The sequence below is a fragment of the Vulpes lagopus genome, chromosome 19, assembly GCF_018345385.1.
Source record: "Vulpes lagopus strain Blue_001 chromosome 19, ASM1834538v1, whole genome shotgun sequence".
NCBI lineage: Eukaryota > Metazoa > Chordata > Mammalia > Carnivora > Canidae > Vulpes > Vulpes lagopus.
In genome coordinates, this window is record NC_054842.1 from 47,086,102 (window position 1) to 47,158,190 (window position 72,089).

Sequence of the window (72,089 nt, forward strand, 5' to 3'; positions counted from 1 at the left end):
ATCTCTCAGAGGCACCACTTCATACCATCACATGGGAGGGTAGGTTTTAGTGTAAGCGATTTAGGAGGATACAAACATTTAGTCTATACCCTAGACCATGAACTATAGCATATACTATGACCAATTATGAAACTTAGGAGGATAATAAAAACAAATAAAAATAAATAAATAAGAGAAACTTAGGAGAACACAAACATTTAGTCTATACCCTATACCTTTCTGTTCAACTATGAAATTTAGAAGGACACAAATATTTAGTCTACACTCTAGACCATGAAGAATAAATTGTAGTGACTAAGTATCAATCTTGACGATCTTGTGGAAGCATTGAAGAATTCAGCCTAGGAGTAATATGGTGGTTTCTCGAAGCCACCAGAAATCAAGTCTTTACCTTTCTGCTCAACTATTATCAGGCAGAAAGAGATTTTGGTTGTGGGATAGGAGAACCACAAACTTTCATTTCTGTTTCTATCAAGAAAAATAATAGAGTAGTCCTGGAAGCCTGGCCAATAGATTTCTCATTTTATGTCTCATTTTATAGAACTACATTTCTTGTAGACACTGTCAGGGTTGCTTGAGGAGTCATTTTTTAACCTGGCCACATCCTCCTGAACAAAATTAGTATTCTTTCAAGTAAAACCATAAGTGAGAAGTGGATAGGCAATTGGCAAGTCACAAATTCTATCGGAACAAATGGTTTAAGTAAAGTGGAAAAACAGAAATGTTTAGGGTCATATATTACATGAGATATGTGTACAAATCAATCATACCTATGATTTCCAGTGGAGCATCATAGGGCCATTTGTATACTCAGCTGGAGAGGACTTTTTTCTTTTCTTTTCTTTTCTTTTTTTTCTTTTCTTTTCTTTTCTTTTCTTTTCTTTTCTTTTCTTTTCTTTTCTTTTCTTTTCTTTTCTTTCTTTTCTTTTCTTTCTTTTCTTTTCTTTTCTTTTCTTTTCTTTCTTTTCTTTTCTTTTTTTTTCTTTTCTTTTTTCTTTTCTTTCTTTTTTTTTCTTTTTGCATCTCTATGCCTCATTCTTTTACCTTTTTCAAACCACCTGCCGATCAATAAAAATAATCTATGTTAATAACTAGGTGGGGACATAGTCTTAATTTGGAATTGTAAGATTCATTTAAACATGGACATGAGTTATGACACAATATACATTATTAAAGCTACCTACTTTGTTTTTTATGCCGTAACATAAGGTAAATAATTATAGGTGTTCCTACCTTACCATGTGGTTTCTTGGATCCGAAGTTTCCAGGACTGGCTATTTTAATTGTTCTTTACCCCTCTCTACATTGACCATCACTTCCAATCGCCCTCATTCCACACCTTAATTTCTGTAAGACATTTCTTGTCTCTGATTCTGTCCTTTCCCCAGTCTCTTCCCAATTTCTATCATCTTTTTCCACTCTGTTTTCTGGAACTCATGGATCATCATGAGCAGCATCCTGAAGCTTTTATCTTGCACTAACTTCCATCTGAGATGCAGTACTTAGGATCATGCTTCCTCTATTCTTCCCACATTCATCATACCATAGTAGCTGAACATGTGCTAAATGTTTTCCTTGATTATTGCTGCTGCCAGACAGTTCTGTCTCCTTCTGGCTTCCTGAATCATAGTAACAGACTGTATCACCAATTACCCTTCCATTTTGTAGTCAACTGTTGACCCCTGAGTCACTGGCTTTCATGCTTCAAAAATTTCACCTTTCAGTTCATTGTCAATACTTCAATATTACTATTGGGGATTTCAGAATCTATGTAGGTAACACAACCAGCAACATGGACTTACTTGACTTGTGCTTCCCCTAATGATCTTGTCCTCCATTCTGCATAAACTATTTACCCTTATTATCACGTCTTGGACTTTCTTACAAACAAAAATTCCACTCCAATAATCTCAATGTTAAGTAGGCTACTGACTGTAATATGCTGTCTTTTTATGTCATTCCCATCGATACTTATGATTTCTATAATACTTGGATTATACCAGCATTTAAAAATTCCTCATGACTAAGAAGTGTTTATGTCAGGAATGAAAGGATAATTCAACACTTTTGTTAGCAGTAATGAGAAAAATCATATGTTTATTTCTAAATATCATAAAGAGATAAAATTAATATTCACTTTTTAAATTTAAATAATCTTTATGTAATAGAATAATAGAGTAATAGAGTAATAATATTCTATTAATAGAGTAATAATAGAGTAATAGAAGGATATCTATATGGATAAATATTTGCCATATAAAATTTTGCCTCATGCTAATCTCTATTAAAATTATATAGAAATTATGAATATCCATTATCACCTTTAATATATTTCATTGTTTTAGATAGATACTATCTATCTCAATTAGGCAAGAAAATAAAATTTAAAAGGTAAAAAATTAGAAAGGACTTAAATGATCACTATTTCAAATGACTTGGATAATTTAAGATAATCAAGCCATTATAATAGATATTCAGAAAGGTGACAGTTTAGCAAATTAGTAAGTAAAAATTGTTATATTTTGCACAAAAAACAACTAGTTAGAAGAAAAGTTAGAATCTATTTACAAATTTTCTCTTTTCTGTTTCACTTTGTTCCCTTGTCTCTGTAGGGCTTCTCTCTTTTCCCTTTACCATACCCTCCCAATGAGCAGTGTCCACATTTTATTAAGTCTCTTCATTTTAGTAAATTCTATGATCCACTATGACTCATGTACAGAATGTTCACCTCTTGGGTGTATTTTCTCATTTGGAGGTGGGAGGTGGGATTTTTTTCCTCAGTCTAAGGCACTTCATTTTTTCATCTCTTCTTTGTTATTCACATCTAAATGCAAAAACCTAAAGCTTTAAAGCTTTTAGAAGAAAACACAAGATAAATTTTTTTTGTTAACTTTAGGCAAAGATTTCTTAGATGAGACTTGGGACAGAAAAAAGGCGCCAGACATTTATAAAAGCAGGGGGTGGGGCACCTGGGTGGCTCAGTCGGTTAAGCATCTGCCTTTTATCCAGGTCATGATCCCAGGGTCCTGGGATTGAGCTCCGTGTCACGCTCTCTGTTTCTCCCTCTGCCTCTGCCTGCAGCTCCCCCTGCTTGTGTGCTCACTCTCTCTGTCACATAAATAAATAAAATCTTTTAAAAAATAAATAACTAAAAAGTAAAAATAAGAAAAAGATACTTTGGACTTCATCAAAGTTCAAACCCTTTACTTCTTGAAAGGCATGATATAGAGAATAAAAAGACAAACCACAGACTGAGAGAACATATCTGAGAAATATATATGTAATAATAAACTTGAGTCCAGAGTACAAAAAGGACTTCTATAATTCTGTAACAAGAAGCAAAATATACAAGGAAAAAAATGGGTGGAATATTCAAGCAGCTGCTTCACTGAAGAAAATACACGATTGGTCAATGAGCACATGAACAAAAATTTAGCAATGTTAATCATTAGTACAGTTTATCCATCTCTTATAAAGTTAAACAGAACCTATTATATGACCCAGAAATTCCATTTCCAAAAAAATATGAAATTATATATCCTCATCAATACTTGTTTTTGTGTTCAAAAGAGTTTTAGTCATTATGGTCAAAACCCAAACAACTATTCATCACCTGGTGAATAAATTTTGATATATGTATATGATGGAACACCAACGTATGATGTAAAGGGATGACAGGACATGTACTTTGTAAGAGATGATAGAGATTCCTGTAAATGTATGGGTGCATGGATCACAGTTCAGCCTGTTTTGACGCTCTCTTCAGTGAGGCATAGATGCTAACTCATATCCTAAATCCTATGGTACTTCTAATGTTTCCTAAACCACAAAACTAAAAATGTCATACTGAGGAAATCACAAAAAAAGGTAATGACATCAGCCATTTCATTAGCCTTGTTCAAGCATTCAAAATCTCAGCACTCGGAGGTTGCAGCGTGATAGAACTGTGGGGTCCAAGTTCCCCAACATTATTTTGTGCTCCCGACCTACAGTTAAGTGGGTCAGGCCATAAAGGAAGTAGCCAGTGTGTCCACTTCCAAGTCTGATTCTCTCCTGCTTCCCATCATGCAACTAGTGACCCTGCCAGTTTGAGGTACTGCATTGCAATATTAACAATTGCTTTATTTTGAATGGCTTATGTGCATGATTCAAGATTTATGTCAGTGTTGGCTTTGTGTCTTTCTACAGCAATAAATTGCCTTCATTAAATTAAATCCCTTTAGTCCATCAACAACTAATGAGAGCAATTGAATAAACAGATTGCGCGGAATCAGCTGTTTTTCCTAGATGGGGTTGAAAACTGAGGGGAGTAAATGCAACCATTTGCATTATGTTTTCCTCTCTCTAAGATCTTTTACAATATCCACAATAACATTTCAAGTGCCTGAGCAGATTCTTGAATCCTTGGAAAGAAAGATAGGTATTAATTAAAAAGCTGAATAAATATGTAATATGAGATGAATTGATGAGAATCATAAGCTCTCAAATCGCAACCATTTACTAACCATGTGAGAGAAGCCTTAATTTTGCTATTCGAAACAGAGCTAAATATTAACACTTATTTGGGTCACAGAAAATAAGATCTTAGATCTTAGTTATTATTTAAATTTTAGAAGCATTTCCATTACTGTTTTGGAAACTTATTCATAGCTGCAACATTGGAAGTCATACATGTCTCCTGCTTGGGTGAAATTTGTTTGAATATGAGTGAAATTATCAGAAAAAAATCACCCAGTACATAAGAGGCAAGCTCTTATGTCGTATTTTTACAATGCTGTTGTGTATGATGTTTTGATGTGCTATTATTTTTATTTCCTGTTTTAGTTCTCTAGATCCATGTAAGGGAAAAATGTCCTTTTCTAACCTATTTGCCCTACACAGCATGCTTCTCTGTATTTGATATTTGCTCACAGATGAAGAGGTGACTTTTCCTATCAGCTTGCTTTTGGAAGCCTGACTGCCTTGATTCTTACATAGTGTGCGTTATCTAAAAGACAGAGTGTGGTCTAGGTGGACAGTGGGAAAATAATCAACAAAAACATTTTCATACCTTTGTAAAGCTATACTTCTCTAATTTACAGAATTCCACTCAGAATGCATTATCTCTTTTCTACATTTTAAAAATGATCATTAGTAAACAATTTGATTCTCAATGGTCATCACACTTTTATTCTACTATATCTTCTATATATCTTCTATCTATATCTTCTGCACTGCACAATCTTGGCTTTTTCTATGTTGCCACCCAGTTTACTGGAGCAGTTCTTAGGGCTCGTTCAATAATTTGCTACACTTCACATTTCAATCCACCAGTTCAGGCAGCATCAGGGGGTAAATTTTTTTTAAATGGAGGATACTTAAGTCAGATCCATATGGGCATGAATTTTGATTGTGTTTCTTTCTTACTGTAATGTTAATAATAATATGTACAATTATAACATTACCATTTATTGATGACCTCCTAGATGCCTAGAGTTATTATTATTTATATTCATTAGGAGTTTAATTCAAACAACAACCCTAATAGGTATGTATTAACATACCTTTATTATAAATGAAATTATTGCCTCCAGAATAGTCTAAGAACTTTCCCTTTGATCATACAGCTAGTAATTTTATGTTTCAATTACTTTACCTTTAAAATTGGGGCACCTGGGTGGTTCAGTCTGTTAAGCGTCTGCCTTCAGTTCAGGGTCAGGATTCCAGGGTCCTGGAACATGGAGACCTGCATCGGGCTCCTGGCTGAGCAGGAAGTCTGCTTCTCCTCTCTCCCTGCACCCCCCCAAGTCATGTTTGGGTGCTCTCTCTCTGAAATAAATAAAATCTTTAAAAAGATTAAATTGTAAGCATAATACAAACATTTTTTAAACAATAAATACTTTTATTACATAAATTATGATTGAACAGAAGAGAGTTTATTTAGCTTTCTTCACCTTGATCCTACTCAGAGCTCTAGCTTCTTGATCTCTGGCACATGGCAAACTTTTGATTACCCTGGAATTGAATTGGACTCAAAGTGATGAATACAAGAATACACCCTGCTGGAATTCCAGCTGAAGTTTATTGACCTTAGCATTCTTTCTTCATTTCTTTTGAATTCTTCTCGGTATAGTGTAAATGAAACATAGGACCAGTTAGATAGAATTCACTAGGGCTTCTAGGTCATGCTGTGAAAGTTATCTCAAAGACAACCTGCTTAAAATGGTAATGTTTGAAGACACACACACACACACACACACACACAACACACACACAGACACACACACACACATATTTAGGGAGATTCCTGCAAATGCTTCCCAGATGGTGTAATCTTGGGAGAAGAGCAGCTGTTGCAGACGAATGACATAAGTTGACCAAGACCCTTACCCTTTCTCTCTCCTTTATAAGTAAAATCTTAATGAGCAGGAGACAAGGACACGAAAGGGTTGTCTTTCAGAGCATTGGTGAAAACCTATTACAGCTGTCAAAAGGGAACAAAAATGGCAACAACAATAACAAAGACCTTCTAGGATCTGGGCAGGAGCAGTATTTAAAGTGAGACTACTAGTTAAGGAAATAGTTTTTTTTTTCACTTCATTGAGGCATAATTCACAAAACTGTCGTATATTTAAAGTATACAATGTGATGATTTGATATATATATATATATATATATATATATATATATATATATATATAAATTGTGAAAGGATTTCTCCCAACAGGTTAATTAACACATCCATTACCTCACATATTTCCCTTTGGTGTTGTTGCCATGAGAGTATTTATGTTCTGTTCTTTTGGCAAATTTCAATTGTACAAGACAGCATTATCAACTATAGTCACCATGTTATACTTTGGATCCTCAGACTCTCAGACCTTATTCATCTTATACCTCAAAGTTGGTACTCTTTTATCATCCTCTCCCTATTTTCTCCAACTCCTGGCAACTACTTTTCTACTCTGTTTCCAGGAGTTTGATTTTTAAAGACCTGTTGACTTGAGAGAGAGCACGAGCAGGGAGAGGAGCAGAGGGAGAGAATCTTTAATCAGACTTCCTGCTGAACATGAAGCCATAATTGGGGCTTGATCATGACCCATGAGATCATGACTTGAGTCAAAATCCAGTAGGACACCTAACCAACTGAGCCACCCAAGCATGCCCCCATGAGTTTTATTTTTTTTAAATATTCCTCATATAAGTGATACCATGCAGTTTCTGTCTTTTTTGTCTTATTTCACTCAGCATAAGGCCTTCCAGTTTATTCATCTAATGTTGTTGCAAATGGCAAGATTTCCTTCTTTTTTTAAGGCTGAGCAATATTCAATGATAACATAGAGTGATAGATGATAGATAGATGATAGATAGATAGATAGATAGATAGATAGATAGATGATAGATAGATAGATAGGTAGATGATAGACAGCCAGCGAATTGTAAATATTGTGCTACTGTAAATAATACTACAATAAAAATGGAATACAGATTATCTTGGCTTTGGTCTTGGCCATGATTTTTTGTATTTGACACCACAAGCAATCCAAAAACAATAATAAGTGGGACTACATCAAACTAAAAAAGTTCTGCACAGCAAAGGAAACCATCAACAAAATGAAAATGTAACCAATAAAATGGGAGAAAATATTTGTAAACTACATACCCAAAGAGTTACTATACAAAATATACAAGGGACTTATACATCTCAATAGCAAAAAAATAAATTGCTGTCTTAAAAATTGGGCCAAGGATCTGAATAGACATTTTTTTTTCCCAAAGAAGATGTGCAAATGGCCAAGAAGTACATGAAGAAGTAAGTGCTCAGCATCACTAATTATCAGGGAAGTGAAAATGAAAACCACAATGAGATAGCACCTTGTTACTTGTTAGGATGGCTATTTACAAAAGATGAGAGAATAACGAATGCTGACAAGAACGTGGAGAAAAGGGATGTGATGCTGGTGGGAATGTTAACTGGTACAACCACTGGAAAACAGTATGGCGGTTCCTCAAGAAACGTAAAAAGAAAAGAATCTCTGAGAAGGGTTTGCTTTTTGATAGGAAAGTTATCACTCACAATTTCTATTGCTTGTATTTATTTTACCAACTTATTACTAATCTTTAATTTCTTTAAAGTATATTTTAAAAAGGAAATAGTATTGAACAAGGCAAGAGACAAAGGAATAAAGGGATGGAGAATAGAAATGTGGTAGGTGATCTTCAATGATCTTTCCCTCTGGGCCTTAAGCTGCCATTTATGCCTGCCCACTACCTTCATCCTACTGTCAAGAAATACAACAAAGGTTATGCTTTTTTGCTTGTTTATTTGGTTGTTAATATTGAGTAAATTGCCACGCAGAGTACATATACCGGACAAGAAATTCATGGAGTCATTTCCTAAGGAGGAAAAGCAGACTTTTTTTGGTAAGTACTAACAAGTGAAAGGGCATGGTCCACATTGGTTGTGATAAGTAAGAACTGAGAACTATCTATGTAGTGGAGATGAGTCATGTCTGTGCTCAATGGGTTCAAAACAAGTTCCACTGGTGACGAGCCAGGAAAGAATCTTCAGTTAGATTCAGGTAAGGGTTTCTTAAAGTTCATGGTTCTTTAAGAGCATTAAGGTCAGAGCAGTTGTAGTGACACACAACGTTAGGTTTGATTCTCAGCCGGGCAAGTACTCCTGGAAATTTACTTCTTTCTTTTTACCACCCACCTTCCATGCAGAATTCCCTTGACAACAGAAAAAGGGTAGTGATACAAACTATTTTTCTTGCTTTTCTAGAAAGTAGAACAATGACAAAGAAAAGATTAATAATCTTACATTAAAGTCAACAGAGTAGCTTAACAATACCCTTAAGGTGCCTTTGTTTCTAATATGATTCGGTGGGGTTATTAACAACATATCAACTGAAATTATGTATTAGCTAAGATAATTTGCAGGAGCAATAAATGACATATTAAGCTGAGAAATGCACATTAAAAATTGGGCTTAGAAACTCTACATCAAAAAAAAAAGAAAGAAAGAAGAAAGAAAGAAAGAAAGAAAGAAAGAAAGAAAGAAAGAAAGAAGAAAGAAAGAAAGAAAGAAAGAAAGAAAGAAAGAAAGAAAGAAAGAAAGAAAGAAAGAAACTCTACATCAGTGCCTTTTGTTTTAAAAGGTCCTTTATCTTTCTCCAGCATACCAAACAATGGACCTTTCTAAGACTTGACTGTCATTTTGCAACAAAGTTTTCATTATTCCTCCAAACTATTCCAATACTACATAGCACTTAATATATTCAATTCACATGTAATAATTTGGAATTCATGAAGGATATAATAAAAATTAGATGTACCAGTAAAATATAACAAAACTTTTAATTTATTGTTATTATTGTTTATGTTATTTTTATGACTCCCTTTGCTTTCCTTCTCTTCTGGGGGGAATCTGCTTCTACTATATTTTCCAGAATCTTTGAGAATTAACATACTCTTCTCCCAGGGGATGTTCCACAATTATTTGCACTGTGACTATCTGAAGGTAACACAATGCTGGTAGATTGGACAGGACTTGCCAGAATGTTGAATATTTGCTTTTACACCATGTACATTGGAACTTGAGCTCTTATTAGCAACACCTGATATCACATGATAAAAACTTTTGTGCTAATTCAGGGAACTCTGTAGCTAAGAAGTTAGGTAATAGCTCTGGGTAGGGCTTGCCTCATGTTTACTTTGTTTTAGGCATTGAAATAAAGTATAATACTGTCTTGCTGAAGAAACAGAACCTGAGTTACAGGACGGTGGAAATATCTTTTTACTTTCTCATCTTGGGAGTCTTCATAGCTAGCATATTATACTCATACATGCCTCTCAGATAATGTCAAGGAACCGTGGAAAATGATGTTTAATGCAGTTGCAAAAATGGCATCATATTTGTTAAATCAAATTATTTAGTAATCGAGAGAGACAAGTTTTCTAGGATTCTAAGGGTTTTTTGTTTGTTTGTTTTAAATTCTACATGTCTCTGGCTTCCTATTGTCAGTCTCCTGATTCCTTTATTATATCTCTGAATGACCTCAGAATTGATCTTGATAACCATATGAGCAAGGAAGCATTCAATTTATATTTCTAAAATGATCCATTTTAAAGTATCAGTGAATTTTTTTTAAGTGACAATTTTTTCTTTCAATTTTTTTTACTTACATGTGATTTTAAAATCTTACACAAAACTCAGAAGTCAGATGTTTAAATTACTCTGTAGTTATCCATGACATGTAAGCATTAATACTGGATTTGGATTATATACTATGGACATGTAAGTTGGTTCTTATGGAAATATACTATAGATTGTCTGACTGAAAAGAATGCCTTTAAAAAACCATGAGAGGTCTGGTTAGTGGCAGTGGAAGAATGTCTATTATTATCTCTATTAGGACTACTTCTCTGGGAGCCTGACCTAGTTTATTTTCTCTAATCCTCCCACTACCAAATTAACTTTAATCAGGAAAGATTTTTTCGGTGGTAGAGATTGGAAACTGCTAAAGCTCTGATAGGGAGAAATCCTTGATCTTCATGTGCACATTTCCAGGAATGGAGAACTCATTACTTTTTTTTTAAGGTAGCCCACCCCATTTTTTCAAAATAATTTAAAATTTTATTTTTTGAATAGTAATGCATTCATATAGTTCAAAAATAATGTAATCAACATGAAAAAGGTAGACACTGAGGCACCCTGCTTCCATTCCTGTCTTTACCCATCCTTTAGACACTGAGAAATTATCATTTTTAATTTTGTTTCCAAGATATGTGATAAATTATATTTTAGTACAATTTTGTTCTGTGTTCTTCTTAATAAGAGTAAGCTTTAGAATCAGAAAAGCTCCTTTGTGCCCAGTTTTCAATTGCATTTTCTTTTTCTTTTTCTTTTTTATTGTACTAGGGAGATTAGGCCTTGGTTGAAGGAAGTGTAAATTTTGTTTCCCATTTCTCTTTGTCTTTAATACAATAAATTGGCCATAATGAAGTGGTTTTTAAAAAACACTTTCCTTCATTTAAAATTTTAGGGCAGCCCTGGTGGCTTAGCTGTTTAGCGCCACCTTCAGCCCAGGGTGTGATCCTGGAGACCAGGGATCGAGTTCCACATCGGGCTTCCTGCATGGATCCTGCTTCTCCCTCTGCCTGTGTCTCTGTCTCTCTCTCTGTGTGTGTCTCTCATGAATGAATAAATAAAATCTTCAAAAAAATTATAATCTATCCGTGTTTAAATTATATCTCCTGGACTTTGATAGTTAGAAAGGCTTTTTCCATGACTACAGGAGAATTCACTCAGTTTCTTCCAGTACTTTCATGGCGTTTTTTACACTTACACCTTAGTTCCAATTAGAATTTATGTTAATAAATGATAAGTGATATAGATTGAACTTTACTTTTTTCAGCTTGTTATCCCAGTAGAATTTCTTTTAAAGTCTCTTAGTGATTTGAGATAATATAAAAGATTCATACAGACTTCTAAGAAATAGCCAAAAGGAAATGCCTCCGACATTATATATCAAAATATATTAGAATAGAATGTGTATTGCTATGGTTGGGTGGAATGTTTTCAATCTGTCAGTGGATTCTGTTGGGTTCATAGTGTGTTTCAAACTTTCTTTGTGCCTACTGTTTTTCTGTTTTCTTGCTCTATCAGTTAATGAGATGGGTGTCGATCTTCTCTAAATTATTAGTGAAACTAATACTTTTGAATATTTCTATTTCTCTTTTCAGTCTTCCCAGTTCTTGCTTTCAATTATGAAGCTCTTTTACTGTTTGCATGCACAGTTAGGATTGCTGTGTCTTCTTGGAGAACTGACCTTTTATTTCATTATGAAATGTCTGTAATTATTCCTGGGTATATGCCTTTTTCCAGAAGCTTGTATGAATATATTTATCTTTTTTAATGTCATCATAATAAGGTTTCTCTTTTGCCATTATTTTAATAAAATTTGGAGAAATGAGGAAAAGTTAAAATAATGCTTATTTCACCATCTTGTTCTATAAGGCACTACTTTTGAATTACACATTTGAAATATGAACATTTTTTTTGTTTCTTAGAGCCCCAATCATTCTAGGCCTTTCATGAAACAACTGAAATCTTGAAATCACAAAGCCTTCTGCTCACTTTGTCTATTGACTAGTTGGACTATTTATTTCTATAAGGTATGTATTCTAGGTACTAATATTTTCTTATTTAAATGTATTGGAAGTATCATTATCCATATTGTGGCTTTTTTTCAATAGCTTTATAAAATATTTTGAATAATATAAATTCTTGACCTTAGCCAAACTGAATTTATCAATATTTATGTCATAATTTCTGTTTTTTTTGGGGGGGCTATGTATGTATATTTTATTAAATTCTTCTGAAGCATTCTTTGTTCTCCTTTATCCTCATGGACTCTGGAAGTATAGGGAAAGCAAATGACCTGAAGTTCTCTATCATCACATATTTGGTTTTCTTCGGGTAACTTTAACCTGCCTGAACGGCCTTCTGCTCAGTTAATCATACAAATTTATCTTCCCCCCAAGTCTCAGTTCAGTTACAGCTTAAAAACCCTTTTTATTTCCCAATATCTTTACAGCAATCCTGAAGAACTTTGCCCTTACTTATAGTAAGATATTATCTTATAACTTATGTCTTTCATTTGGCTCTGATTTTTTTGACGATGAGGAACATTTAGCACAGAATTATATATTCCATAATAGTATTCCTATGGGTGAATGCATAAATAAGGATTAATTTCACATATGGTAATTCATCATATGGTAATATAGCATCTGGATTTCTATATCTTCTGGTGCTGTTCATGGCCAGTTTTTCTGAGAAAATGTAATTAAGATTCTTTGAGTCACATCAAATATTAATGTGCACTTCTTTGTTCAAAACATTTTGACACTGTGTGCATGTTTTATTTTAGGCCCAGCTTGTTGAAATGTTGGGACTAAACTACGTCAGGGAAACCATGATGTTCTCTTCAAGCTTTTAGTATGTTCCACCAACATCAGAGGAAAATGTGACTGTGAGAGGAACAACATTTAACAATACTTCTGTCCATATATATGAACCAAAACAGAAACCAGAATCATTAAGAGGTTTATTTTATATCCTTAGTGGTGGTTGGCATTTGGGTAGTAATGATAAGTGTGATATGTTAGAAAACTCACTTTATTGCTATAATTAGCTATTTTTCAGTTCATGATCTATAAATTAAATATTATGTTCCTGATTCTGGAATTAGTTTCATTAAGTGACATGAAGTAATGGGGTTTTTGAAATCTCTATTTAAATAAAAATTTAAAATATTTTTGTTACCAAAATTATAAGAGTTTCTGACCTTACCACTGTGACAGAACTTAGAAATTTTACAGGATGATGATTAAGCTCCCTAGCAAATATATAAGGCTTTTTGTGTTGTGAACTTGCCAACATATAGCTGGGAATGTTTTATTTTTCCTTCAAGACTCAAATAATTCTTTTCCAAGTATGCTTTCTTAATGTCCCCAGATGAAGGTGGAAAGACTATAAAGTTTCTCTTTACTGAAATGTTAGGGTCTGCTTTCTTCAAATTGTCTCTTGCTAACAGTATAGAACTAAATAGGAGTTCTTTTCTTTTTCAGTTTTTTTCCTCCAATATACTTATCCCTTTCTCAGATCAAAATGAACTGCCCCCCCAAAAAATACTTCAGATCAAAATAAACTCCAAAAAATAAGAGATTTCTCTCCTTTGGGGTATTACAATAAAAAGGAAAATAGACTAAAGGTAGAAAGACTGCATTCAAGGCTCCAAATCCAGAGTAGGGAGTAGGGAGTGTGGTCTATAAGGAAAGACATGCCATGGTTCTGGTGGCTCTGTGCTCTCTGACAGCACAGAGGAAGTCTAAATAGTCCTTATAAGTGTGGGGCCTGGACAGGGGCCCAGATGCTTAGGTCCAAGGGGGTTCTGATGGTCAGCGTTCTAGGTTGGGTGACTCAGAGAGTGCTGGCATGAAACTATTTTAAAATGGTGAAGAAATGGGTGAGTCCATCATTTCAAGTGATTGAGAATGGTCAGAGATATGAGGGATACTATGAGAGAAGAGGATATCTAGAAAGAGGATGGAGTTGGCAGTACCAAATGATGCAGGAATCCTGAACTATTGAAAGAATGCTTCATGGACTTGGACATTTATCCAATTTGGGTGAGGGCAGAAGTTACAGAATGATAGGACATTAACTCATGATGAGTGAAGAGTAAAGGAGAGTTGAGGAAATTTAAGCAGTGATTATATACAGTATTTCAAGGAGCTTCATCAAGGAGGGAAAATGAGAAAGAAAGAGACAAGAAAGGAAATACAGACATGAGAGTTTTTACATTTCAGTAGAGGAGAAATGTAAAAAATTACATAAGATTTAGTTTAAAAATAGTTAAATAGCAATATGTTGAAGGAATGGGGATGATGACTGGGGCAGCATAGTCCCAGATGCAATGGTAGGGAACCAGGGTGAGATCTGAGGGCAAAGAATTGCCAACACACAGGAGGAACAAGTCTTCCTATGAGGGGGAAGGAAAAGAAGGCTTCAGTTGAACGATTGTGTGCTGGCAGCAGGAATGTGAAAGGTAGTTGAGAGAGTGCAGCTCAGTGACATCTGTGAATGAGTTTGTCTTTTAACTGGGTCCAAATTCTCAAAGTTCTTGCTCTTCAGACTATTTTGCTAAAGCTGTCCCTCTCTGAGTGCCAACCCTCCACACACACACACACACACACACACACACACACACAAACACACACAGACACACTTTTCTCAGAAACACCCCTCCAACCCTGTTGTCTCTAGTCTACCCAAATTCTTTTTAAATTATTTTCAACACCTCCTGACTGATTAATGAAGGATCTGTCCTATATGTCAACACTGTTCTCTTATCACCTCCATTAAGGAAGCTATTTTTTGTGTTTCTATTTTTGGCCTCTCCCTTATAGATGTGACATCCTTAAAAGTTAGAGAACATGTCTCTTCAAATGCGTATGCCCAGCCTCTAACTACATGCCAATCACATAATAGGCAACCAAAGCAAGCTAGTTTGGAATAGACTATTTGGAAATATGGCAAATGGAAAGGAAGGCTTATCAATGGCAAGTGAAAGGGTCACTGAGAAGAATAATTCACATTCTATTGAGATGTGAGTATGAGCATTGATTAATATGAACCTAGTATTTAATTTTTTTCTTTATGTCATAGTTCAAGTTAAATGGAAGAAATAGAAAATCATCACAGTGATTTCAATATTCTTTTTTCTTTTATTTCATCTCTTAATACCTATGACTTGTCAAGATGGATAGGAGACAGACTTGAAGCAATTTGACATATCAGTCAAGTAAGAATTATGTTGATTTCATTGTAGACTAGATGCCTTACATGCTAATATTCACTCAAGTATTTTGTTTTATTATGTAAAAAATTAATCTATGTCACTGATGATACAAGTATGGCCGGAGAAACCTAATGTCAGAGGCTGTATCAATGTCAAGTCCAGCATCAGAGAAAAAAAGCACATAAGCCTAATGTCAACCCCAGCATCAGAGAGAAAAGACACATACATACAGGTCAAGAAAGCATGAAATCCAGAAAGTCAAGAAGTTGTTCAAGTGAAATTTAACTGTAGTATTACTTCTAACGTCCCGCCCCTCCATTAATTAGCAGAGTATTGAAGATGAAGACTTTGGGACAGGGTCCAAGAGCACCCCCTAGGCATAGGAAGATCCTGCGCTCAACTTCTCCCAAGGCCACATGAAATCTATAGCTACACGTGGGTCATTTCCCTCTGAAAAATAACTGAAAACTAGATGTACCACTCTCCATGATGTAAAAGGACCACACAGAGATGAATAGGAGAGGCAGAGACTCAGTCTCACAAAACCTCACCTCTGGTGTGGTGATACACAATGTGGGAGGGGGCTCACCAGACAGGTACTTCACCCAAAAGAATGAGGCATTGGTGCCCCACCTCAAACACCCTGGCCCTTGGATCTGCACTGGAGAGGACAAGACCCCACAATGTCTGACTCAGAAAACAAACAAGGCTGATCTCTGGGCATCCCAGAGTGCTAAGGAAAATGGAAATTCTTCTCTTGAGGGACTCACATGTGGTCTTGCCTGCCCTAAACCCAGCAAAAAAATAAAAATAAAAAAAATATAAAAAATAGCAGTTTGAAAAGGACCTGGATTGTATGTGAGGAGAGTCAGTTGCTTGGAGGACAGTGAGAAGCTGTCTGGAGACAGAGAGGCTGGCAGACGTTACTGTGGCAATGTCCACATAGCCTGTTAGCACAGGCAGCAAGCTCGCAGCACCCTCCCACTGCCGTGCTGGGCCACCGAGGGTGGGGGCAAGCATTGGACTCTTGGCTTTGGTTCAGGTCTCAGCTCAGGTCGTGATCCCAGGGTCATGAGATAGATGATTGCAGAGTAGTTCCATTTTTAACTTTTTGAGGAACCTCCATGCTGTTATCCAGAGTGGCTGCACCAGTTTACATTCCCACTAATAGTGTAAGAGTGTTCTTCTTTCTCCACGTCCTCACCAACACCTGTCATTTCTTGTGTTGTTGATTTTAGTCATTCTGACAGGTGTGAGGGGATATCTGCTTATAGTTTTGATTTGCATTTCCCTGATGATGAGTGATGTTGAGCATCTTTTCACGTGTCTGTTGGCCATCTGGATGTCTTCTTTGGAAACAACGTCTATTCATGTCTCCTGCCCATTTTTTAATTGGATTTTTCATTTTGGGGGTGTTGAGTTTGAGAAGTTCTTTTTATATTTTAGCAATTAACCCTTTATCAGAGATCTTAGTGGCAAATATCTTCTCCCATTCTGTAGGTTGCCTTTTAGTTTTGTTGTTTGTTTCATTCGCTGTGCAGAAGCTTTTAATTTTGATGTAGTCCCGATATTTTATTTTTGCTTTTGTTTCCCTTGCCCCAGGAGACATATCTAGAAGGAAGTTGTTATGGCCAATGTCTGAGAAATTACTGTCTGAGTTCTCTTTTAGAGTTTTTATAGTTTCAAGTCTCACTTTAGGTCCTGAATCTATTTTGTTTATTTTTGTATATGGTGTAGGAAAGCAGTCCAGTTTCATTTATTTCTATGTAGCTGTCCAGTTTGCCCAACATTCACTGAAGAGGCATTCGTTTTGCCATTGGATAGTCTATCTTGCTTTGTTGAAGATTAATTCACCATATAATTGTGGGTTCATTTATGGGTTTTCTATTCTGTTCTATTGATCTATGTGTCTATTTTTTGTGCCAATACCAAACCATTTCACTTACTCTAGTTTTGTGATATAACTTGAAGTCCAGTACTGTGAGGCCTCTAGCGTTGCCTTTCTCTTTCAACGTTGCTTTATCTCTTTGGGATCTTTTGCGGTTCTATGTAAATTTTAGGATTCTTTTTTCTAGCTCTGTGAAAAATGCTGTTGGTATTTTGATAGGGGTTGTACAAATGTGTAGATGGATTTGAGTAGTGTAGACATTTTAACAATATTTGTTCTTCCAATCCGTAAGTGCAGAATGTCTTTCCATTTCTTTGTGTATATTCCATTTCTTTTATTGGTTATTTATTTATTTATTTATTTATTGTTTATTTATTTATAAATATTTTATTTATTTGACACAGAGAGAGAAAGCACAAGCAGGGGAATGGCAGAGAGAGAGGGAGAAGCAGGCTCCCTACTGAACAGGAAGCCCAACATGGGGTTCGACATGGGGTAAATACTATAAATTTTACTTCTTCCTTAGCAATTTGGATGCCTTTTATTTCTTTATGTTGTCTGATGGTTGAGACTAGGACTTCCAGTACTATGATGATTGGAAGTGGTGAGTGTGGATATCCCTGTCTAGTTTCTGACTTTAGAGGAAAAGCTCTGTTTTTCCCTATTGAGAATGATATTACATGTGAGTTTTCTATATATGGCTTTTATTATATTAAGGTATATTCCCTCTAAACCTACTTTGTTGAGGGATTTTATTATGAATGGATGTTATACTTTGTCAAATGCTTTTTCTATGTCTAGTGAAATGAGCATACAGTTCTTATTCTTTCTTTTACTGATGTGATGTATCACGTTGATTTGTGAATATGGAACCTCTCTTATAACCCAGGAATAAATCCCACTTGATCATGGGGAATGGTTTTTTTTAATGTATTACTGCATTCAGTTTGCTAATATTTTATATTTTTTAATTTTTATTATTTTTTTTGCTAATATTTTATTGAGAGTTTTTGCATCTATGTTCATCAGAGAGATTGGCCTGTAGTTCTCTTTTTTAGTGGTATTTTTATGTGTTTTTAGTAACAGGGTAATGCTGGCCTCATAGGATGAATTTGAAAGTTTCACTTTTTTTTAAGTTTCTTGGAATGGTTTGAGAAGAATAGGCATTAACTCTTCTTTAAATGTTTGGTAGAATTTGCCTGTAAAGTCATCTGGTCCTGGACTTCTCTGTTTGTTGGGAGTGTTTGGATTACTGATTCAATTTCTTTGCTGATTATCTGTTTGTTTGTTTTAAAGAGTTTATTTATTTATTCATGAGAGACACACAAAGAGAGAGGCAGAGACACAGACAGAGAGAAGCAGGCTCCATGCAGAGAGCCTAATGTGAGACTTGATCCCAGAACTCCAGGATCATGCCCTGGGCTTAACCGCTGAGCCACCTGGGCGTCCCTTACTCTAAGCCTTATTATTTCCTTCTTTCTACTGGTTTTGGGTTTTGTTTGTTCTTTGTCTAGCTTCATTAAGTGTAAAGTTAGATTGTTTATTTGAGATTTCTCTTGCTTATTGAGTTAGGCCTGTATTGCTGTATACTTCCCTCTTAGGACTTCTTTCCTTCCTTCTCTTTCTTTCTTTCTTTCTTTCTTTCTTTCTTTCTTTCTTTCTTTCTTCCTTCCTTCCTTCCTTCCTTCCTTCCTTCCTTCCTTCCTTCCTTCCTTCCTTCCTTCCTTCCTTCCTTCCTTCCTTCTTTTTTCTTTTCTTTTCTTTTCTTTTCTTTTCTTTTCTTTTCTTTCTTTTCTTCTTTCTTTTCTTTTCTTTTCTTTTTTTCTTTCTTTCTTTCTTTCTTTCTTTCTTTCTTTCTTTCTTTCTTTCTTTCTTTCTTCTTTCTTTCTTTCGGACTGGTTTTGCTGCACTCCAAAGGTTTTAAGACTTTGTGTTTTCATTTTTATTTGTCTCCCTGTATTTTTTTTTAACTTCTTCTTTGATTTCCTGGTTGGCCCATTCATTGTTTATTAATATGCTGTTTAACCTCCATGTATGTATGGTCCTTCCAGAATTTGTCTTGTGGTTGACTCCCAGTTTCATAGTGTTGCGGCCAGAAAAGATGCGTGATATGACTTCAATCTGTTTTGAAGTCTAGTTTGTCAGACATAAATATTGCTACTCTAGCTTTCTTTAGACATGGATTTGCATGATAAATGTTTCTTCATCCCCTCATTTTCAATCTGCAAGTATCTTTAGATCTAAAATGAGTCTCTTGTGGAAGGCATATAGATGTGTCTTGTTTTTTATTCATTCTGACATGTCTTTTGATGAAGCATTAAGTCCATTTATATTCAAAGTAATTACTGATAGATATGTATTTTTTTTGCCATTTTATTACTTGTTTTGTGGTTATTTCTAGAGATTTTCTCTGATCCTTTCTTTTCTTTCTCTCCCTCATGTCTTGCTGATTTTCTTTAGTGATATATATATATATATATATATATATATATATATATATATCACTAAATATATATATATATATATATATATATTTCTTTCTCTATTCTTTGCCTGTTTGGTAGTGGTTTTTGATATGTGGTTACCACTAGGTTTGTATATAATCTCTTCTGAAAATAACAACCTATGTTAAGTTGATGGTCATTCACATTTGAATTCATTCTTCTCTCCTCCTCATGTTTTAGGTATATGTTATATTTCATATCCTTGTTTTGTGTGTGAGTTCCTTGACTGATTTTTACAGAAATATTTATTTTTACTGCGTTTGTATTTCCTGCCTTAATATTATCACTTTTAGTCTCTCCATTCCACTCAAAGAATCCCCTTTAATATTTCTTTCAGAACTGGTTTAGTCACAAACTCCATTAGTTTTTGTTTGTCTGGGAAATTCTTTATCTCTCTTTCTATTCTGAATGATTTGGGAGATAGAGTATTCTTGATCACAGACTTTTACCATTCAGCACTTTGAATAGATCACACCAGATTTGCTTAGACTTTAAATGCTAGCATTTGAAGGTTGTAAAATGTGTCCAGTGATAACTCTCCACTGGCTTACTTTGACAACTAAAATGTCAATATTGATTTTGTATGATAAGTCATTAAATTTTTAGCATTTAAACAGGAATTTTCTAAACTATAATATTATTAATCAATACTATACTTGACTTAGCTTTATATTACTTAATCCATATCTTTTGTTTTATGTTTTATATTACTTGCAGTTTTTTCATGCATTAGAGGGTTTGTTTTTGTTTTCTTTTCTTTTTTTTTTTTGGTGGGGTAATTTGTTTTTAGTTATCCATATTTGAAATGTACAGTATTCTCAAATGAAATGTATAAAGAATAAACACAAATATTATAATCAATCACAATGTCATTTTCCTGAGTAGTGTTTTGATATGACCATAATCTCTAAGTATAGTACAGTATATTGTTTCTGATTGGAAATGAAAGAAAGCCAGGTGAGCACAAACATATACTCACATATGTACACATGCACATACAGACACACACAAAATTTTCTCAAGACTGTCACCTCTTTGGATTTACATTTATTACTTACAAAATGCTAGTGTGGGAGGTGGTTAGTATTTTTCAAATGGAGGTCTACAGATCTTAGTGTCCACCAACCTTCCAGAAAAAATTTACAAGTATTTTGTTTTCATGATTATGATCATCTAATTATACATATAACTTGTATATCATTTAGATGAACACCTTGAAATTGGGGATGTTCATGAAGCCAAAACCTAAAGGAAAGCCTTTGAATTTGTAAGAGTTTTTCAATACATAGTCCAAGAACCTTTGTCATCTTCAAAGAATTTCTTGGTAGTCCACAAGTGCTTAAATGTGAGAAGGATTTATTAAATTCTTTTCAGCATTTGATATTTATTTTAAAATATGATACTCACTTCCTTTAAGTGAGCTACCAGCAGAAGGCAGCACACCACAGAAGAAAGACAAATTGATTTTTCTCTGCTATTTTTGAGTGTTCAGGTTCTACAAGCATTTCAAAAGAAGCAAACTGATTTAGAAGACTGTTAGGCATGTGATAGCTAAAGCAAAACTGCAATAGTGTTGTGAAAGAAAACTGACAACCTCCTGGAAGTGTTTGCTGAAATATCTAGCATAATGGTGGTAATCTGGAGTGCTTCTTGGCAGAGTGTGCAGAAGGGATATCACGGGATCTGAGGGAAAATGAAAGGAAAAAAAAACCCATATTTGTAAAATCAATCATGCTGAAGCAAAGAACGTTAAGAGTTTTAAGGAAATATATCCACAAGCACACAAGTCTGTCCAGTAAGTCTTCAAAATAATTGAGCTTATACAGAGGTGAGGTTATGAACAAACTGATCGAAGAATAATAAGAGCAATTGATCAAAAGGCAGATTGGTTGCTGATCAGGTTCAGACTAAACATACTCCAAAGGGGAAGATGGTTCAGAATATTTATACTAGGCAGCTGGAATAACTCCAGACAGAAGGAAATAGGTGATATATAGACTAATATTTATTTATTGGACTTCTTACACTTGTTTGTTTATAACTAAGATCATAGGACCAACAAAAATGATAGAGTCAAACTCCATTACCTTTAACAAATAGTTTAAGATCCACAAATTTGTTAGGACCAATAAATAGGGCAATATTCAAAAATTGTCAAATATAGTATTTCTTGCTTTTAAGAGACAATATAATTAGCTAACTAGTTAATATATTGATGATACTTTCTTGATTTGATTATTTGAATTTTATTTGATTTAGTCTGATAATTTGATTATAACACAATTATGAGTCTGTTACGAAAATATTGAGTGGTTAAAATTTTTCATTAAAGCATTATAACTAAAAATTCATAACTAAATAAAAAGTTTATTATACAACATATCATATCTCTCACTTACACATATGTTTTATTTTGGTACATAGAATAGGAGAATTTATTATGGTATTGTGACTACTTTTTAAAAGCTAAGATTACCTCTTTTATAAAGAGGATTTTTTTTTTATCATAAAGAAGACTCCTTATGGCCCCATATAGTCATTCTTGATTAAACACAGCCAAAATAAATACAAAAACTCAGATAAAAACAAAACTAGACATCTATGTTGGCTCTGCCCCTTCCTTTTGTACCAATACTGAAAAAATAACCAGCTTGAACAACTTTGTAGGAGAGATGCAACCGACCTAGAGGTCAAAGACAAACAGCAGAACAGGCCATATTTTATTATGATGTTAACACAAATAAAAGAGAGAGCAAACATCTCTCCCTGCTTTCATAATACAGGATTAAAAGCAACAGCTGGCTTAGCCTTCCTAAAGCCATCTATCATGAACGCAATTGCCTAACACTCACAGAGAACACAGTTTCAAATGAATTGAAGGTATATGGAGAGAAGGAGCCTATCATTTCTCTCCTGGGACTTCTAGATGACTGAGTCTGTTAAATCTACAGCAAACCCTCTCATGTTCTCCCTCAGCTCAGAACAATGTCTCAACACTTCACTAATTTGTGTAAGAGCCTCCTGATTTTGCTATATCCATGTGCCTCCTAGACTATCAGTTCTCTATTTTTTTGAGTAATGAACTATTGTAAATTAAATATATTTATTCTTAAAAAGCTAACTTCATATTATATCATCAGCAGGAAACCAGTGTCACCTCTCATGAATGTAATGAATTTAGAATACTAATAAATACATACTATCCGAGTCTTCTTGCCTATCAATGCTCTGAGCCTGAGGAGACTGCATACCCCCTTTTTAAAAAGTATAATAGCAAGGGCTAAAGAATATTAAAAACGTGAGATAATCTAAATCAGACTCTCTTCTTGAAAGGCAATTGAGAAGGAGGTAAATATTTTTCTTATGATGTGAGTGAATGTCATGGTATCTCCTAGAGTCATCTGATGTCTTGCCATCAATAAGAGGATGACTTTCTGAAAGTACAAGTGGGATCCAGGTATAGCAAGTCCAAGATTGATGATAGTCCAGATCCTTAACTTTCTAGGCACATTATACGAAAAATATGAATTTCTTATCAAGTTCTGATATGACTTGGCTTAGCCTATCAGGTCTCCTCAAGTAGAGGTGGAGTCTGTTCAGAACTTACTGCAAGAGGCATAACAAGTTTTATCATCCAAAGACTCTGCTTTGCATTTGTCCTTGCCATTTCTCTCTCTTGATAGGCTGTTCTTTCACCATGTTAGCTCCAAAGCAATTGGTCATTGACATACACTAGCTATTGTATGAGACTCAGAGCAACTAAGGGGTGTAAATTAAACACAGTTTAAAAAGATTTGGCAGACATGTGAAGTCTGGAGTATGTTGTTGTTTCCAAGTTCACTTACCTCCAAGTGCCAGGTCGAGGTCAGAGTTATGTTTTTGTTTTCTCACATTTATCAATCATTGAATGTTTAAAATCCATTTTTTGTTTGCCTCCAAAATCTGCCACTGATCAACCTATAATGCCATTTCTAGGAACAAAGGATAAAACTTGACAAAATAAATTATGCCAAAACACATTAGGACTTTGGTCAATTAACATCACGTAGGTGAACACTTAAATCTCCAAGATTCAAATCAAAAGCATATCCTCTTCCTTTAGTTCCCTGATAAAAACTTTACTTCTTTAATTTTAGTGTTCATTAATTTCATCCTCTTTTTTGTTACTAGTAGTTCATTTGCTTTTCATTTCTGTGTTCCCCTCTGGTGCCTATCATAGTGTTTGTATTTAAAAACCAAATAAGTCTTTCCTGAATCAGTTTAGTGAAGGAATAACTAGGAAGTGATGATATTCATGAAATCCCTATTCCAGTCTTCACAAATAATATGTTGATTTTTTAAAGAAGATATCTGTTACTTCTTGCATAACAATATATTGAATCTCTAATAAAAATGAGCTTTGAAATATAATATTTAGGACGTTAACTTTGTATTTTAAAATCCAACGTGTAGAATTTTGCCATGCATAACAATGTTCAGCATATCCCCAAGAATGGATAAAGTCATACTTTTACCCTTATTTCATTTAATAGAAATGTATATCAGCCCTCAGAGAATTTATTTCACCAAAGGTTTATTTTTTATAAATCAAAACTACTACAACTATGACACAGAATAACAACTTATATTCAGATGTAGAGGCTAAAGCTTTTAGAGTTGTTTCACAAAAACAGAACCAGCAGACTCTTTTAAAAATGTTTATTTTTTTTTTACCTAACTATAATTTATTACTGAATAAGATGAGTCAAAGTTAAGCATTCTCCATATTTTTATTGTTTTAAGAATGTGTCTGAAATGGTGAATTATTTTCTCATTGGAATTTTAATCAATTACACATGTTATATTTTATAAATTATTTAGCTAATAATTAATCTGCTTTTACGTGTTAGGCACTTCAAGTATATCATGATTAATCAGTTTTTGTCCGTTCTGTTTATTTGGGGCTCTTTGGGTTCAAGTTAAAGAAACACATTACAGCTGGCTACAGAATAGAGCAGTTAGTAGGGAAAGAATGTGAGAGTGAAATTATTAAGCTATGAAGAATGGCTCACAGAAAGCCAAGGGCAGGACCACATGGAGCAAAAGTTCAAGGGAATAGAGGATAACAAGCCCTGGGAACCTCAGATTCTTAATCCCAGGATGGGGGTTCCTCTTCCTTGCCTCAGAATTCTGATTTAAAATGGAATATATGACACAACCACACTCTTCACTTCATATGAAACCTTGATATATATATATATATATATATATATATATATATATATATATATATATATATATATTGTGACTTCTGCTCTTGATGCTGCCTTATTTCCTCAGTGACCCAAGCTTTTTATATATTTTTATTTTTTTAAAGATTTTATTTATTTGAGAAATGGAGAGAAAGAGAGAGCATGAGCGAGTGAGAGGGGCATAGGGAGAGGAAGAAGGAGGCTCTCTGCTAAGCGGGGAGCCCAACCTGGAGCTCATGGCCCCAGAACCCCAGGATTATGACCTGAGTCAAAGGCAGATACTTAAATGATTTAGCTTCCCAGGCACCCCTGACCTGAGCTTTTCAAAGAGAAATCTGATTGTTAGGCATACTTTCCCAAACCAGGCCATTTGAGTGATAAGTCAGGTCAAGACCTGCTACCCCTTTTCCCACAGAAGAAGGACTCACTTGTTCAGCAGGGCCTAGGGGTGAGCAGGATCTTTTAAGTGTGAGTGGGCTTTCTCATCCATTTCCCTCCAAAAGCTTATGATTTTGTTAAGGTAGGCAAGCATATTATCCCAAACCTTCTTTGCATATTCGGAGGTAAAATCTAATTTCACCCATTCATTTTTCAAATAATATGTTAATGTAATAATAGCACTTTTCTATGTCACTTTCCAAGTGAAAATCTTAGCAGGTTACAGACTTAATTCTACTTGCTGAGATATTTTTCAACACTCTAATTAAAAATCCTTAAAACTATTTCCTAAGATTTTATTTCAGCTCCGTGTATCTATTTTCATAATATGCTGGTATTAATATTTGCCTTTTGGTTTTACTCTGGTCAAAACTGGGGAAAAAGTCACATTTTTTATCCTTGCTAAGAGAAATCAGAAATAAATCATGCTTTTTATATCTTAGAGAAGTGTTTGTAAAGCGGATACCATAAAAATTATTCAACACTAAAAATTTTTTTTAAATTCTGTGCAGTTTATTTTTGAGGTTGTTTCCTTTTTACCATCAATTCCTCTTTTATTGTTCCCTTTACGTTCCCTACTTGATACTGTTATTTTTTGCTATTTTGTGTTTCTAAGAAGTTTTCCATTTCCAGTTGGGAATAAAAATTTACATTATTTAAATATAGTATTTAAACTTTTTAATGGATAATCTTTCTCTAGTTCTAATTTTATTTAATGGCACATCATATCGGTCTTTCATGAATTAAGTTGATACTTTGACCATTTGGAAATTCAGATAATTGATATCACTTAGCTTTCAATTTTATTTACTTCCACTCTTTTCAAAATTTCCCCTTCTGGGTTCCGTTTTGGCTCTGTAAGTGGAGACTTACTGGGTAGTAGTTGCATTTTGGTTGTTTTATGAATGTAGACAGGTCAATACATTACCCTTAAGGAAGATCTGGTGACATGCCTTTTGTAAAAGATTATGTTGTTATTTTAGTTTTCTGTCCTTTCTTTTCCAACATTTAACATAAAAATATTCTTTTTGTTTTAAATAAGTAGGCTTTGATTTGGACCTTGAAATATCGATAGAATTTTTTTTCCATCAAACTTTTGTTTTAATGGATCTCAAAATTCTGTTACAGATTTTTGGTCAAGTCGTTTCCATTAAAAACTACTGATTTTAAAAACTAATATCTTAAAACTGCCCCTCCCCCAAAACCAAATGGTCCACAACACATTCTTCTTTCCTTCTGAAGGTTTTATGATTTACTGTTATCATTAACCAGTCTTTTACTATTAAACTTAAAGGGCCAGTTGACAGAAACAGTTGTGAGACTTTTCTTCCAACACTGATTACACTGGCAGGTATTGGGGAGAATATTCATTTAGCCTTCTGAGCTTTCTGGGCAGACTTGGTGACCTTGCCAGCTCCAGCTGCCATCTTGTCCACTGCTTTGATGACACCCATAGCAACTGTCTTATGTCATGAACAGCAAAACAGCCCAGGGGAGGATAGTCAGAGAAGCTCTCAACACACATAGGTTTGCCAGAAACCATATCAACAATGGCAGCAGCCCCAGATTTCAAGACCTTGGGACCTCTTACAGCTTTTTTTCCAGAACGACGATCTATCTTCTCCTTCAGCTCAGCAAACTTTCAAGCAATGTGAGTCATGTGACAATCCAGCACAGGTGCCTATCCAGCACTGATTTGGCCTGGATGGTTCAGGATAATCACCAGAGCCATGAAGCCAGCTGCTTCCATTGGTGGGTCACTTTTGCTGTCACCATTGCCATGATGAACATCATTGACAGATATGTCCTTGACATTGAAGCCCACAGCGTCCCCAGGAAGAGCTTCACTCAAAGCTTCATGGCGCATTTCAACTTCAGTTGTAACATTGACTGGAGCAAAGGTGACCACCGTGCCAGGTTTAAGAACACCAGTCTTCACTAGCCCACAGGGACAGTACCAATTCCACCAATTTTGTAGACATCCTGGAGAGACAGACCCGAGGGCTTATCAGTTGGACGAGCTGGTGGCAGAATGCAATCCAGAGCTTCAAGCAGTGTGGTTCCTCGGGTATTCCCATCTTTACGGGTGGCTTTCCATCCCTTGAACTAAGACATGTTAGCCCTTGGCTCCAGCCTGTTGTCACCACTCCAACCAAACATTGGCACACATGCTACTGTGTCAGGGTTGTAGCCAATTTCCTTAATGTAGGTGCTGATTTCTTTAATGATTTCTTTGGATCTCTTCTGGCTGTAGGGTGGCTCAGTGCTGTTAATCCATCTTGTTAACAGCAACAATCAGTTGTTTTACACCCAGTGTGTAAGCCAGAGGGCCTATGCACAGGTCTGCTCATTCTTGGAGATATGTGCTTCAAATTCACCAATGCCAGCAGCAACAATCAGGACAGTGTAGTCAGCCTGGGATGTGCCTGTAATCCTGTTTTTGATACAGTCTCTCTGTCCTGGGGCACCAGCGATGGTCACATATTACTGGCTGGTCTCAAATTTCCACAGGGAGATGTGAATGTTGATACCACGTTCACGTTCAGCTTTCAGTTTATCCAAGACCCAGGCACACTTGAAGGAGCCCTTTCTCATCTCAGCAGCCTCCTTCTCAAATATTTCGATAGTTCTTTGGTCGATCCCACCACATTTGTAGATCAGATGACCAGTAGAGGTAGACTTGCCTGAATTTACATGTCCAATGACGATGATGTTGATGTGAGTCTTTTCCTTTCCCATTTTGGTTTAGGTTTAGTGGTGGTTTTCACGACACCTACGTTCTAGTGGCAAACCCACTGCAAACAAGCAATAGGTAGAATGTTTGACAGGAGGTATTGGAGGGAGCATTCCAAGAGGAGGAGTATCATGAATTAAAGAAAAAAAGAGTGTGTCATCCAACATGTGTAAGAGGCAGTATGCAAAAGAGTAACACCGTGGACTAGAAGGATAGAGTAGGATGTATTGGCTACGCTCCTTGCATTGGAAATTGAGGAGTTTAGAGTTGAACCCATAGGGTAGGTAGCTGCTGAAAGTTTTTGAGTGGAGGAACGTTTTGATTAAAAAATTGCTTACCACTCAGATATTTTGAGGAATCATTGAGCTAGAAATAAGAATCTCGTGAAATTATTCTAATGATTCAACCATGAGACAATAAAAGTCAAAATTAGAAAAGTAGAGAAAGAAAGCGTGCGTGCGTGTATGTGCACACATGTGCACATGTGTGAAAGAGAGATTCTTTCAAAATTCAAATGTGATTATGATCCTGTCATTTCTAACACTTCAATTGTTCCCTCTGCCTTCGTGATATATATTATCTCCAACCTTAAGCTGGCCCACGTGGTTTTGCTGCCCGAGGTAGCCCTGCATATTTCATTTTTTTTCTGTTCCAGTTTCACTGGCCTCCTCTCACTTCCATGATGTTCCCCCTCGACACAAAGCCCAGGTTCCTTGCAATCCTCACCCACACTTTACTGGTTGACACAAATTGCAATCTTCCCCCTGTTTCTGCCCATCACGATAAGAAATCCAGGCCTCCCAGTAGTATTCAGGTTTCAGCTACTCGGGGCTCTGAATATTATCTTCCTAACTTACCTCATCTTGCACTTTCTCCTTCTTGAATCGTTCTATTGTTCCCTCCAGTGGTCATGCAGCCATTAATTAGCCATTAATAGTAAGATTTCCTTTACTTCAAACCTCAAACTCTGCTCTGAAAATTTTTTATCTTCTCACTCTAACTAAAACCTATCTTTCATTCTCCTGTAGCCCTTGAAGTCAGTGCCTCCCTTATACTAATGCACCTATGTGATTCTTCACTGCCTCTTCCAGCCCATTCTCCTCTCTCTTCTTTAAAACCCCCAGAATTGAAGCCCCCGCTTCCAGACTATAACCACCCTCTAGCCCTCCTTATTGCTGTCATATATAGACTTCTGAGCCACTCCCATTTTTCCTTGCAGATTTCAGCTCCTGGATTACTGATAATTCTATCCACTCTCTTCATTCAGAATTGGGATTCCAATATTCACCTAGATGATCCTTCCAGTACCCTTTCAACTCAGGCTTTTGGTCCTCCTCACTTGGGATGTCCAGGTCTCAGCCACTCATAGCCACTCATAGCTCCCTAGATTTTATCATTACCAGTAATTGCTTTTCCTTCATAAACTCAACTTCTGATACTCCACTCCCTGACTGCTCTCTCCCATCTTTCAGATGATTTTCTGTTGATATCCCAACTTCAATAATTTTTCAAACTTACAAGGATATTAAGCCATGAGAATCTATTACAACTATTGCTTATTTTTTTTCTCTCTCTCTCTCTAAATTAATGCTCTTACATCTTTGCTTTCCCAGCTTAGATTTCATGGTCTATCATTTTCATCCAACCATTTTACAAACGCTGAATTGCCTGCCCCTCCCTGTCACTCCCACACTTATCTGGCACAATCTTAATTGTAGTTAAATCCAACTCTGCCTCCATACTCACAGCCAAATGAGCCTGGAGAAAAACAAACAATAATGCAGACTCATAGCAACTAAAAACAAGTGGAACCTTAAAACTACCCAGAAATCCCACACTTTTTCCTATTGCATTGGCACTAATACATAAACACCTACTTCACACCTTTTCTTTTCTCCCCAGACCTCTGACACATACTTCTCTTTACTATAGTAGACCACCTACATAACTGAAGCAAATGAATGAAAGAGGACTTCTCAACATTCCCACTACCTTGTCTACCAGCATATCTACATTATTTGCAAACACTCTTTCACTTTGTAACTATATGTTCTTAAATAAAACTCAGCCATCTATAGATTCTTTTTTTTTTTGTATATATATTTTTGGAGTTCGATTTGCCAACATATAGTATAATGCCCAGTGCTCATCCCATCCAGTGCCCCTCTCAGTGCCCATCACCCAGTCACCTCATCCCCCTGCCCACCTCCCCTTCCACTACCCCTTGTTAGTTTTCCAGAGTTAGGAGTCTCTTATGTTTTGTTACCCTCTCTGATTTTTCCCACTCATTTTCTCTTCTTTCCCCTATGATCCCTTTCACTATTTTTTATATTCCCCGTATTAGTGAAACCATATAATGTTTGTCCTTCTCCAATTGACTGACTTCACTCAGCATAATACCCTCCAGTTCCATCCACACTGAAGCAAATGGTGAGTGTCCTTTCTGATTCCATATGTAGACCACAGCTACTTTATCCATTCATTTGTTGATGGACACAGAGGCTCCTTCCACAGTTTGGCTGCTGTAGACATTCCTGCTATAAACATTGGGGTGCAAGTGTCTCAGCTTTTCACTGCATCTGTATCTTTGGGGTAAATCTATAGACTCTATCCCCTCTTGCCTGACAAAGTCATTGCTCCAAAACAGTGTTAATACTAGACTCCAATTCCTCGCCATTTATTCTCTCATATCCACTGCAATTTGTTTTACTCCATAAATCCATCAAAATAGTTTTGAATGTGTCACCAATGACACACAGTTAGCTCCATACTGCTAACTGTAGCCATGAATTCAGCCAACTATGTCTTACTTGTCTTATTGGTTAGGAATCCTACCAGTTGATGATCTGACTTTGGAATATGGAACTTGACACTCAGTCTTGATGTTTTGGCTTTCTCAGTCTCCTTTGTTAGTCATTTCTCCATTCTTCAATTTTCGAGTGTTGGCACACCTCAACGTTCAATCCATGATCTGTGGGTTTTTCTTTTTCCTCTTTGGATGATCTTTTATTCCCCCTAGCTATATTGTGACATGGTTGACATTCAGCATTGTGTAAGTTTAAGGTATATGACATAATGATTTTCTATATGTATATATTGCAAAATGCAATATGATTAATTGATATATTTATATCACCTCACGTAGTTACAATTTTGTGTGTGTGTAAGGACTTTTAAAATCTATTCTCAGAAACTTTAAACATGCAATACAATATTGTTAACTATAGTCAACATTACATCCCCAGAATTGATTCATCTTATAACTGAAAGTTTGAATCTTTGACCACTTTCACTCATTTCCCCCACTCCTCGCTCCCTGCCCCTGCTAACCACCAATCTGTTCTTTATTTCTAGGAGTTCAGTTTTTTTTCAGATTCTACATGTAAGTGATACCATACAGTATTTGTTTTTCTCTGCCTGACTTATTTCACTTAGCCTAATGCCCTCAAGGTTTATCCATGTTGTTGTTAATGGTAGGATTTCCTTCTTTTTTTATGGCTGAATTATCTACCTATGTGTGTATACGTATACATATATCCCATTTTCTTTATTTATCTATTTACTGGACACTTAGGTTGTTTCCATGTCCTGGCTATTATAAATAATGCTGCAATAAACATAGGAGTGCAGATATCCTTTCAAGATAGTCCTTTCATTTGCTTTAGATATATATCCAGAAGTGGAATTGCTGGATCATGTGGTAGTTCACTTAGATGATCTTTTAAGATGGCTTTACTTACTACCTAAGAGGGCTTCAGATTTGTATCTCCCATTTATCTCTATATTTCCCACCTATTTCTCTCTCCTGAGCCCCAAGAAACATATGTACTATTAGAGATTTGACATATCTAGCAGACGATCAAATATCACAAGATAAAAAACAGCTGTTCCTATAGTCTTCCAAACTATATGGAATTTTTCCTTCAGTAATCTCATATTAGTCTTTTCTTCATCCTTCCCTTACATCTCACATCTATTTCATCAGTAAATCAGTTGGCTCCACTTTCAAAATTATCCCAGTAATCCCAAATATATTTCTCATAATTGCTGTCACTACTAATCTAGTGGAAGCCACCATTATCCTCATTGAAATAAACTCTGATAAACTGCTATACTTTGGGGAGTGAATTAAAAATTGATATTTTAAAACATAATTTGTTATTTCTTATAGTCAGCCACTGTAAAACATGACCAACAGAAACAAATTTGTTTTTAATTAAGGATTAAGTAGGATATTTACCAAATAATTTAAATATGGTTTTTTTGTTTGTTTGTTTGTTTGTTTTACCACAGAAATGAAAGCCCAGTACATAGGTTGCTTAGAATGCTGTTATAGTTCATACAAAATGTTTGGGTCAAAGCCCCCCCTCCTTTTTTAAAGAATCAATAAACAAAAATGTGGAATGCTTTAAAATCAATAAGATTTGTTGCATGTATCATATGTCCCTTGGAACTCCTAATGAATATACCCTCGAGTTTAATTCTAAAACGTTTAAGAACAAAGGACAATCTTTTTAAAAATATGAAAAAGGAATATAAGCATAAGATTCAATCAGTGTAAGAGTGCTTCCCTTTAATTCATGTAGCATTTATTAAACTCCAAGGATGTGCTTTTCCTATGAGAAGTGCTCTAGAACCTTAACAATGAAAACAATAAACTGAATATAATTATACATCAGAATGTGTTATTTGCCCTAACAAAATTATATTAAAAAAATACTAGGTAAGGCTAAGTTTTGAATTGATTAAAAGTAAGGAGGATTAAGAGCACAGCACAAAATGGTGGCCATTAAAGCAATTACATTTTTTTCTAGAAAATAAGTAATAGAGATCATAAATCAAGGTCCTATAATTTTTACTGGAAGACATTTTGTACATATACTCCCAATCCTCTGTAAATATATTGTTGCAAAGTGAATCAGAAAGTGGGACACTGTAAAACAGTTTATAGATTTCTATATAAATCTGACCAAGAATCAACATCACATAAATTACAGCTTTGGTCATCAAAGTCATAAGAACAGATATGCAATAATTAGATACTTATTATTCAAGTTAAGTTAACAATTTACACTCTTTCTTGTACAAACATATGCATGAAGACATTGGGGCACACAATTCTCATGATCAAATATTTGTAAAGAATAAAGACTGTTCTATTCTAAATATTGAGGGAAATATCACTGCAATTAATCAAATGAAACAGGGCCTAAGATGGATAAAGAAAAAAAATTATAAGAATAATACCAAAATGCAGAATTGCTCTTACACCCAAAATTTCTTTAAAATATGGGTAAGAGTAATAAATTGTGCCTCTTTCTTTATCTTTTATTTCTAGGTAGTGCTACTCATGAGTTTGCTGAAGTAAGGCTAGATGTATTTAAACTTGTCATTTCAAACCCCATAATGTAGAGGCCCAAGCGCTGAACTGAGCCAGGTATTCTGGGTACCAGGGATGGTAAGGAATCCTGGCTGGAAACGGGAATGGAGTCAAGAAATAATTCAGACATAAGAAGTGAATAGTCATTATTTTATCACTATCCAGTTAGCTCCCTTGCTGTTGATTAAGGGAGGAATTAATAAGTAATTTACCTATTAAAGGATTAACAGTAGGGGCAAAATAACTGCAGCAAATCCAAGTTTCCTTGGCTTTCCTGGTTACAAATACTCAAATCTCTTGGTAGATGAGGCCAAGGGGATTTCCAGAGTCAGAGTGCCTATGCTAAAAACCCGGTTCTGTCTTTTACTGTGTAGGTCATTTTGAATAAGTTATTTAACTGCTCTAAGTCTCCATTTCTTCATCTATAGAATATGGATACTATATTAAATTTGTACTTTTTCTGAAATTGAATGATAATAATATACATAAAGTTCCATCATGTGAATGGTACTTGAATCATATAATCAGTGTATTATCAGCTGTTAAGAACAAATTGGTTATGTGGAGATAAAGGAGGAAAGCCAACTGTATCTCTCACCTTTTTTTCTTTAAAGATTTATTTATTTGAGAGAGGAAAGAGACAGCAGGGGAAAGGGAGAGAGAAACCTAAGTGTATACTCTGGGCTAAGCATGAAGCCTGACGCAGGGTTTGATCTCACGACCCTGAGATCACGATCTGAGCCAGTACCAAGAGTTGGCCGCCTAACCAACTATACCACCCAGGTGCCCCTCTCCTATCTTTTTGGATTAGATAACTAGATGAATGGTGATGCTGTTCATGAAGATAGGAATACAAAGAAGACAGATATGGTGTGGATATGGGTTGGAAAGATGTGGAGAAAAGAAAGAGGATTCTAGTTTTAGGCATATTACAGTTAAAGCTTATATGAGGTGCCATTCACCACTTTCCATCAATATCCCTTTCTAAGGAAAACTACACTCAGCAGGTATTGAGAGATGATAGATGGACAGATAGACAAATAGAGATATGTGGAAAGAGAAACTAGCTTTGATTTTTAAAATTGCTGGCTTTTAAAATTCCATGTTCTTAGTGAGGCTTAACTGTACTTGCATTTATATTCTTATCTGTGATTGCTTCCTGAAAATATGCCCCCTTTGCAACCAGATGTACCCTGACTAGTGTGGGTGAAGCCATCCATCTACTGGTGTTCTCTGTTTTCTGTAATTCCCCAAAGGGCTCTATATCATTACCACATTTGCTCAATAAAAAAGTGATAGATTCTATTTTTAAAAGATTAGGGTGATGATATTACTGAGAAGTTCGTATCATACTCATGTACTTTGAACTCACATATGTATATTCCTCATTTCAGAGTTGGCCTGACATGAAGGGCTATGTTTATTTCAAGCTGCTTAATCTAATCCTCCTCCCAGAAACCCAAGAAAAATCATCACTAAGCAGACAGTTTTGTTGCAAGCCCTTCTGACATGATGTCACATAAAGTTTAATAAAGAAACATAGCAAAAGGCATAAGATGCAGTGTGCTAAGAAACCAAGAGTCACATAATTTCATATTTTTCTAAGTCCCATATTTAGTATTCCGCATGCCAATGAGTCTTTGAAGGGAAAGGTGAAGGGAAAGGTGAAGCCTCGCATTAAGAGTCTAGCTCAATCCTCACTCTCTTACTTCTGTGGTTCCTGGGAGGTAACTGATAGTTCCAAATATATTATTAAGTTGTTTTTAAAGGTTGGGGCTTTATTTGATTCATGTTTCTTTACCTGGAGACAACTAATGTAATATTTAACCATAACAGGCACAATTTAAACATATCATTGGTATATTTATTAACAAATCTACGTGAAAAGGTGGCACTTTTTTATTTATGGAATGTTGTGAGTAATACGATGCAGTGTAGCACAGAAAAATTAATGTGTTTTTTAAGTTACACTTCTAAAGATTTTGCCCAACTACAAATAGTCTGCAATAGACATCATTCGTTCACTGATTCAAGCAACCTGCTTCTTAGCTTGCCTTCCATGGAACTCTGGTCTGAGGAATCAAGAGGGTAACACGAGACTCAGAGTCCATGGCCTTGGAAAGGGAGTATCATTGAATTATGAGCTGTGGGAATTGAAAGATATAAGAGGTCAGGGAACTGACTGTCACAGGACATGGCCACACAACAAGTATGAAACACAAGAAAATACGCTTTGTGAAAGAAGATCGAGGGAACATAAAAATGCAAGTAAAAGATCTTTGAAACCATCATGCAAAATTTTAACTATTGATGAATAATTGTACTATGTGAGTGCTAGTATGGAGAAGAACTCACTAGCGTATTCTATCGGTAACAATAAAATGTTGCCTGTTCAAAATTATAGTCCTCATTGGGTCTTTCTCATGAACATTATCAGAGCTGCAATTTTTACCCTGTAAGCTTTGTATCTCAGGGACCTTTAAATCTCAGAGAAAAAAATGCAAGTCTAAAAAAGAAACACTATAATTAGGTGCATTCTCTTTAGTATAGTTCTCTCTCATCCAGAATCTGAAAAGTTCCTTTCTTTAAGGCTTGGCCTCTGGTAAGTGGGAACTCTGTTACATCCTCTGTGTACAGACATTGTCTCAGAGACATGACAATTTGCTAGTTTGAATTACCTTGCTGACTTATTATAAATCTGAAACTTTCCCTGTTTTACAACTAAATATGATCCAATGTCATGTTTGTAAAGAAAAAAGCCATTGAGAGCCATTGAGTCAGGACACATGACTCATATTCTTGTAATCAGTTACCACATTACTGGCCGAGCCATCATGGAGGTAGGGAAGACTCACTCATTAGGATTACAAAATCCCAAGCATTTGTCCCCTTTGTCTGCAACAAAGGACAGAGGAGAGTGGAATTGCTCTATTCTGGGAACACTTTTGGGATTAAGAATGGGCTTAATTTCTCCCTACAAGATGAAGAGTGACAATTCTTCACAACAGAACACTCATACCTCTTGACCCTGATAAGGCCCCAATCTGACTTCCTAAGATTATGCCACTTTAGGTTTCTGATTATACAGGGTCAGGGAAGGATTTTTAAGGGGCATTTCTTTCTCCTTTAGATGAGAACTTTTGTAAGGACAACAATGAATCATATTTTTTTCTAGTTCATTTTAATCAATTCTATATGGAAGTTATAAGCCTTTATTGCCAAGGTTAAGACAATTTATTTTATGTTTAATTTTTTTCTTTATGATACTTGCAGAGTTTGAAATGGGATACATTAAACTAGCAAAAATTTGAGAACGAAACCATACAAATGATAGTACCATAAATGCTATCAAGAGAATATTTCATTTGCTGTTATGATTACAGCTAATACAGTATGTAACTTTAAATTAAACTAAGACAGGTGCAAATCTAGATGCACATAATTTTCCCTCTGAGGACTGTGTGGCAATTATTTATGTGATGACAGAAATAATACTCTTAAATTTCATAATTTGAGCAAGCTACACAATTTCAAGCCATTTATCATTTAGCTCCTTAAAAGCAATAATAAGACATTACAACAGAATCATTATCAGTTCAAACTTAATGATCTTAATCATGAATTATATTTTCTCATTGTACAGATATTTTATTTTTCTCTATTTAACTGATAAATGCCTGAAGGAGACCAAAATAAAATAAATCGACACTCAACATTTATAATATACAGCTTTCTCTCCCTTCAGGCCTAAACAGGCAGTTTAAGTGTTTCTATATTAGGAAGTTTAAAAATACATTTGTAGTTGGGAGTGAGAGGAAGGGCAGGCGTCTTATTGAAAGATTTGAATGAGGGATCCTGGGTGGCTCAGTGGTTGAGCATCTGCCTCTGGATCAAGTATGATCCTGGAGTCACAGGATTAAGTCCCACATGGGACTCCCTGTGGGGAGTCTGCTTCTCTGTCTGCCTGTGTCTCTGCCTCTCTCTGTATCTCTCATGAATAAATTTTAAAAAAATTAAAAAGGGAACAGGTTGAGGTTAAGGAGTATGATTTTCTCAGTCTTTTTTTTAATAAATAAATATATATTTTTCATTGAAGTTCAATTTACCAACATATAGTATAACACCCAGTGCTCATCCTGTCAAGTGCCCCCCTCAGTGCCCATCACCGAGTCACCCCATCCCCCTGCTCACCTTGTTAGTTTCCCAGAGTTAGGAGTCTCTCATGGTTTGTCACCCTCTCTGATATTTCCCACTCATTTTCTCTCCTTTCCCCTATTATCCCTTTCACTATTTCTTATATTCCCTGTATGAATGAAACCATGTAATGTTTGTCCTTCTCTGACTGACTTACTTCACTCAGCATAATACCCTCCAGTTCCATCCATGTCAAAGCAAATGGGGGGTATTCATCCTTTCTGATGGCTGAGTGATATCCCATTGTATATATAGACCACATCTTCTTTATCCATTCATCTTTCGATGGACACCGAGGCTCCTTCCACAGTATTGTGGACATTGCTGCTAGAAACATCGGGGTGCAGGTGTCCCATTGTTTCACTGCATCTGTATCTTTGGGGTAAATCCCCAGCAGTGCAATTGCTGGGTCGTAGGGTAGCTCTATTTTTAACTCTTTGAGGAACCTCCACAGGGTTTTCCAGAGTGGCTGCACCAGTTCACATTTCCACCAACAGTGCAAGAGGTTCACCTTTCTCCACATTCTCTCCAACATTTGTTGTTTCCTGTCTTGTTAATTTTCACCATTGTCACTGGTGTGAGGTGGTATCTCATTGTGGTTTTGATTTGTATTTCCCTGATGGCAAGTGATGCGGAGCATTTTCTCATGTGCTTGTTGGCCATGTCTATGTCTTCTTTGGAGAAATGTCTGTTCATGTCTTTTGCCCATGTCATGATTGGATTGTTTGTTTCTTGGGTGTTGAGTTTAATAAGTTTTTTATAGATCTTGGATGCTAGCCCTTTATCTGATAGGTCATTTGCAAATATCTTCTCCCATTCTGTAGGTTGTCTTTTAGTTTTGTTGACTGTTTCCTTCGCTGTGCAGAGCTTTTTATCGTAAGTCCCAATAGTTAATTTTTATCTTTGTTTCCTTTGCCTTCATGGGTGTATCTTGCAAGAAGTTGCTGTGACCAAGTTCAAAGAGGGTGTTGCCTGTGTTCTCCAGGATTTTGATGGATTCTTGTCTCACATTTAGATCTTTCATCCATTTTGAGTTTATCTTTGTGTCTGGTGTAAGAGAATGGTCTGGTTTTATTCTGTTGCACATGGTTGTCCACTTTTCCCAGCACCATTTATTGAAGAGACTGTCCCTTTTCCAGTGGATAGTCTTTCCTGCTCTGTTGAATATTAGCTGACCATAGAGGGTTTGCTTTTGTTTTTTAATATTTTATTTATCTATTCATGGGAGACAGAGAGAGGCAGAGAGAGAAGCAGGACTGATGCGGGACTTGATCTCAGGATCCTGTGATCATGACCTTAGTCAAAGGTAGATGCTCAACCCCTGAGCCACCCAGGGGGGGCCAGGAAGAAAAGGGAGCAAAGTTCTCAAAGACCCTTAATCCTTGTGGTGAGTCCTCCTTCCGTGCCCAGCTGTAGTCACACAGCTACCCCTGCCTATCTGCTGCATCCGAGCAGGAGAGACCTGCCTTTCCGTGCTTGTGATGGATACCTGCTGACATCAGGAGGATTTCTAGACACTCCTGGAATGTATCCTACAGTGCTTTATGTCACTATTATTTGTAACTTCCTTTAGGCAGAGAATCTGTGCGTGCTCCCCAAAAGTGCTAAGGAATTTTCAAACAGTCATATCTGTAAATATTTGTTTAACTATCAGCTGTCTGTAAGAAATATTTATTTCATGACTCCAAGAGGAAAATGAGGCAAAGGTAAGAAAATGTCACAATATTATTTCTTGTTTCAAATTAGGGTTTTTCCTAAAACTAAGGTGGGGGATTTCTTGAAGTCACTCTTGTGTTCCCTAATGGGCCTCGTACAGGTTCTACTGCAGGACAGTGTTTAAAACACATCCTGGTTGGAAAAGTAATCTTGGACTATGTGTGTATATGTTTATATATAATCATATGTGTGTATATAATTTTATAATAAATAATATGTATATAATGTTAGCTATACACATTGGCCGTATTTATCTATTTATTTAATATATATTTAAGTGCTAGTTAGTAATAATGGCAAGTGTAAAGATTTATGGAGAGGTGTGCTGGCAAATGTTTAACAACTATCTCTTCGAAAAGCGGGTGTTGAGGGGAAGATGGTGCTGATTTAAATGCTTTGCCAGTTTCCATGGTCTAAATTTTCTCCTATGTCCAGTTCAAACACTACCTTGTCCCCAACTAGCTCAAAAAATTGCCGAAAATTTGACAATAGGATCTTAGGAGCTGGTCTGAGTGGGATTCAGCACTCCATTGACTATGGATGTATGGATCTGCTTGTATGTGTAGGTAGTCAGAATAAAAGGTATCAAATTATGTAACAATATTCCCTGAATCTTCCAGGAAGTGACTTTTTTGTGTCATATTCCTCTAGACATTCTCATTCTATATTGCCATTGGCTTCCTGTGACTTGTGTCGCATTACAGTAAATCAAATTATAATTGTATCAACCATGGACAGTCTATCCGTGTCCTTAGGTAGTTGGATACAATAGATTGAGCACAATTGATCTGCAGGCAAGAATGCATAAATTATTTTTTAAAATTTTAACAAAATAAAAATAAAAATTTTAACTGGCATACATCTATAGTATACACATGTATTTGGTTCTGAAATTTCTGTGATACATAGACAATGGAAGAAATTAAATATTTCATTACATGAAAGAAACTGCTATTTTAGTGATACAAAAGTTTAATGTAAAATATAACAGCTATTCTCATTTCTTCTTAGCATTTATCTTCAAAAACTCACTTTCTAACTCACTTCCTATTTTCTTTTCTGATGACCTCTGGCAAGAATAACCTTTGTAATTAAAATTGAAAAGAAAAAGAAAAAGAAAAATCAGGTTAATATCTTTGAACTTTCTAATGTCCAGAATAATTCTCGTGTTATGCTGGCACCTTTCTGAAACTTTTTGAAGTACCTTTTAGACAGATTTAAAACTTGATTGGGGGACTAAAAATTAGTTAATCTGAGCCTTGAAGTTCTTCCAAGTAACTGAAGTCATTTCAGTTATCACTTATCCAGATAATTTTGTGCAAGAACACTTCCAGAAGCCAATCATGGCGGTTTTCTTTTAACATTGAAGCAGCCACGACACATAACTGCAAGAGGGAAATATAAGAATGTACATATCAACACTGTGACTTATTCCTGTTATCTTAAAGGAAAAAATGATTAATTTATGTTGTTTAATTTAAATTACCATGTTAGAGGACCTCCGTTTCCAGGAAGATGGAAGAGATATAGTTTTTCCTACTCTCCTTGTTAAATGCAACTAAAAAACATAAGACAGCGAATGTGGGAGAAAGGAAGGCAGACCAGCTGGAAACTTTGGTTATCCAAAGAATAACTCCTTTTATTGTTTTTTTTTTTTTTGCCTCATTTATGCCAGACCTAGAGCTAAAGAAGCACAATCTAAAAATGCCAAAGAGCATAGGCAGAAAAAAAAAGAGCTCCAAAAGTCTGTCCTTTCTAACCAAAGGGATAGAAAAAAAGGCAAAAGGATAGAAAGGATAGAAACCTTTCAGGCAAAAAACACTAATGAAACCAAACACCAGAGAGAAAACTGGTGCACCACCAGCCACTGCAGGAAAGGCTGAGCGAGGAGTCTAGGATCCTACCCTTGCCAGGCTGTTAAGGGTAGACTTCTGTCCTTTCAGGTACCCTGTGGCTGCATACTCTCCTCTGGGGAGGCAGGACTTTCATCCCCATCTGGCACTAATAGGGCACCACCCGCACAGCTATTCCAGCTGGAGTGGGGTCAGAGGAGGCCAAGTGGAAGGTCAGGACTGTCACCAACTTCCCGGTGGTAGTGAGCCACCAACACAGCAATGTCAGCAGAAGCCCCATAGGGAATAGCAACACAAAATACTGATGAGGATGCAGAAAAACTTGAATCACTCATATGGTGCTAGTGGAAGTGGAAAATGGCAAAGTTAGGTGAGGAAAACAGTTTAGCAGTCTCCTAAGAAACGAAATAGGCAACTACTACGTAACTCAGCAGTTTTATCCCTGAGCATTCATCCTAAAGAAATGAAAACTTAACGTTTACACCAAAATCTGTACACAGATGTTCATGGCAGCCTGATTCCTAGTAGCTCAAACCTGGAGAGAACCCAGACCTATTTCAACAGTTGAATCATTAAACCAACCACAGTACACGCATCCGATAGACGACTACTCAGCAGGAAGAAGGGATGCACGATGGATACACACGACAACGTGGATGATTCTCCAGAGACTTAGGTTGAGTGAAAAAGAAAAAAAAAATCAATCCTAGAGGGTTACATTACACATGATTTCACTTACATAACATTTTTGAAATGACAGGCTTGTAGAAAAAGAGAACACAGTAGTGCTTACTAGGGTTCAAGGAAGTGGAAGTGGGTAGAAAGTGAGAATGGGTATTAGAGGGCATCATGGGCGATCCTTGTGATGCTAGAAATGCTTTTTATCTCTGTCAGTGTCCTGATTATGAGACCGTACTACAGTTTTGTAAGATTTTTGCCGTGGGGGGAAACTGAGTCAAGAATGCAGGAGATCCCTCTGTGTTACCCCTTACGATAAGCATGCATCTCTACGGTCTCTTAAATAAAATTCTTAAATATTGCACTGTGACTGAACCAGAAAGTGTGAAATGCAGATACTCTTACACGAATTCAAACGTATTTGTAGGCATAGTCATATTCATAGTCCTTGCTTTTTAGTGCCCTGACTGTGATGGAAACTCCTATTGGCTCATGTTAACCTTTCATCTGCACAAATAACATTTTCCCACCTCCCCTTTCATGCCGGACAATCAAATCTTTGTTCTTTTTCCTTTATTTCTCGGTTTAACAGTACAGGTTTCTTTCTAAAAAATATGATCATATTATTTTTTAATTTCCCTAGAGCTAAACATAATAAAACTTCACCTGCAAATTTAGAACTCTGTATTGCTGAATACCTATAAATAAACTTGAAAAATTATGATTGGCAAGTATTTCCAACTTTGTCAAAGCATAGAATGCAAACTAAAATTAACAAAAACATATCAGTTCTGGCAAAATCTTTCCCATCTGTGTAAATAAAACTGGATAGTTATAAAGTTAATGGAGGCAACGGACTGTCTTAATTAAAATAAATATGCAACAGACCCAGTTAAAGAGAAAGGTAAATCAGATTCCTTAAATTTTGCTAATTTTTATCATCAACAGTGTATTTATTGCTTATTGTTGATGAAGTACTTGTTCTTCCCATTAATTTCTGTTCTTTGACCTTGGCATGCATGTATCTATGCTTCCAAACATTCCTCTATGTCAGCACTGTCTTTGATGTCCTGGATTCTCAGAGGATTTTCCCCCATTTCTATGATTTATTTTCTTCTTCATTCTCTTCTCGAGTTCTAGAATTGTTTTTCCTGCATTCCCTCCTCCCACAGATTATCTAAGAGGCTGGGATTTCATTTCTCTAGGGAATAATATTTGGAAACTTTTTGTCCCTGTTCTGTATACATAATTCTTTCTGCTATTTAAAAGGACGCTTAGGGAGCAACCAAAGGTAGACAAGGCCCTTGCATTAGTCACAAGTCTACATATTACAAAAATGAATTGTGAACATTTCAAGCACTATATGTTGGCACATGGTCTGGATTACTTTAAGGTGAAACTGTTACCCTATAAACCTTGAATGAAGGTATAAAGGTCATACGAAGAATAATCACTGAAACAATAATTCACTTATTATTTTTTAGAAGCTGACATTTTTCAGAAAGTAGTTGAAGCAGCTTATAATAATTTTCAGACATAATAAAACCATTAAATCCAGAATAAACAAATCTAGCTAATGTGTCAACTGTGGTCAAACTCACAACCAGGAGTTTTCTAGAAACCTGGACAATAAGGAAACATGAAAGGGTAGGAAAAATTTGGGGAAAATAAAACTGCCATATGATCCAATTATTCCACCAGGTATTCATCTAACTGCCAGGTATTTATCCAAAGAATATGAAAACACTAATTCAAAAGGCTTATATGTCCCCCTACGCTCGCTGCAGCATTATTTACAATAGCCAAGATATTGTAAGTGCACATCAGTAAATGGATTAATAAAGAAGATAGGGTCTATATATGCAATCGAATACTGCTCAGCCATTTGTGACAACATGGATGGACCTTGACAGTATAATGCTACATGAAAAAAAGTCAGAGAGAGACAAACCATGTTATTTTACTTAGTTGTATGGTCTAAAAAAAATGAAACAAATGAGAAAATGAAACAACCCAAAAACAAACTCATAGCTATAGAGAATGGATGGATGGTTACCAGAGGGAAGGTGGTGGTGATGGGCAAAATGTATGAAGAAGATCAATTGTGTGCTGATGGATGGTGACTAGACTTACAGTGGTATTTACTTTGTAGTGTGTACAAACATCAAATTATAATGTTGTATGCCTGAAACTTATATAATGTTACATACCAATTTTACCTCAATAAAAACAATGAATGGAAAAGAAAAAAAACAAATTCTCAATTGGTACTAGATCTTTGAGAGGAAGTTATCACATGACAGAACCAAGTAAATTATAGTTAAATGAGAATGCCTATATTCAACCAAAATGTATCAAGAATGTTGTTTATCTTTAATTTGTATGGAGTTGCTGGAGCATTCTGTTAAGAAATATTCTGGGCATAAGTTTGTATACAGAAGCAGCAATAGCGTGATTGATAAATAATGTTTACCATGAACTCAAGAATGGAGAGGGGCAGCCCTTGTTATCTCTTATTTGCCATTTGTAACTCAGCCCACCAATTTGCTCCATCTGTGAGAAAATCAAGGCTTGGGTAACGATGTAAAATTTTCAAGATCACATATGAAATATTTGTCTTAGCCAATCAAGAAGAGTTTTTCAGGGACTATGGAAGACCTAGATCATTAATAGAGTATGTAAAAAAATTTTTTCTTCTAAGAATTCAAACAATAACAAGCATATATTAAAGACTAGTTGATGTGATGTGAGCAAGAAAAGTTCCACGGGGGATTAGACTTTATTGAGAATTCTTAAAGGATCTGATATAAGAAGGCCATTAATTCCTTGAGGTTAGGTTTTGTAACTATTCATCCTTTTATTTCCTGTATCACTTTGAACATAGTAGGTGATCAATACATTTTTGTTGAATTCATTAGTAAAATGAAGGCAGGACACGAGCTAGGCAATGAAACATTAGTGTCTGACTAATGAGGAAGGAATGGAAATAAGGAGAGGAGAGAAGTATCAGATATTGCTTGTGGAAGTCTTTCTTAATCTCTGCTTTTTCTCCTCTCACAAAGCTTGTTATTTAACATTCAAGAATCTAGTATCATTGAAAAATTCATATTTTATTCTCCCTATATCCTATGCTCTGCTTATATAAATGAGCATCTCACCATTTCCAGTTCTTGATGGATATACATAGAGGTCCTTAAAAGATGTTGAGGAAGGAGAAAGAAATAATAGAATAAAGAGATTGGGCCTCTATTATTCAAAAAGTTTGCTTAGAGTTTGAGAGTTGCAGGCTTTATCAGTGGCAAAAACAAATTGATGCAGCTGGGGCATTTCACTATGGTCACAGTGTACAAACAAAATAGGATTTTGTTTGGAGTTCATCGTCTTTGACATAAGCTCTTGTGTTTTGAGTTCCTTTGGCAGTGAGAAGCTCCTGATTTGTTATACCCTTCTCCTGAAGATAGAGGCATCATGGTGGGTCAAATGGTTGGAGGCTTTTTCTCAAATTTGCTGTTATTTTTTCTTTCCTTCTTTTTTGTTAAATAAAAGAGACAGCTTTGGGCACTAATCTGGGGATGGATCAAGAGTGGTTTTCTCTTCTTTCAATAGGAAGCAAAAGATAGAATAGATCAATCGATCCATAGATAAATATCACTCTTTCCTCCCTCAATACGGATCCTGGCATCTCTGTTGTGCACAGAACATCCCTCCGTGTTCCCAGAGTCAACCTTCTCCATGTCCTTCCTAACCGTTGAGCCTGATGTCCTTGTGCTCAGGGTGAGGCAGCTCTAAGCAATGGTTTCTAAGCATTTTCCTGATCCAACAGTCTGTACTAGAGTTTTGGTCAGCAATAATAACTCTTTTACTTGCTTTTTAATTGAAGTATAATTAACATAAAGTGTTATGTGAGTTTCAGGCTTGCAATATAATGATTTGACAATTCTATACATTACTCAGTGCTCCTCTAGGTATGTATCCTCTTCTTTTAAATCACAAGTGGTGTTGGGCTTTAAAGTTAGGTTAACATGAAAAAAAATACTACTTATAGACACAAAGAATACAGACAGGGTGGGAGATATTTTGAAAAAGCAGTGTTTGGAATATTTTCTTAACATTTTATGTTTAATTGCTATTGTCAGAACTATTACAGTCTGAAAATTCTTCATCACATTATGTCTATTACAATACTGGCCTAAGGTGAAATCAAATTTTATTCGTTTTGTAGTATAGTAAGCATAAGACATACTTCAAAATTAATAGTTGTATCAATGAGTATGTTGCAGAGGTAAAGATACTAAAACAGAAGAATTATACCACTAAATGTTTTATTAATGGAGCAGGCAATTTCCTTAATTTAACCTATAATGCACTCACAAAGCACTTAGCTCTCTAAATGAACATATTTCCCATACTCTAGGGACTTTTGAAAACTTCTCAACTCAATTATTAAAGTGCGCAGTGAGACTCAATCAAACTGACTTCTTGTTCCTTGTTCCAAAGGTAAATGATGAATTAGAGCAAACAAGGAATGCGAGATGGGGAATGGTTGATTAGTACCCAACTGAAAGCACTTGTATGTACATTAAAACAATGAACTAGCTGTTTTTTGTTTTGGTTTCATAAATAATGCAAAATATTCCAAGAATTAAGTGAATTCATACAAAATACAATAAATGTGACTGGAAAAAGACTGACTAGTTCAATAGCCAATTAACAATTGGATAAATTATTTCAATATTTCAGGCAAACTCTTCTTTTAATAAAAAAGGCTATGCCTTAGTGACTGTTAAGATTGAAAATTGCTGCCATATTTCACACAAGTGTTTAAATGTTTAAATTTCATATCAAAGAAACAAGACAACATTATTTTTGTTGGGAAACGCCTGTGATTAAGTTTGCCGTCTATCAGTAAAAAATCATTTATCTGCTGGAATTTGAATATAAGCTGAAAATTAAAAGGTGACTTTGCTGTGTTTCCCAATAAACTATTATTAGTTCAAAGAACTTAGAACTTTTTCAGCTGTCGCCAGATACTTTTAACAAGTAACATATTTTATTTAAATCAGCAGAAAACAATTTCTTTGAATTATGCCCCAAAATAATAAACATGTCACATTCTTCTAAATTGCATGATACAAGAAAAAATACTGGCAACAATGTTGTACAAATCTGCATTACTAATGTGACTCTTACGGGACAAGAACTTTTATGTAAAGAGGAAACAGATTGCTTTGCTTCAGCTTGCATGCCTATCTTGAAAGGACAACTTTACTGGTAAAGCATTTTTGGTCAATAGATTGTTTGGCTTCTAGAATCTGGAAGGGTTTACAGGCAATCCATATATACCTTCTATTATGTTTTCTGTCTTGCTGTTCTCATTAATTTCTTATGTAGAACCATAATTGGATGGGAAAATAATCATGTAGCCCCGGGTATGTCCACCCAATACAGCAACATCAAAATATCCTCCTCAAAAATCTTGATTTGTTTCAATCTCTCTAGAGTTGTGATATTAGTAGTAAAGCAATAATATTGTTACCACTCCTACAGGTTTAGGAGAAATTCCTCAAATTGAATTAATCGTCCTTTTCATTCTCTGCTTGTGATTCCTTGAAGATGTCTGTGACCCTTAGGCCGGCTTGTTTTCCACACAGACTTGTTTACGCTGTTGCAAGAAGTGCATCTTCCAAACGTGCGCGAGGATGTCACTAGTAGAACCTTCCTGTAAACACTTTGCTTACTCATTTTCAACATTTATCGTTTCTTATCTAAAATGTTTTATTCTACTTAGATGGTAGATAATTAAATTTGATAACCAGTAAATCTAATAGCTAATAATAAAACAGTGTAAGTTTTAAACTTACTTTTATTAGGCCAAAACACACAAGAGTGCCATATGTAGGAGTCAAAAAATATCCAACAATAGTCATTTTATGTTTTGACCTCATATTTCCATGAGAGGGACAAAATAATAGTCAGAGGCTTAGTCAGGAGTCAAACAGATAAGACTTAAAATTATAACCCAAGCACTTATGAGCTGTGTGATTATAGATAATTATTTAATCTTTGTTCCTCTTCAGTTTCTTCATCTGAATATTAGGGATATTAACAGTATACATTGCATTGAATCCTAGTAAATATTAAAGGAACTAATGCACACAGTATTGTTACAGAGTGAGTCCTCAGAAAATGCTAGACTGATTATTAACATTGGATTTAATTGGTATTTTGATTGTCCTTCCACCCTTTTATTTTCCCTCTTGAATTTCCTGCTGAGTGCTCCTGGTTTACATGAACTGCCCTTTGCATTCCTGGTTGATAGCATTTTTCATATAATATCTTACTTGATGTGAGGAACACTATGAGGTTTATGGGGTAGGAATTATTATTCCCCTTTTCCAAATGAGGAAACCCAGTTACGTTGTCTTTTCAAAGACAACACACAGAGTAAAAGGCAAGGCCAGAATTAGATTTTTTTTTTTTTTAACCATACCGGTTTTAATAGCATCATTTTATTTTATTTATTTTTTTTAATAGCATCATTTTAAATGGACATTCGTGGGCAGCAAATATTCTAACATTGATAGTATCGGATTGACATGATCATTTTGAAGAGGTCTTCTTCTCATTTGTCATAAATTTCTAGAATAACCATCATTTTTACAGAAATTAATAAATACTCATATCATTTATTATATGTATAAATTGTATTATCCCTCATTTTCAGATAAGAAAAGAGCAAGATTTGAAAGGGGGCAGCGTGCCTCCAGGGCATTTGCTCTTAACCAGTATGTTACCTCTTAGACAGTAAATTATACGGCAAACTTCCATTGCCTTTGAAATTTAAATTGCTCCTCCAGCAGTAAGTTTCAACAGGTCACACTGTTTCTAACAAAACAAAAATCCCCAAACCAAAAACGTTGCCTGGGTGAAATTTTATATGCTGACTAGAAGTGATTTTCTAGATGGGGACTCTCACAGTTAAGAGCGCTACACGATTTGCACAGCCCAGTGCCAAATGAAAAGACAGGCCCCTAGTGAAAAGGTCATTAAAAAATTTCAGTTGGAATGAGACAGTAGAGCATTAAATCCAGTATGTGGTCCTTTACAGCGTAAGGTCCCGTATGGCGAAAAGGTAGCACAAGCCCAGGCCATGAGCCCTGCTCAGAGCCCATAACCCTGACTCCGGCCTTGACTGCTCAGTTATGTCCTGCAGACCTGAATAAAGACTCAAACCATGAATAGAACAGAAGTGCTGGAGACCTTTTATTAAGTCTGTCCTAGAGTGACTCTAGCTTCTCCATTAAAAGGATCCCAAGGAGGGACACCTGGGCGGCTCACGGGTTGAGCATCTACCTTGGGCTCAGGACGTGATCGATCAAGTCCCACATCGGTCTCCCTGCATGGAGCCTGCTTCTCCCTCTGCCTGTGTCTCTGCCTCTCTCTCTGTGTCTTCCATGAATAAATAAATAAAATCTGTAAAATCAATCAATAAATCAATCAATCACCCTGAGGCAAGGGGAGCTTTAGTGAAGTGAGACATAGTAGGGAAGTGAGGCTACCAGGCAGCAAGTCTGATCACATAAAAGGAGAAAGGAGAAGTAGAGGCCACTTTTCATCTTAGAAGTCTAACGTCAGGATGTGGGGAGACCAAAGGGGAAGTTCTGGGGAACTCACAACACCCCACAAAGAGGGAATAGAACTTGGCTTTTCATCAAAATAGCACAGGAACTTGTGACATATATCCATGTGCCCTGGTTGTTTGGAGGGAAGCTGTATTAATTTTTATTTAAGTTAATAAGCCTGGCACTGGTCATCCCAATTCTTTGCTTTTTGCCCTTTTAAAATCATAGACAAAAATGATGTTTTTAGCCCTTTTTTCTTCCTTTTAAAAATAGAAAAATGCTGCAATTCTGAAAAACAGTTTTCATTAATTCAATCTGTCGTGTACATTAAAGGTATTGTTATTCAATTTTGTAGACAATCAAGAATCAGAGCAAGTGATTTTAGAATCAAAATATAGGGATCCCCGGGTGGCTCAGCGGTTTAGCGCCTGCCTTCGGCCCAGGGTGTGATCCTGGAGACCCGGGATCGAGTCCCACTCTGAAGTGGGAGCCTGCTTCTCCCTCTGCCTGTGTCTCTGCTTCTATCTCTCTCTCTGTGTGTCTCTCATGAATAAATAAATGAAATCTTTAAAAAAAAGAATCAAAATATATAGATTTAGATTCAAAGATCTGATTCAAGAATCAGAGCAGGCTATTTTAGAATCAAAATATATAGATTCAGGTCCCTCTTACAGATTCTGTGATCTTGGAAAAGTAAATTAATGCATCTCTCTGAGCCTCTGTTTCTGAATCCATAAAATGGGAAAATATTTAAAAAATAATAACCTTGGAGAGTTTTTGTAAGCATTCAGTGTATAAAGGTTCTTAGTGCAAAACCTAGAATATCATAAGAACCCAACAAATTATAGAGACATCATTTGATATAAATACACATGCATTTCCTATATAAATCCATTTATATTTTATGCATGTGTATACTCTTTTAAGTATGTAACCATATATATGTGTGTCTCTATATATAAGGTATGTTTTTTTAAGTTTCTAAGTTTTGGGCTCTCAGAAGGGGAAAGGCTTGGCTAGAAGAACTGGGTGTAATAATAGAGTTTCTCTGGGAACTTCTGCTTGTCACTGCTAACTCAATATTCGACTTTATGGTGTTCAAATGAAATGACTACTGCCTACACGACAAGAGACTTCCTCAGTATAAACCCTATGCTTCAAATTAAGCAGACTGAGTGTTTACTTGAATATATCTAATATAATCCTCAGAAAAAGCCAGGTGTGCTTCCTGTCTGAAATCGTGGTGATGTGCTTTCAGGTGCTCTGGCAAACATTGATTGGGATGTATGAATTGCCACGTATTGAGGTTATTTTACCTCCCTAATCCTCAGCCATCTGATGTGTGTGTGTGTGTGTTTTAATGTGTCTCTTGATTTTAATCAAGAAAATAAAACAGGAAATACCTGAAGCTCTAGTGTCCCTCTTGCTGGAACACTGACAGAGCACATAACCAGAGTTGTTTTAAAAATTTCAGTTTTACAGCTCCTACAAAATTGTTGATAACGGTTGCTTAGTTATATGTCCAGTGTGGAATTCACGAAAAATTGTCAATTTGAGAAATAAAGAAAAAGTCTAAAACACAGAAGCAATTGTATATCCAATAGGAACTATGCTAACTTTGACTATGCAAATCAACATGAAAATACCGAATGCTTCTCTGAATGTCACTGTTTTGACAGTGAATGAAATGATTTCAACAGCAGTCCTTACAAACTCTACTTGTGAAATGCATAATTTGTTTGTGTCTTGACCTCACAGGAAATTCCTCTTGAACTGTACTTGGAAGTTCGACTGAATAAATTATTCCTGGGCTTTTGAATTATTAATCTTGTCTGCATGATATGCAAATTAGACTTCACTATGTCCAGTGACACAGCTTTGGGTTAGAAGCTGTGTCAAGTTGCTGGCAAAGAATATCTGTCAAGGGATCAGGGCCTTCCAACGAAATGGTAAGTTTTAATGCAACTCATGTCACACAGGTATACAAAGCAAGGCTGGACTTCCCATTAGGGGTTTCTTTTAAAAGTGCCTGTGAACAGTTAAGACGTGTAAATGAACTATCATTCATAACACATAGAACAACAACAACAACAAAACTAAGAGGAAGTCATAATTTTTCTCCTGTGTTTATTTTTTACTAAATCTAATACCTTTTTAAATTGCCAAATACTAAATTTATTTTACAGAGGTTTATCATATTTGCTAAGTGGGACAACATATTGGTAACATTTAACAAAAAGAGTAATCAGGTTTAGTTAAATATAACTACTTAAAAAAATTTCAAGTTCCTAAATCCAATGAAACAATGAATATATATAATAGTCTATGTTTAGAAAATACTGTGTGAGAGGCATTCTAAAAATTAAATTTAGCATTTAGTTTATAAAAATTATAATTATGTTTGTAAAAATTGCAATTATTCAAAATGGGGAATTGCAAAAACTATTGCTGGCATACCCCCCAGAACTTTTTATAATTGGTGAGTTATTCTTTTTAATTCATAAACATATAGTTTGATATCTTACTATCACTTTTTAATGTACTGATTTACAGTGTAAGTTCTGGAATATATAAAAAATGTAGTTATCAATATTACATGATTGTCTCTTTTCAGTATGCATTTCTATTTGTCCATTCGAATTGTTTATTACTGAAAATAGCAATGGATTTAAAAATGCTCATATGTAATAATGAATTAATACTGTAAGTGTGTCTTGAACCGGGTCAGGGTTAAAATGCACAAAAGATCTTTGTTTAATCATGATATTCGTAAGAAAAAACAATTTAGGGGGGCCTGGGTGGCTCCGACAGTTAGGAATCTGCATTCAGCTCAGGTCATGATCTCAGGGTTCTGGGATGGAGCCCCTGCACCTGGCTCCCTGCTCAGTGGGGAGCCTGCTTCTCCCTCTCCCTCTGCCCCTCCACCCTGCTCCTGCTCTCTCTCTTGCTCTTGTGCTCTCTCTCTTTCAAACAAACAAACAAACAAACAAATAAATAAATAATAAATAAATTAATAAATAAATAAATAAATAAAATCTTTTTAAAAAAGAAAAAGAAACAATTGAAAAGCTAGCAAGCTATCAAATATGTTTTTAAATCTAAGCTTCAAAACTGTACGTTTTTAAAAGGCTGAATTCAGCTAAAGTGAAAGAAACATTATTCCAAATTAAAAATGAATACTACTGATCTGCTTCTGTCAGTAAATTGAATATTGCTTGTAACTTAATAATTCTAACAGGTTTAGATATATATTTGCATATGTAATTAAAAAGACTTCACTTTAATTACTGATAGCTTAAGAACAGTTAAAAATAATTCATCCCAAACAGCTATAACCTATTTATCATGATTTCTATTTCCTGAAAATTGAACATACAATGACTAGAAAGTGGAAGAGAGTGTTTTAATTTTTCATGAGGGAATTTCCTTCAATTGAGAATTTCCCTTAAAGGATCAGCTTACTTCACCAATTTGCAGAATTGTAATCCCCACACTAAAAACACATTCAACTACAAACATCATCTTATTTGGACTCTAATACCCAGAAAATTATGGGTCTTGATGAGGTTTAAATTGACCTGCAAACATAAGACAGATTGACATTTAAAAACCATAGCTTATTAATATTAAGGATTTAAGAAAATTATTTTAAGAATAAAATAAATGTATCCAAAAGCAGATTACAAAATATCATAAAGAGCATAATATCATTTAAAAAAATAAATTCAAATAAATATTAAACTGTAAGAGGATATCCAAATAGTGGGAGTGTTTGGTTTATGGACCATTTTCATTTCTTCTTTTTGCCTACTTGTGTCTTCTTAGGGAGTGCTACAGAATATCATGCATTTTTAAAAGTTATTTTTTTAAAAAAATGGATAAAGCAACCACTCTCAGAAGTAGGATAAAGGTGAATGGTCATTCATTGTCCTTATTCCAGTTCTGGTATTCTCTACCTCTAAGATCTCCCTCAATTTCCATTCCCAGTGACGCCTCGAAGCAGGAGACTTCTCCATGGCTTTAGCACAGCCCCTGGCTTTCCCGAGCGGTAGATATTGGGAATCTGGCACATGTAGTTACACGTCTTTATGGCTGTCTTTTCCTGCAATGGCAGTCAAAACCTCCTGCTGCATGACAAGCTAGTCACATGGATCATCTAAGAACTGAGTAGTCGGAAAAATAAGAGAACTAGAAAAAGAGGAAATGCAAAATGAAACAAGTGAGTCTTATGGAAACTTTCTCTTGCCTTAATATTCCTTTGAGGGAGTGCATCTGCTTTTTGAGCTTTCCCAAAATAAGGACGTTGCCCAGATCTGAGCTCTGAGGAGCTCCAACATTTAAAGTTGGGGCAAATAGTCTACGAAGAGAGGAAGGAGAACCGTAAGGATATTGCTGTAACATAGAAGGCAAGGAAGAGAGTGCTTCCAGAAGTCTCGGAATTGAAAGCAGCTGGGAAGAGAGTTAGAACTAATAGTGAAGAATTATCACTAATCTTTAAAACAAAGCCTTTAAAAAGAAAAAGACCATTAAACTTTTTGCTTTATTTCTACACATTTTAATAATACCAAATACAGGCTGATTCGGGGAAACAAATAGAGAATCCAGATAAACTAAAAGGAAAAAAGACTCATTAAAAATTATCTGGTGTCTCATCTCTAGGAATAAAATTCTTAATGCCTTGGTTACATATTCTAGGCTTTCTGATGCTTATTAATTTCAGATAAAAATTCCTAATTTTAAAATAACCTCAGTTTTTTTAAAAAAAAATTGAGCCTGAAGATATATATGAAATTTTGCCTTTCACAAATATGTGTCTAAGCAAAGCTACCTACTTCAATTGCCAGTTTTGAATATTAGTCATATTACGTGCAGTGTCAGAATTATAGTGAGATAAAGCAATGCGCCCAATTTGGTGGACTTACTACTACTTATCTGACCTTAGAGGAAAAAATATTTATAAAAGTGTTTTCCAAACAGTCAAATATTTACCTTCATCTCCACGCAGCAGGCATTTACAGACCATCTCCTATCTGGCGGTCACTGTGCCGGATGTGGAAGATAAACATGAGTAACCTAAAGTTTCAAGAAATTTGAACAAACTTCGTAAACGCTGAGAATATCAAATGGGGAAACTGAGCTTAGACTGATGGGTCAGAGTCTGTCTTGTGAAACCCGCTCTTACACTGAAGTCTAAGGGCAGTGTATGTGATGGGGCAAAGGTCACGGGGCGGAAAATATGAGTAGTGAACTGAGCATTCAGTGAACTGAGCATTGGGAAAGTTCTCTGTGGGGTCTAAGAACAGGAAGACAGAGGCAAGGAGTAGAGCCATGCTAAGTGAGCTGCACTGGCCTAGAGGAGCCAGATCATGCCTGCCTGAATTCCTCATTCCCTGGAGAGTGAAAGGTCATTAAGTGTTTTGGGTGAGGAGAGTAATATGATCTGAATCTTGGTAGTAGTTTCCATGATTGTTTGGCTCCCAGGTTGAAGGTAGGTTGAAAGGGAGCCAGAGAGGATGTGAAGAGACCATAGAAGATACAGTACAGTCCAAGATAAAGGTCATGGTGGCCCGGATTAGAATGGTGATGAAGGCCGTGGAGCAGCAGTGATGGACTCAAGAAGTAGCCAAACACTACAGGCAACAAGACTCGGTAGCTTATTTGTTATTGGAGAAAAGGTACAGCTGACTTCAAGGAGACGGCTTAGATATGCTACAAGCTTTCAGCAAATCGTGGCCACTCCTCTTATTATTACTGAGATTTTAGGCCTCATATTTTAAATTAAAAAAATCATGTTTTAAAACTGGAATTGAAAAAAAAATAAAAAAAAATAAAACTGGAATTGTATTTTATACATTTAGGAAAATAACCCTAAGTCTTTGACAATATGGAAGCAAAATAAAATATATTAAAATAGCAAGACTGGAGTTCTAAGAATCTCTGTGTCCTCTCCTAGATTGTGCTCCAGTTAAATCTAACTCCGCAGACTTCGTCAAACAGTGGTGCTATGCCGGGGATCATGGTAGGTGCTAGAGACAGAAAAAGGAATTAGATGTTCCACTTGTTTCGTTGCACCATTTCTTGGCCCCTGTGCTATTTGTCAAGTCCTTTGTGTGTGTTTCCACCTCCAGGCCTTTGCACGAGCTTTCCCTTCCATCTGGGATGTATTTTTACCATTATGTGTGACATGCATTTATTTGTGTCCTGGATCTCTCCAAGATAGTATAAATTGTTTGAGATTAGGAACTTTGTTTGACTCGGTGCTGTTATTCCCAGTGCCTACCATATAGTTCAAAGGTATTCAATATTTGTTAAAATAATATATTAGTGACATGTCCCTATATGAATATGTACGTATATGCACTCCTTCCCAATATAGTCAGCCTTTTATAGTTCAAGTGTTAAGTGGTTTTTAAATTCTTTTTTTAATGTATAAAAATATTTAATTAATTAATTTACTTGACAGAGAAAGAGAAAGAGAGAGATTGAGCACAAGCTGGCAGAGGGAGAGGCAGGGAGCCCAATGAGGGGCTCCATCCCAGGACCCTGGGATCATGACCTGAACCAGAGGCAGATGCTTAACTGACTGAGCCACCCGGCCACGTCAGAGTGGTTTTTAAAGGAATTATTATTATGTTCTGTGCAGTTTTGTCTTTAGTCATAGTCCAGAGTTTCAACCTTCTCTTTTCTCTTTCTTTTTTAGGCGTGGAATGCAACTTGCCTGAATTGGCTGGCAGCGGAGGCTGCCCTGGAAAAGTACTATCTTTCCATTTTTTATGGGATCGAGTTTGTTGTGGGAGTCTTTGGGAATACTGCTGTTGTTTTTGGCTACCTCTTCTGTCTGAAGAACTGGAATAGCAGTAACATTTATCTCTTCAACCTCTCTATCTCAGACTTGGCTTTTTTGTGCACCCTTCCCATGCTGATTAGAAGTTATTCCCATGGAAAGTGGATATACGGGGACGTGCTCTGTATAAGCAATCGATATGTGCTTCATGCCAATCTCTACACCAGCATTCTCTTTCTCACTTTTATCAGCATCGATAGATACCTGCTCATGAAGTATCCTTTCCGGGAACACTTTCTGCAAAGGAAGGAATTTGCTATTTTAATCTCTTTGGCTATTTGGGTTTTAGTAACCTTAGAGCTACTGCCCATACTTCCTCTTATAAATCCTAATCTAGCTGCCAATGGCACCAACTGTATTGATTATGCAAGTTCTGGGGACCCCCACAACAGCCTCATTTATAGCATGTGTTTAACCTTCTTGGGATTCCTCATTCCTCTTTTGGTGATGTGCTTCTTTTACTTCAAGATTGCTCTTTTCCTGAAGCAGAGGAGCAGGCAACTTGCTACTGCTTTGCCCCTTGAAAAGCCTCTCACCTTAGTCATCATGGCAGTTGTGATCTTCTCCGTGCTTTTCACTCCCTACCACATTATGCGGAATGTGAGGATCGCTTCCCGCCTGGAGGAGTGGAAGGAGTACCAATGCACCCAGGTCGTCATCAACTCCTTTTACATCGTGACCCGGCCGTTGGCCTTTCTGAACAGTACCATCAACCCTGTCTTCTATTTCCTTCTGGGGGATCACTTCAGGGAGATGTTGATGAGTAAACTGAGGTACCAATGGAAATTCCTTACATCCTTTAGAAGATGAGGTCTTGGATGGATGTTCCCACTCATCAAAAGTGAGATGCTTCTGTAACGGATTGTTTTATATATGCAGCAGTCGGCCAGTTACATTTGGATTCAATGCACAGATGTAAATCAGAGAGGGACAGACCTGACACTTGTATGAAAGACACACTGCGTCTGGATTATGTGAAAAGAAGAAAATGGGAAGTACGTATTGGTTTCTTCACCTAAGAACTGAAAGGAGTTAGGCCGGCATTGTCTAACGTTTTGAACATGGAAGTCCCAAACCCTACATGTTATGAGACTGTCTCATCAGTATAGAAGAAATAGCAGATAGATGCAGCATCAAGTAGTTTAACCATTGGTCGGATCGTAAAAAAAAGAAAAAAATATCTGTGTTGGCAACATTGTCTATGTTATTCTTATTTGTTTGATGTTATTAATGTGAAAACTGAGTAACAGATTAGGCATATATGATTAAAGTTTGTGGTGAGAAATTGTGCTCTTGAACAAAATTTAAAGTAAACAGTAGCAGGATCCCTGGGTGGTGCAGCGGTTTGGCGCCTGCCTTTGGCCCAGGGCGCGATCCTGGAAACCCGGGATCGAATCCCATATCAAGCTCCCGGTGCATGGAGCCTGCTTCTCCCTCTGCCTGTGTCTCTGCCTCTCTCTATCTCTCTCTGTGACTATCATAAATAAATAAAAAATTAAAAAAAAATAAACAGTAGCAGTAAGCAAGAAACCAATGCCTTGAGTTCAAGGATGCCTATATGACATTTCTTTAGGTTGGTCATGAATTGGGGTCAAGTTGTAATCATAAGTCCTATTTTGTTATATGGCTTTTAGTGCAAAGAATCATATTAAATGGAACCCAAACCCAAATAGATGGTTCAACAAAGAGAGAGACAGGTTCGAGCTTGTCTCTCAAGGAATTTAGGTTTAAATGATTGTACCAGAATCCTAGAAGAGAGGTATCAAGGAGAGCTGCAAAAATCTCAGAGTTCTAGAACAGAAAGCGCCTTTCAGAAAACCCAAAGCAAGTTAAAACAAAAGAAAACAAAGGTAAATGCTTTTGGATAACTTTATCTCAATGACAGTGACTTACATCTGGAATGAGCCTTGTTTTCACAGAACATTACAGAAGGCCTTGAAGTTGGTGTACTAAACACAATGCACTTCATGAAATTGTAGAAAATAGGGAATATTTATGTGGGTATCAATATGGATTATCCAGATACTACTCCATGCCACAAAATAAATATCGGAAAAAAATAAATGGATGCTCCATTAGCTTTTTAAAGTCAAATTAAGTATCACATAGTAATTCACTTATACACAACAATATGCATCCAAGGCCACATATCTACACTCTTTTTCTTAAAGTTATTAGCTGTAACATAAAGGATACAATAAGCATTATGAGTGCAAAGAAATGAAATTCTCTTGCCCATCCTGCTCTGAGATGCTCTGGTGCTGTTATAATTCTGACATTACAAAAACCCAAATACTCCCAGTTAATGCTTCCAATACTTGAAGCTACTGAGGTCTTATAAAAACATATTACTCCCAAAGGATGTATTTTCATACTTATCATTAGGCTTTAAGATATTTTTTCATGCCTTGCCTTTATCGTCAATATTTTAAACATTTTAATGTGATTTCATAACTGCCTCATAATAAAATGAAAACACAATCTCCTGAATTTCCTCATCAAAAAAGGCTACGAAAGGGCCTTAGGAAAGAAGCATTCGCTTATTTCTGCAAACGTAGAAACATGATTTAATTGTAATTTGTGTTTTATGCATGGGCTTTAATTTGTAAATATGGCATTCAGTTTTCCCCACCCCTACCCAAAGAAGTAGCGGACTCCTTTAAATAGTACAGCGAAATATTTTATGAGACCATAAACTCTCAGATACATCTTGTAACCAAAATGTTAAGTAATTTCATAGCACATTTCTTAATCCTCTTCTTGCTCAAATCTATCATCCTGTAACCTAATCCTCAATAGACTAAAGACATCTGCCCTAAAATTATTAGAGCTATTCCATTTACCTTTTGTACTAGGTGATTGTGAGAAGCATAAACAATAAATAATGGAAATCCTTTCTGGGTTTGTAGTTTTCAAAGGAAGTAATGTTAAGTTTTTACGTCTTGTCTTTTAATTGGTTCCTTACTGTTTCTAGAATCATGTGTAACTATTTGGCCCCAGCATTTTGCAACCTGGGCCCACCTACATTACCATATATTGTCTCCTCCTACTGTTGTCACAAACTAAACCCTCCACCCAAAGGTGGCTACTACATTTCATTATATGCAGAACTTTCTTCACTATGTACAGCTCGAGGCTCACGCCTGTCCTATCATGCCCACATATGAACACTTTAAGCGTCTTTTAAAGTCCATGTCATCTGTCACTCCTTCTTAAAGCCTCCCTTTAGAGCTCCTCCACAAATCTGGAAATAAATTTGTCAACCTCTGGGACATCAGGCTGCTCTTAAACACTTTTCATGAAATGCATTATTTTTTACCTTATAATATTGTTGTGTACGTTCAAGTCAACTCTAAGATCTGTGACTAGAAGAACCACATCTAATTTTTCGTTCCCCTCTAGCACGCAGCAAGGTCTACTTCAAATGGTTGCTAATTACAAATGAATGTCCTACAGACCAAATTTGAATTCAATGCTCCTCTTTACTGTGCATAATTGAGCTACCTTCTGTTCTCTCATTACTTTTATAAGTAATGCTATCTTATATGAAGAATAGAGTGTGAATACACAAGCACGTGTGCCAGATGCCATTGCCCCATCCCTTATATTTTCCCCTATATCTTTGAGCATAGTTTTAAGAGATGCTTAAAATCTGTGTTATTAGTTTCAAACTTCAGTCATATCAAAGTTGATCTCCATTGATTGCCTTTTATCTTGAGTATGGGCTACAATTTCCTGTTTTTTTTTTTCATATGTAATAATTTTAGAATGTATTCTGGACATTTTGAGTAATATATTGTAGAGTCTCTGGATTCTCATGTAGTCCATTGAAGAGTACAAATATTTTGTTTCATGGCTGAAGTCAAACTCCAAACTCTGCAATCTCATTCCAGTTATCGTAGCCCTAACCGAGCTGCTTAGAATCTATGTAGCACATCCATAGTTCAGAGGTCGGTAGGGTATATACAAGGTGTATGGTTCCCTCTGTGGCTCTTTCTTCTCCAGGATCCTTTTCTTCATTTTCTAGTTGCTGAGTTCACTCTGAACTTGCCCTTTGCTTTCTCATTGCCAGATAGACTGTGGGGTTCTTTCTGAATTTTAGCAATCCTGCATGGCCTTATAAGGACCTGCACCCAGGATAAAATTACTTTAAAATGTAACTGGGAATGTCATTCAATGCCTTTTACTTCTGCCAGGTATTGGTCCCCTTCTTGAGCCTTATTTTGTTCACTTTCTAGTGTCTTTATATAGTTGGTTGTATATACATGTAACTGGAGTTTGGAGATGTTCTTTGCAAGAAGCGTGTTTTGATAGGAGTTACTAGGCCATTACAGAGCATAAAATTCCCCTCCCTTTGAAGTTAATGAACTTAACTAGATAAAATAACTCTATATCCTAAATGGTTTAGATTCCCACTCATAGCTTCTAAATATTAAGGGCTTACTTCATCTTGATCATCATTTGGCTTTAGTTTCCGCATTCAATCATGCTTTTTCTCTTTTCCTTTGTACCAGTTTTGGTTTTAAACCTAACCTCTGCAGTCATTTCCAACAAAAAAAAAGTAGTTTAAAAAATAATTTTCCTGAAAACAAATAGCATTCACTGCTCATCATTCCACCTTTTGTTGGTCTCCATACCTCCCTCAGTTTAAATTCCCACTCCATGCTTTGTGAAGGATAAATTTGCCCGACTTGGAGAGAGTGGTACTAAGAATATCTGAGTATTCCAGTGATCTTAACAAACAACTCTTTTAAAAGGAACGGGTGATGGTGTTAAGGAGGGTACTTGTTTGATGAGCACTGGGTGCTATATGCAAGTGATGAAACACTAAATTCTACTCCTAAAACTAATGTTACACTATAAGTTAACTAACTAGAATTTTTTTTTTAAATTTTTATTTATTTATGATAGTCACAGAGAGAGAGAGAGGCAGAGACACAGGCGGAGGGAGAAGCAGGCTCCATGCACCGGGAGCCTGATGTGGGATTCGATCCCGGGTCTCCAGGATCGCGCCCTGGGCCAAAGGCAGGCGCCAAACCGCTGCGCCACCCAGGGATCCCAACTAACTAGAATTTTAAATAAAAACTTGAAACGTTGAAAAAAAGTAAGACCATTCCTAAAGGAAACTCTTGTCTCAAATCCAAAGGGAATTGAATATTTTTCATTTTCCAGATATACTTCTCATTTTCCTATGAGAAATGTTTAAAACATTTTCTCGTCCATTATTATAGGAAAGGGGATATATAGGGAAACATCTTCTCCTGGAGAATTTTTTCCACTAAGCAATTCTCTATGACACCACTTGAGTATCCTATAACTTAATTCTGATACTATTAGAGAAGATAGATATACCTATATATCTACAGATCTATATCTATCTACCATCATGTGAAAGAGATTCTCCTTTATTTCCCTACAAAAATGTAGAAGAGGCCTCAGGTTTTCCAGTTGTCATATCTCTGATTAGATTCATATGTTTAAATTAGTGGCAATACCCCACTTCGGTCTTGAGTTCAAGCTCACTTTGCAATCCAGGCTTACCAGTAACAAATCAGGTGCTTTGATCTCTATTTGCTATGGATTCCTGCAGGGATGCTCTATTATTCAGAACTCTAAATGAGATTGGTCAGGATTGAGTCACCAAATCCCATCGTAAACCATCATACCAGTAATAGTAATAGCAAACACTTAGGTTGCACTTAAAATATGCCAGGCATGGTTTGCTCTAGCACTTTATATATTTAATTCATTCAACTGTTGCCAAACACTATGAAGATTTCAGATGAATAAACCAAGGCACAGAGAGTTTAATAGTCACACAGCCAGTAAATGGTGTGGCTGCACTTCAGAGACCATGGTCTTTACTTCCATACACTAGGCTACAACTGCATAGAAGAACTTCATGGTCATTTTCAGATTCTATATAAGGATGTTTATTTATATTTAATCACATCGTTTGATCCCAGTGTCATCTTAGAACAGAACTTGAAAGAAGACAACTCCAGGATGATGTGAGAATGAGTTTTAGAATTGGCTCTTGAGTCAGTCACATTGTATTTACACATGCAGGATATTGGACTCATTTGCAATCTTGAATTTAACCATGTGGTATGAAATCCATGGATAATGTTTTCACAAGATAGAATAAGCTTGAGAATATGTAATATATCAGAATAGAAATTTCTATATATATAATGACCAGGTGTACAAGGTTTAGAGGTAGCTGGCTCCTTTAGCAATGCAATGTTAAGTCCCATAACCCAGAATCTTGTGATTATGTTTTAGTGAGATTCCCAGATAGAATCATTAAGTCATGTTCATACTTTGTCTAAATTTTAATAATATGGACAATATTTTATTAGAAAAATTACTCAGGACACCTGGGTTGCTCAGTGGTTAAGCATCTGCCTTTGGCTTAGGGTGTGATCCCAGAGTCTTGGGATCCTGCAGGGAGCCTGCTTCTCCCACTGTCTGTCTCTGTCTCTCTCCATATATCTCTCATGAGTAAATAAATAAAATATTTTTTAAAAAATTACTCTGATAACTTTCTATGGAAAGTAACAATGTATTCAAATACAAAATTTGCTCTCATTCTATAAAACATAGAATTAGGTTTATAAACTCTTGCTGTGAATATATGGACTTGACTTGATCCCTAAAGATAGTAAATGATAACTTTTTCATGTCACCTTTAAATCTATGTAGACCAATACTTGAAATACACAATATTATACTGATTCATAAAGAAGATGACCAAGGAACTCTCTGTAGAAAATAATTGCTGTGTTTTGGTAACTCATTAAATCCCTCAAGAGCCTTGCCATATTGGTTGTATTATTGTTTCCAATACTGTTGAGGAAACAGGCTTTAAGAAATTAACTAGGGCCAGTGTCAGAATTGGCTTTGAAACTTACATCTGACTTCAAAGAAACATGAACTCTCCAGGACAATCTCTGTTAAGAAGTCCAAGTGATCACCCAAGTTTTAACCCATGAAGGTATTTTTAAAAAGCTATTTACAAACCATTATGGAACATTATTTTCAATAAGAAAACATTGACATGAGGAGGGGAGATTTTTAATTTCCTCTTCCTCAAAATGTTGGTTTCTTCATTTGAGATTTAACTTTTAAGAATTCAGAGAGTTTTTTTTTTTATATCAAATGCTATCCCTTTTATTACAGTTTTTTCTAATGATTTTAAGTTTTACATTACAATTAAAATTTAGTCATAGAATTTGATTGTTAGAATGAGGTTAGGATCTTTTTTTTTTTTTTAATTAACTTTTATTGGTGTTTAATTTACCAACATACAGAAAAACACCCAGTGCTCATCCCGTCAAGTGTCCACCTCAGTGCCCGTCACCCATTCCCCTCCAACACCCGCCCTCCTCCCCTTCCACCACCCCTAGTTCGTTTCCCCGAGTTAGGAGTCTTTATGTTCTGTCTCCCTTCCTGATATTTCCCAACATTTCTTTTCCCTTCCTTTATATTCCCTTTCACTATTATTCATATTCCCCAAATGAATGAGAACATACACTGTTTGTCCTTCTCCGATTGACTTATTTCACTCAGCATAATACCCTCCAGTTCCATCCACGTTGAAGCAAATGGTGGGTATTTGTCGTTTCTAATTGCTGAGTAATATTCCATTGTATACATAAACCACATCTTCTTTATCCATTCATCTTTCGATGGACACCGAGGCTCCTTCCACAGTTTGGCTATTGTGGCCATTGCTGATAGAAACATCAGGGTGCAGGTGTCCCGACGTTTCATTGCATCTGAATCTTTCTACAAATTAATTTGAATGGGAACTTTTAAAACATGCACTTTTATATATCTTAACTTGGTATGTTTTGAATGGAAAGCTCTGAAATTACCTTTCATTAAATTAATTTCAAACTCTCTGAATTCTGGGGAGAATTCAGAGAGTTTGAAATTAATTTAATGAAAGGTAATTTCAGAGCTTTCCATTCAAAACATACCAAGTTAAGATATATAAAAGTGCATGTTTTAAAAGTTCCCATTCAAATTAATTTGTAGAAAATTTTAAAATTACTATCATGGGGGAAAAGATGAGGGAATTCATTCTTTTTTTTTTTTTTTTTTTGAGGGGATTCATAAAGTCAACAGTTGCTGAAACAGCTCTCAGCTTGCGTGCATTACATTGTACCCACTTCCTGTGGTTTTAACGATCAAAAATGAAGTAGTAACTATTATGGTGTGTTCAAAAACTGTAGAAAATCCTACAAGTTATCATGTGTGCGTTAGAAACTATTACCTCAATTTTAGCTTCAAGTTGTCTGCATTGAGGACAAAGACTCTTACTCCGTGAACCATGGGGCGGGGCAGCATGCATTTTGTGTCTGTGAAGGGTTCCACAGGGGAAGAACTCATCATCAGTGAATACAGGTGAATGCAGCCAATTCTTTTTCTGGACAAGGCCTTTAACATGAGAAATAGTTGATTCTGAGTGCAACACAATTTGGGTCACTTAGGTTTGTTTTTGTTTTTGCTTAAGTCTCACGTAGTCATGTCTGAGTTCTGTGGAGAAGAGTGGATATAAGTTAATTGACATTAACTTTAACCACTATAAAAGAGTGGTTCCATTAAAATCTTTGTAAAATATTGGGGCACAAGTAGCATAGGTTTGTGAGCAACACCCCCTACCAACACCCACACCCATTACCCAAAACTTCCACATAGTAGAAGATAAAAATAAAGAAGATTCCCCCATCTGTAAACTTGGAACATTGGGCTATTTTTGAAACTTGAATAATAGTATAACATCTATTGGCAATGATGGTGGTTTCCATTAGAGCTTATGATGCGAGATCTAAGTGGAAGTACATATCAGAAGCAAAGTGGTTAATCAGATCTGGGTTCAGCAATCCCAGCAGGATGCCATGAGAAAGAATCTGCCAGAAGAGGAGAAGGAAGTATAAGCATATTTATGATCCTAAATGAGACATTTCCCAGTGGTCTTACATCAATACACACCTGGGCAGGATTTCAGACATGTTGAGTTAGTGGAGCATAAGTAAGACAAAGCACTGGTAAATATGACTCTATTCATCCTCTCAAATTGGTGGACCTGGAGGAAGTCTTGACATACCCATATAAATGTGTTAGATAGAGAGATAAATATATACATATATAATAGTTTTAACCAGAAAATTCATCATCAAATTGGTTTGTTTCTATGTCATATTTTCTCATTAAACTTTTGTTTATACTGGAGATTGATGATACAAAATAAACTGAGTTTGCCCTTGGTTTTAGATACATTCAAAATTGAGTGATGATTTAGTTGGGTGATTCAGTTGGTTGGGCAACCAGTTCTTGCTTTCAACTAGAGATCTTAGGGTCATGGGATCAGGCCTTGTGTTGGGCTCTGCCCTAAGCGGGGAGTCTGATTGAGATTCTCCCTCCATCTCCCTCTGTCCCCCACCCCGATGTCCCTCTCTCTTAAATAAATAAATAAATCTTAAAAAACTAAAATACATTCAAAATAAAAATAAAAATCATATTATGAAAACAGGCAGAAAGATGTGGCAACTTGCCACTTCTATTAATAAATATACTTATTCAACAAATTGCATAAATATTCAACAAATAGTCACCAAATCCCCAGTATTTGCCAGAAATTTTGTCATTGTTAAGCTACGAACAACAAATGTTCCCTCCCTTCAATGAGCTCATGATCTTAATAGGAAAAACAGATGTATAAACAGACATGCATAATGTGGTCAGGGCAAAATCAGAGGTATGCCCAAATTGCAAAAAGTGCTTGGAGGAGAAGTCCTAATTTTGTCTTTGTAGTTTAGAAAATGATCTGAAGGTGCTGCTAATTCTGCTGAGGGCTGACATGGGAATGAGCAGGGCTACAGAGCAGGACGCTGAGGTATGAAGGCAAAGGCCCAGAAGGCAGACGTTGGCAGGCAAACTCAGTGAGGGAGCAATTCTTGAGTAAGTGTGCACTTTCAGCTAAGATAATGGGTAGCAGAGACACCATACACATAGGCAGTGCTATTCAGCTTGTAATGCAGACTACATGGAACCATTAAGAACTCTCAAACTAAGACTTTTCTCCAAGTCTCTTGGGGAGACTGAAGCAAAGACAGAAAATAAAATTTACCAAACAGTTAAATCATGAATTTGACAGACCTTGTCCTACTCTTCTTTCTATCACTCCTCTGCAAGCTCTGTCCCTTATATTCTAGCCAATTGTTAAATACTGTGGTTTTTGGCTCCCTCTTCTTTTTTACTCTTTCCCCACCTCCAGAAAAATTTATTCTCATCTATTGATTTATGTCTTATCTCTGAGCTTGCATGGATTCCAATGCTAGCTAGGCAGCTAGAAGGTTGATTTTATTTTCAAATCTTCTTTCAAGATTTTATAGATATCCTGTCAATAAAGAAACACATTTTAGAAATATTAGTACTGTTAATTATGGTGTCAAATAAGAGAGAACGTCACACTTTAGCTCTTTATAGTAGTGGTCCTCAAGTTACATAAAAAAAGGGGCTTGAGATTAGCATCATCTATAAATCTCTCAAGCTGTTCTTTCCAAGTCCCTGAAAATTCCTGAAAATGTTCATACCCCTTTTGAGGTGGTGGAATCACTTTGAATGTCTGTTCATTTCCAAAAGACCTCCGGTATGCAGCCTCCAAATGGTAAGTGCCAAAATATAGAAATATCTACCTTTTATCAATTATAGCAAGCAACTTCACCTTGTTACTGGGTTCCTTTGTAGAGGTCAAAGACAAAATATTCAGTATAAAAGATAAGTTTTTCTTTATTGGTGTAGGTGCAATCATCACTAACATATTTTTAGCAATAGTTTCTAATCTTTTCACTAATTATTGTTTATAATCACAAAAAGATAGGTGTTTGTTTTGGTCTTGTAACTCCTCTTTAGCAAGCACCTGTTACTCTGAACTGTAATTTCTGAATTATAGTTAAGAATAGATATTAGGAAATCTCATGTTTTAGTTTAGACAGTGTTTAAATATTTTAAGATATTGTTAAATCAGTCTGACACAAACAGTTCAAGCTAAATAAATAAGAGATATATCCAGTTTCAGGCTTACTAATATTTCCAAAGTTATGGGCAATCAAGAGGCATAGGCCCAACAAGGAGAGCTCCAGAACTTCGCAAACACCTTCCCAGGTCTGTCTTTCTCTCCTTGGACAAGCTCTCTGATGCAAAACAATAGATAAGGTATCTAAGAAAGCTACAGGACACTTTAGTGTTTAGATTCTGATAGATTGATGTTTTATAGCTTATGTGACATCTCATAGGAAACCATACTTCATAGAGCCAGATTCTAGCTTTATTTATCAATATATCAATCATAAACCATAGATATTCTGCCAGAAAGTATCCCATTATTCCACAGATAAGATCTCTCTAAAAAATATCATGCCTATTTTTCAGGAGGTCCACTTACCATGTTTACAAAACCAGACCAGGTCATCTCTAGCTTTTTTCCTTCCGAGATCCCTCTCCACTCTCCAAAATAGGAAACAAATGGATTACCGGTAGCTGCTTGAAATCTTTACTTCCCAGTTCCCACTAGGTGGTTTGAAAAAGAATTGTGGAGACCCCCAACTGTTATTTTTAAACTCATTTTCAGTGCACTCCGGTTTCATCAGTTACCATTTGTAAATATCATCAAAACTCAGAAAGGAGGAATACCCACCATCTGCTTCGAGATGGATGGACCTGGAGGGTATCATGCTGAGTGAAGTAAGTCAATAAAAGAAGGACAATCATTATATGGTTTCACTCATATGGGGAATATAAGAAATAGTGAAAGGGATTATTGAAGAAAGGAGGGGAAATGAGTGGGAAAAATTAGGGTGACAAACCATGAGAGATTCCTAACTCTGGGAAACGAACAAGGGGTAGTGGAAGGGGAGGTGGGCGGGGGGTTGTGGTGACTGCTGAGGGGCACTGAGGGGGCACTTGGTGGCATGAGCACTGGGTGTTATACTATATGTTGGCAAATCAAACTTCAGTAAAAAATATATTAAAAAACTCTGCTCAGTTATTAATAAATATAATTTTATGCCTGTATCACATACATATTCAAGTGAGAGTCAAAAGCACAATTTATTTTCAAATGAACATTATGTAAATGATTTCTACTAGACAAAGTACTCCTAACTCTAAATATTTTATTTTGTTAGAATACTGGATCATTTTTATAATTCTCATATTGTCATTTAGGGAATTATGTCACAGATTCAATGAGTTGGAAAGAAATATCAGCTCTAAATGTCTAATAATTAGGAAAGCACTATTCATAAAACCTCCAAATTTTTTCAACTCTGCTTTTTCGCATTTTTGGAAAGTACACCAAGTTTTTGAAGAGTAATAAGGATGAAGCTCATTGAATGATATCCACAGGGCTTATGTGAGCTTAAGGTACATTATAAGTTATAGATAACATGTCTTAAAATTTAGATGAATAAAATGAGGAACTAAATAATTTCTATATTATCACATCATGAAACAAAACTGTGAAGTGATTGATCTTGGGAAGAGAAGGAAAAGAGTTTGTAATTTAGGCAGCAATTTGGTTATGTAGAATATGGGTTGAAAAGAGGGATCAGAATTTTATTTTTTGTTTCATTTAACAATTGTGATATGCTTAAGAGGAAATGATCATTTATCTTCCCAGATAACTCAATAATCACTAAATAAATAGGTGATTATGGATATATTTTGTTTATAGAATTGAGATGGTTTTTTTGTGAAACATTAGTCATTTATATTAGCATGTATTACCCAAAGTTTCTCAGAAAGAATAAACCTACATAGTTTGTGGTCTCATTTTTCACAATTCAGAATTACTTCATTTTTAAGAAATTCACTCCCTAAGATTGTATTCAAAACTATTTGTATATCTAAGAATGTTTAGCAAATGTTTGCTCACAATACTATGATCTATAAATAATGATGAAAGGGCATTGGGTATTTGTTTTTCAATCATCCTGAAATTTTTAACTTTTGATTTTGGAGCGAAAAGTAAACTCGTAATAAATAAATAATAGTAAAATGAACTCCCAATGTTTTCATCAAATAACTTTAATATATACGAACACATGGAAGATCTTGTTTTATCTGTACCTTCAACCTTATTATTTTGAAGTAAATGCCAGGCATCACATCATTTAATCCCATTAATGTTTAATGTTTATTCCTAAAAGATGAGTTTATTTTTAAAATAATCCTAAGTATATGGTAGAATGAGTTATTGTTTTCATGTCTTCACTTCTCTTCTGTTATAGACTTATATGTCCTTGATCTTTCCTTCATTTTATTTAAAATAAAATGAATAGCAAAGCTATTCCTCCCCTGTGGACAGAGTTTATGTCCCCACCTGTGGATATTGAACTCGGTCAGGAAGATAGTTCATACTATTAGTGACATGACATGACATGACACGAGCAGAGACTACATAGGGCTATGTGATTAAGTTTGGCCTGTGTGCTCCTGCCATCTGCCATTAGAAGAACATGTAATCTAAGGAGACTGAGAAACTCATGGAACACAGGCTGAAGTAGTCACCAGACAATGCAAAAATTAGAGGGAAAGACAAACACATACTTGTTAAGATTTGAGATTTAGATAGAATTATTGCATCTGAAATGTCTTAATATTTCTCCAATATCATATATTAAATATTCAATTTTAAAATACCTAATTCTATGAAAAATGTGACATATAATATAAAATGTATAAAGTATATATATAATAAATGTATAATGTGTGTATATGTATGTGCAATGGAGTGTATGTGTATAAACCAAATTCTTTTTCAGCTTTTCACATTAAAATTAAACATTATACTTGGTTAATGTCTCAAATCTCTAGGCATCTTTTTCATTTTTTTTATTGTTATTTACTTGTTGAATAAATTAAGTTGTCTTCCCTCTAGATTTTGCTGTGGTCTGAATTTTGCTGATTACATCCCTGTGACGCTCACTTAGCATGTTCTTCTGGCTACTGAATTTCTTATAAATTGGATTTTGAATCTGGAGGCTTACTCAGTTTCATGCTCACCTTTTTTGGTTGCTTTCATAGGGCAACTTCATAGATGCTGTTGTGTTTTTTTGTCAAGAGACACATAATGTCTGGTTCTCTCCACTTCATAATGTTAGAAATCATTAACAGTGAATGAATTGATTCATGAATTATTTGGGGAATTGAAATGTGATATCTTAAATCTGATATTCCTTCTTTACTTATTAACTGTAATGCTTCTATAAGGAGGCATTTTACATATCTACTATTCCCCAGGGGTAACCAAATACATGTAGAAGAGAAAGGATAAATGCTTGTTCTTTTCCTTTATTTAGCAGTTTTTAAAATAATAAGCTGGGTCCTTAACATTCTCCCATGTTGACAATATTAAACTCATGGATTTAAACTGTGTGATATGTTTAAACTTATATCTTTGTGGTCAAGTTGTTCCCTCTTTGGACATTTGGCCACAGAGAAATTACTCAGGTAGGCTCCTAAGTGTTTTGGCATGACTTTTTTGCTGTTTTGGTAGTTTCCTTTCTATTTGGTATGCTCATCTTATATGGTTCTTATTACCGAAATCAGCCACTTATTAAGGAACTCTCATTCCTCTTAGTGAGATGTAATATTTTAATATGAGTGCTAATTGTGTATTTCTTCTATATTGCTCATTTTTCTAGGAATTTTAGTGAATAGGATCTTTTAAGATGAAATATAAAGAAAAAAGTTAAGATAAAATATAACACAAGTTTGTACTATCTCCTTTTTCCTGTGCTGAGAATTCTGATTCCCAATCCAAAAAAGGGATGATAAATTTACAATATCATGTAATTTTCTCATTTGTTTTTTTTTTCTAGCTTACATGTAAGTCTCAGAATGTCAACATCAACCCTACCACAAATAATATTCTTTTAAAAATTATTTTAAGATTCATATTTCATTTTCCAGTTATTTTTGTCCTTAGAATATACCTACTAAAGATGTATATCTATGACTATATTTTAAAGTCAGTTGGAATAATGTGTAGTTATATCGACAACTGGATATACTTTCATTATTTGTTTGCAATACAAATATGCATGCTAGATAGACTCCCAGGATGGGCTCCATCAGTTCTTTCCTTACTGGTCATATGTGCCACTCTCCTTTTGAGAGGTGGAATTTATTTCCCCACACCTTGAATCTGGGTTGGTCTTATGATTGTTTTGTCCAGTAGAATGTAGCAGAAATGATTTCCTGGGATTTCTGAACCCAGGACTTAGGATAACTGACAGCTCTTGCTTTCTGCTTTCTTCTTAGGTCTTCTTGGAACCCAGTCCTCAGGCCTGAGAAAGTCTAAAAAGCATTGATGATAGACCCATGTGGAGAAGAAGAATCAAGACCCCTGGTGAGAGGCCCAGCTAAGCTCCCTGCAAATGGTAGGCAATAACATGAATGGAATAATTTTGGACCCTTTAGGTCTTCCAGCACCCCAGATTTAGAGCCTACTATTTTGTGGGTTTTTTTTTTTTTTTGTAATGAAAATTTAAAAATTCTCCTATATTTCCTGAGATGTCCTGGCTCTGCCCACTTACACCCACTTACTTTATCTGGAACTTCTCTTTTCTTTACTTCAGTTGA

At 35.7% G+C, this 72,089-nt stretch overlaps 1 protein-coding gene, 1 long non-coding RNA gene and 1 pseudogene across 4 annotated transcripts; 2 read left to right on the forward strand and 1 right to left on the reverse strand.

The window, feature by feature from the left end:
• The first annotated feature begins 5,761 nt into the window (after window positions 1-5,761).
• On the forward strand, window positions 5,762-13,418 carry LOC121478616. The gene is made up of 3 exons (XR_005984558.1): window positions 5,762-8,561; window positions 12,055-12,159; window positions 12,918-13,418. It is a non-coding gene; the product is annotated as an uncharacterized LOC121478616 (long non-coding RNA).
• Window positions 13,419-26,601: 13,183 nt separating this feature from the next.
• On the reverse strand, window positions 26,602-54,719 carry LOC121478614 (annotated as a pseudogene).
• On the forward strand, window positions 41,181-59,326 carry SUCNR1 (succinate receptor 1). Of its 3 annotated transcripts, none has more exons than XM_041733736.1 (3): window positions 41,181-51,537; window positions 55,542-55,607; window positions 56,289-59,326. In XM_041733736.1, the coding sequence occupies exons 1-3, from the start codon at window positions 51,535-51,537 to the stop codon at window positions 57,240-57,242; spliced, it is 1,023 nt and encodes a 340-aa protein (XP_041589670.1). In that variant the 5' UTR covers window positions 41,181-51,534; the 3' UTR covers window positions 57,243-59,326. The 3 variants fall into 3 exon arrangements, with proteins under 3 accessions (XP_041589670.1, XP_041589671.1, XP_041589669.1); XM_041733735.1 differs by lacking the exon at window positions 41,181-51,537 and adding an exon at window positions 52,699-53,807; XM_041733737.1 differs by lacking the exon at window positions 55,542-55,607.
• Window positions 59,327-72,089: the final 12,763 nt, after the last annotated feature.

Bases quoted from the DNA above. Each gene is read 5' to 3' on its own strand.
- SUCNR1 (XM_041733735.1), top strand. The intron at 55,608-56,288 runs GTAGGTGCTAGA...TTTCTTTTTTAG, and splicing joins GTGCTATGCCGGGGATCATG to GCGTGGAATGCAACTTGCCT.